The following is a 62,863-nucleotide window of genomic DNA, read 5'->3' as shown; positions in this document are numbered from 1 at the left end:
ATAGGAACATGGAGTTAACCAGGACAAACTGTATTTTTAAAAGCTCAACAATTTTATTAAAAACAGACTTTGAGGTTCTCTATTTTTAGATAGTTCCCAGACAATATGTAAAATGATTTCTGTGCATACCTAACACTAAGAGAAACAGGAGGAAAATACTTGGAACAAATAAGCTTAGTCTATAACTCTTATCAGCTAGTTTGTACTATACACAATCACATTTCCATCTAGAATACAGCCAGATTCTGTTCCAGGAAAACAATTGTTAACATTCTGTTCTGTCTCCTTGGCCTTCCAATAGCATGTGTAAGAGAGTCTGTACACCTTTCACTTAAGACAGTCCTACAATCTTTCATTCAGGATTTGAATATTATCCTACTGAATATCCCATTGAATATTAATGCATATTGTAAGATTTTGAACTTTACAAGAATTAATAATCCCATAGTTCCAATATGTTTGTTCTGTGGGTGTCAGTGATATTTTCCAAGGGCCTACACATTTGTTTACACTAATGCTTGTGAACACAAGTGAATGTGAATTACATAAGCTGGTCCAAAGCTGATGAATTCTAGCACGTTCCACACTACAGCATGTGGGATTATATCCCACACCCCTAATTATATAGAGGTAGATAGTGACTGCTTTCACTTTCCATGTTTTACAGAAAGTGGAGTTTTCAGAAAAAGTGGAGCTTTCTTGTGCTTTTGTGTGTTATTTTTTTCATTTACCATTGTTAATGAAAGACTTTGTGATGGTATAAAAATGTACAAAGGTTTTGTAAGATATAATGGAAGGTTTAGGAATAAAAGCATGCATCTGACACACAGACACTGCTACAAATCTTCTTTGCAAGTACTTAACTTATATATAGGTGTTACAAAGATCGACTGATTCTTGGTGTTAGAGTTCCCTCCCGACCTGCGAGGCAGCAGCATAAGGGAAACATAATGCCCTGGACTAAATGGCACAACAGTTTATTCCCAGGATTAGGTGGAAGTTGGCCATTTAGAAAGGTAGCAAAGCTACGGTATATGAACTCAATGATCCGGACAGGAAACAGTATGGCATCTGCAGATTGGAGGAGCGGATGCACTCGTTGACCAAGGGGTCATGGGTGATGTTATAAAAAGGGGACGTAGTGATGTGGTCTGTTTCTTTGTGAATGGTTACGTTAAATGACCAGAAGGCGAACCTCTGCTGTGAAAGGTGAGTGTTTTTTGTTGTTTTTGTTTTTCGTTAATAATACTGTTTGTAATTATTTGGACGGCTAACATGGTCCGGAGCTGTCGCCAAAGGCCAGCACTAAACCTGGATCAACAACACTTTACTTTTGATGTCACTAAAGAACTGTATTCACCATGAGCATTAGAGCATGCATTGTTGACTGGTGTTTGTGTTTGTGTTACATGTGGGTGAACTGAAACAGGACTCATTACTTCTTGGCAAACCCGCAGATTATAAATAAGCAATACACTGCTTATTGCTGTATTGCTTCATTGACATTGTCATTGTTTACTGCTGTTGGCCATCAGGCATTGGATTACAAATAAACCTTATTTGCACCTGGATTATAGTTGTTTGTCTGATTATTGATCACCTGCACACTGTTAACCAGTTTAACCAATAGTGGATAGTGTAACAGAAGGACAGTCACACAAAGCATAAATACCTAATGTAATGAAACACACATAGTCAAATCAATTCAACCATGAAAAGTTTCTTCATGTACAAAATATCAGCAGAGCCACTGTGGAATTTTGCAAGCCTTTTTTTTTTTACATAATGACCCAGAGTGGTTTTATTTTTTGCAAATGGCAGTGATTTCTGATTACAGTTTAATGAGACTGCTGGAACTTGCTGGAACTTGTATATTTTTTTTCATCTCTCGTGTACATTTAATGAAATTTAAGACAGCTGAGCAGGAGTAACTTGTTCAACCAGATGGCTGTGCGTTGCTTCTAATTTAATTTTGCTATTATACTAGTAAGTAACATGTAGTATTGAGTTTAATTCTGAACAAAGATCAACATGCTTTGCTTATATTACAAGAAGATTTACAGTTGAAATTGGTTTATTTATTTTCACTTTTTTTTTTTTTATATTAAAAAATTATGTGCTTTACCAGTTGCCTAAAAATAAATCAGTTGCAAGCTACTTAATGTATTACAACTATACAAAATACAGAAGTGCCACTAACAATAAATCTATTAACTGATTGCAGATACCTACATTTTATTTGTAGATTTGACATGTATTTAATGCATCGGAATGGGTTTTTTCTATTTGCATATTATGGTATGTGGGATATCATAAAACTATCATTGTTGGACATATCCAAATTGTTTGCTAAAATGTTTACTTTTTTAGAATTAGTGTAAGTATGCTTGTTGTGTGGATGTCCCTTGAACTTTTTTGAACTTTTGCATCAGTTTTTAAATGTTAAATCTGCTTTTGGTTTAATTAACTTCAATATTTAGTACAAAGTTAGAATCTCCTTGAATAGGGAAATAATACTACAGAATATCAAAAATACTACTTCAAAACAATAAGAAGTTTTTTTTTCATCATTTACATGTCTATCCAATATAGTATTTGTGAAAGAAAAAAAAAAAGCCAGAAATAAAATAAAAAAAAAATCTCCTACAAAACTTCCTGTAAAGCTACCTTTCTTGTTACAAAACTGCTGACATTAAAAGAACTATTGGACCATTGTTCTCTGAAATATAGATCTTTATTATTTTATAGAGCTCAAAGGTTTCTACAAATAATGCAGTGATTCCACTCTCACTGCAGGGTGCACTATGGTCTTCTGTCCTTCGCTGAGCTGCTGACAGCTACTTGGCATGTGAGAACTCTCAATTACTGATTAACATACCATTGTTTTATATTTAACCCAAGTAGGATATGAATAGAGAAACAGCAGTGCTTCTGTCTCCTGTCAGGGGCTAAGCTTCAGCCTGTGTGCTTCACTTTCCTTTTTCTTGACCCCCTCTCCCTTCCCCAAGAAAAATTAAAAGTAAAGACAAATTGAGCTCATTTTAAGAAAACATTACTTAACTTTTCAAAGGACACAGTCTTCTGCAGATTAGGAGCTTCTTGTGGACCACGGAGACTCTAAGAGAAATCATTTTCAGAGGACTGCTGTTTAAAGACGTGGTTTGTAAGGGTTGACAGACCATCACCATGCAAGAAATGGATTATGAAAATTATAAATATAAGAAGAAGTACTGCATGAGAGGTAAGCATGTGGCCATCATCTGCGCTGTGGTGGTGGTAGCAGCCATTGCAGTTGGACTAGGTGTAGGACTTTCAAAATCGGAGTCCTCCAAAGCTCCAGAGGAACCCTCCAGCACCCCAAAACCAACAAGCAGCCCTGACCCACCAGTAGATCGAGGGCCTTGCATCCCCTCCAACAACAACGGAGCTTGGAACAACTTCAGACTACCTGACTACGTGATCCCGGTCCATTACGAACTGGAGCTGAAACCAGATTTGGACAATGACATCTATATTGGTAGCACAACCATAACCATTAACATCAAGCAGGCCACTAAACACCTATGGCTTCACATCCGAGAGACCTTTGTCACTACGATCCCCAAGCTCCAGAAGAAATCGGGGAACACTCTGCAGGATGTTGCAGTGTTCAGTTGTTTTGAGTATAAGGCCCATGAGTATGTAGTTGTAGAACTGAAAGAACTCTTGCAACCAACAGTGAATGATGAGCATTACCTGCTGACACTGGAGTTCCAGGGCCGATTAGATGGATCCCTGGTTGGGTTCTATAAAACCACTTACATGGAAAAAGGAGTTCTAAAGTAATTTTTTTTTCATTGTGTGCATGTCAGTGTGTGACTATAGCTTACATTTTAATTCGTAAAAGTTAATGTGTAAAGTATGTCTGTGCTTTCTTTTTTTGCAGTAATATAGATAAAGCACAAGATAGCAATAACAAACAATTTATACAGCTTTATCCAGATTATATGTATCTAAATAAACACACTAACCATCTTATTTAGTCCATTTTGGCAGTATAATAAACATGCAGCTTTCATATATAGACAGCTAAAATATCACTGACTTTTGTTATATGTAACCTGGAGTTAGTATAGCAAGCTATATATACACATTGGCTAGTTCAAATTCTAAACTAATAACTAACAACTTAATACTGTTAACCAGCCCTGAAATTCAGTTAATTATTAATGTTTTTCTTAATGATTATTTTTACCTTTTTGATAAAATAATGCTAATGATGATTTGAAGTAAAAGGTTTTGAGAATTTAGCTGTGTGTATGATGATGGATCCTTAGAATTATCTTATACATGAAAATTTCGAACTTGCTTATAGGAGTCATGTACCTAATTAATTTAAACGGGTGTTGAGATTGTCTATTTAAATATATATATATATATATAATAATATATATATATATATATATATATATATATATATATATATAAAGATATATATTTTCCGGTAATTGGCTTAATTGCTTTCAGAAAAAATCCAGACCTCCATAAGAAAAGCTACAATAACGGTGTTAGGGATATTATACAAAAGTCAAATTCTTTCATTTAAAATTATGATTATGAATATATAATCGTAAAAGTGTATTTGAATAATGAAAAATACATTTGCATGATTAGGGATAAAAGGCCATCCTATGTAATATGGGGCTCTATTTGCAATATTTTAAGTCAGTAGTTAGAATAACACATACTCAAAGCTTTGTAAATAGGTAGTATAGTAAATTAATTTTGCTGCGTTTCACACTACAGTATACAACAACAACAAATATACCATGCAAAAAAAAAAAAAAAAAAAAAAAAATCTAAAATCATGGTATACTTTTAGAAAGGTTGCTTTACACATTAGAAAGTCAAACAAAAAACAACAAGTTGATAGGGGTACTAAAATATAGTGTTAAATTATTCACATATGTTACTGCTCTCTTAAGATGCCTTTCTGTAATTTTTTGTTTCAAGGTTTATATCCTGACAACTTCATTTTAGACTTTAGTCGCTCTTAGGTTTCTGTGCCTGTTTTTCCATATCTTTTGTGGTACAAGGGCATGCTTACCCATACCTTCTGTGGAAGCAAATCTTTTTTTTTTCTCCACTCTATATAGCAAAGCAGGCTGTGTATTATTAGAAATCAAGCAAGCACAGTTAAGGATTTAATCCACTACATCTTATGCACTGTTCATATGACAATTTGCCCTTAAAAAGCATGGCACAATTCTAAAGTAAAGAAACAACAATACTAGTTCTTGGTATTTATAATATGTTAATAATTTGTGAGTAGGATGTCTCTTATCATGAGCAAAAACTGTATAAAATTACATTTCTTATTCTAGCCGAATAGTACGTAAAAGAATAAAAAGTTGCCAAGATGTAAATATTGAAACTAAAAATGCCAAGATATAATATAGCAAGAAAAGATGTATTTGCCTGTATTTGTTTTTACTCACAATTTCAAGGAAGATTGCTGCAACCGACCATGAACCGACAGATGCCCGGAAGTCCTTCCCGTGTTTTGATGAACCCAACAAAAAGTCAACCTACAAAATTTCAATAACACACAAGAAAGACTACAATGCCCTCTCCAATATGCCAGTGGAGGTAATGTTCTTAACGTATAAAAGTAAAACTAACACAGATGTTATAACTGCTGTGGGAGATCAGGGGGGTTCTTAATGAAGGAAGAGTTGTGGGTCTGACATAAATTTACATCCTGTCTTTGAATTATACCTAAACTGACTCTTTTGTGGGAATCAGTATTAATAACATAATGTTGACAGTAACTTATCTTATTGTTACATTTTCAGAGCAATATTATACTTCCAGATGGCTCTATTAAAACAACATTCCAGAAGTCGGTACCAATGAGTACTTATTTAGTGTGCTTTGCTTTGCACCAGTTTGTTGCTGTGAGCAGAACATCAGCCAAAGGAATACCTGTAAGTTATTTTTTTGTACCCATTATTCATTTTGTATTCCAACTTTTTAGCACTGGTACAGAGAACTTAGGTAAGGGGCTATTATTTATTTTTGGGGGGCTTTAATTCACCTAACACTAGAATATTTTCTCCTTGAAAGCCTACCATCTGCTATCTCTCTATCTCTTTTAATGTTGGACATTGTTTACCACAGTTATTTCCTATTCTTAACCAAATAGTCAGTAAGAAAAGTCACGCGATAGAGAACAATGTTTATTAAAGCTTAGGCAACAAATACAATGTTCTACATATTTTCATAACAACTTTGGCCTTTGGCCTCGCCCATCGACGTACCCCTGCACATAATTAAGTTTGCTGATAGTGGAGAGTCTGACTGTAGGGAAGCTATGGGCAGGGGAGCAGGATGAAAATAGGTGGAGGCTGGGGAAGAGGAGGCGAACTTTGACCTTAGACATGCAGCAGTGAACAATGGATTGAGGTAAGACATAAAGCCCTTTCTAGCTGATCATTGAACGCGTCGTTTATTGAATGACAAATGAAGTACTAGCCATTTAACTGACGATGTTCTGTAAGTGGGGGTGCCCAATATGCTTGGTCTTTATGTTTTTAATCTAGTTTAAAAAGTGAGCTCCCTGCCTGAACCACCGCTTAGCTAAATGGCATTATGTTTTTCCTGTCACAATCCTTTATAAAAGTATAAATTCAATAAAATAAAGTAGTAGCATTCTTGGGTAGGGGTGTTCAATTCTTATCTTATTAAATAACACAATAATGCATAAAAGGGGTGAAAATGCGACAAAATGTTTGGTTCAAATGATGGTTCAAAACAGTCTTTTCTTTCATGGTAAAAGGCCAATATGATGTATGAATAGCCAGAAGTGTGAAGCTTCCTTCAAAATCCTTTTTTTGCCCCCCATTGATGCACTATTTCACAATGTTCTCTATCTGGAGCCATGCATAATTTTAATTATCCTCTCATGTATATCAATTATAGTTTGGTTCCAAATAATGAAAAAAAAAATTATTTGAATTGTGTGGAATTCCACGGTACAAACAAGAAATAGTATATGTTGTAGTGATCCTGCAGACAGAACTGTTACTTTAAAAATATACTATAGTATGTATGCTTCCTTGCTTGCCACACCCCTGACGTTATATCCGTTGGTCCAGTACCAACAGTTCTGGTAGGTCCGAATGGATGCATCCATGTACTGTACTGTACTTGAGGATGCTGATGGATTGAGGGACAATTTTGGATATCGAATTTGTAAATCCAAGACAGCCATCTTGAAATTTGGCAGTACTGTACATTCAAATGAGTGATAGTTCCCCTTTAGTTTAGTCCCCTCATAAAAGTTTCTCATAGTAAAACCACAGTGTAATAAAGCATAGATAAGCATTGTAAAACCCAGAGCTGTAAAGTGAATATTGCATAGTACTGTATAACTTTAGGGAAATCATATGAAAACTATAAACTAGCATGCACATTTACTATGATACACTTTTATAAGGAGACACTAAGGTTTTAAATTTAAGCCAACTTTCCAGAGTAGTGTTTTTTTTTTCTTTTTTTGGAGGAAAGGTATGCTCAATTGATTTAAATTATGAATGTAAATTAAAATAAAAAATGCCTGTGCTAAACATATATCATAACTGTAGTGAACCTTTTCGGCGAAGATATATTTGACATCATTAAAAAAAAAAAAAAAAAAAAAAAAAAAAAAAAATTGAAACTAGCTTTTGGAAAATTTTACTACTGAAAGACTATCTTTGCTCTATTTACAGAGGAAACAAACTAGTAATCTCAAGAGTAAACTATCAAGCCAGAAGGTATGTGGGGACACTACAATATGGTCCCTTTATTCACTTAGTTTTTAGAGAAGGACAACCTACAAATTGATACACCGGATGAAAAATGTCTTTTAAGGATACAAAACTAACTGTCCAATTCTCTTTCTGAGTCTAAAGAAAGAGCAATAAGTACAGTATTTCTGATTATACATTCATGGACATTGAACTCGTTTTACTCCAGTTTGTAATTTGTTGCGAACCTTGTTACAAACATACCAGAAAGTTAATAAAAGTTGAAATAATACACCACAGAGTGAAAAAGCTGAGAGAAACTGAGTGCTAAGATAAAGATTTCTGTACTTTACTTTAGCCTCATGGGCTATACAGCCCTGTTATTAAACAGTGGATCTGTAATAACACTGAAAAAAAAAAAAAAAAAAAAAAAACTGTGGCTTCTCTAAAAATTTTTTTTTTAAAATTTTACATAAATTTGACTTTTGTATTGAGTTCAATGTGTTACGTTAGGTGCAATTCCCTACTATATATATATATATAATATATATATATATATATATATATATATATATAGATAGAGAGAGAGAGAGAGAGAGAGAGAGAGAGAGAGAGAGAGAGAGAGAGAGAGAGAGACAGAGAGAGAGAGAGGCACACCAGGGTAAGACTGCCACTTGAAAGACTGTCTTCACCGTCTTTTTGGAGTAAGATAGACTCATAGGGCAACAGAAATTAAATAAAACATCACAGTGCCTGTATATTTATTTGTACAAAACAAAATAACACCTATATCCGTTTGGAGATCTGACTTCACTTCCCACCTTTATCTATCTTATCCACTGGGTAACTAAGCTGCTTACCAGTTTTGAACTTGTTGCACCTTATTTCATGTTTTCAACTTCTCATTTTTTCCACAAAGTCTAACCACAACCACCACAAGCTTCCCCCAGCTCGACCCTGAACAAAGGAGATAATTTCCTTTTATTGTCAACCAGTCCAGCCACTTACAAAAGTAACACCTCTTAAACATCTGCAGCTGTGCTGGTTTACATTTCAATTAAACTCTATGCACTCCTGGTCCTTGTAGTTTCTTTGGTGGCTGCCATTTTTATCTCCCGTATTGTCCCTTGGGAGATGTAGTGTTTTCCCTGCTCAATCCGGCACTTTCCAGTGCCCCGGTCTTGTATACCGTAATATGCTAGTACCCGCATATTTGCCATTTGTGACCAGCCCACGTATATGGTGTCACTATATATATATATATATATATATATATATATATATATATATATATATATATATATATATATGAATCAGTGCTTGGAAATTCTGGCCTGTGTTTGGTTAAAACCTCATCATAGGTGCAAACATAGATTGAACTGCCCTAACACCCTTACACCACAGTCTCCCGCCCTGTTTCAAAGGAAAGCCTTTCATCTCCAAAATGACTGAATGTGAAAAAATTGTTTTAAGTAATGGTAATCGTATAAAGATTGTAGTGGAAGTGGTTGTCCCTTTTGAGAAGTGTGTAGTTGAACTTGGAAAAATACTTGGGTATGAAAATATTAAGTTAGCTTCATGAATGAATAAATATGTTGTGGTGTTCCTGAGTAATGAGAAATTAGTTCATGAAATTCTAATATTCCTGCTTTAAAAAAAAAAAAAAAAAAAATGTGCTCATAGTGCGAGAAATGAGTCGTCACGGACAGATAATGTCAAGTATTACAACGATTCCTCTGGGCTGTAAATCCCCTGATTTAAAACATGTCATTTCGTTCAGAAGACAGTTCTATGTGCTGCTTAATGATCTGAACGGAGCGTTAAATGTAGCTTTTAGGTTTCATGTGGATGGAAGTGAATACGTAGTCTTTGCTTCATCTGAACTCCATGAAATGTTTTAAATATGGGTGTCAGCAGCATATAGCATAGAACTGCAAGTAGACTGCAAATGATAATGAAAGCAAGGGAGAAGGAATCCCCGAGGCGAGTGAGTGCAGCAGATTCAAAGAGCCAGGCAGTTGGTATAAATAGGCGCAGATATGTAGTGAAGAGAGCAGCTCTTTTTGAATATTTAAAACAAAACAAAGTTAGTGTGGCCATGCTCCAAGAGACACACACTGATGAGAACAATAAATCAGAGTGGACTCATGAATGAGAGGCCAAGGTTATTGTTAGTCATGGTACACATTTTAGTGCTGGAGTTGCCATGTTATTTGCAAAATGGTTTAATCATGATTTTATCACAGTAAATGAGAATTAAAGGGCGCTTGTTGAAAGTGCAAATGTGTGTAGCGGGTAGAACTTTTCTATTTATTAATATTTATGCCGAAACGATGGGAGATAGAGAGTGCTCTTCTTTCAGACCCTCAATGGAGTTTTAGCACAAAGTCAGTCTGAAGAGATAGTTTTATTAGCTGGAGATTTTAATTGTACAATTGACGAACAGCTGGACAGAAATAATTCAGAGCCCCACCCCAGGTCAGTCAGGGAAATGGTTACTGTCCTAACAGAGCATGATTTGAAAGATGAGTGGAGATCACTGAATTCTGATGTAATCCAGGGAGCACTGGTACACTCAATGTTTCTCAGTATCTCTCAGATGAATGGTCCGACTCAGTATTTCTTCACTCTAGAAAAAAAGTGTCTGAGTAAAATAATACAGTGCCTGCAACCAGAAGCCGGTCAACTGTTGTGTGAGCCTGACGCCATCAGGGGGCAAGCTGTGGGGTTCTATTCAATCAATCAATCAATCTTTATTTTATATAGCACATTTCATAGTGGATCACCATCACAATGCACTTTATAAGATGCAGTACTAACAAGAAAACCCATAATACTCTAAATACAGAGAAATGCATAATACACAACAGAGGCTGTGGACAGGTCTGAGGGAGCCCAGCAGTTCCTTCAGGGGCTGACACAGGTTCAAGAAGAGGAGAGGGAGCTGCTGGGGAATGCACTGAAGCTGCAGGGACTCTCTAGCACTCTGGAAGGGCTCAATGCAGGCAAGGCACTCTGAATTGATGTACTACCTGAGTTGGGGAGTAATCTGCTGTGCATGACAGTAGAATGTATTGCGGAAAATGAACTCCCTCTGAGCTGCAGGCGAGCAGTATTGACTTTGTTGCCTAAGAAAGGGGATTTATGTAACAGCAAGAACTGGAGACCAATAAGTCATCTCTGTTCTGACTACAAGATTCTATCGAAGTTGTTGGCACTGAGCAAAGAAATGAGCTGTATTGTGCATTCAGATCAAGCATACTATGTACCTGGGAGATCAATATTTGATAATATATATATTTTTTAAATTCAGGATTTTATGTCAGCCTCCGAGCTCTTTGGTTTTAAAGCTGCTCTGCTCTTCCTTGATCAAGATAAGCTTTTGATCAGGTATATCATAGGTATATATTTGATGTAGGTGAGGCATTTGGGTTTGGTCCCAGTTTGTAGGGAAAAATTAAGCTGCTTTATACTAAAATCAGTGGTGGGTTGTGCTATCCTTTTAAGGTCCAGAGAGGAATTTGTCAGGGCTGTTCTTTATCTGGGTTATTGTACTCTCTTTCTTTTGACTGGGATGTCCATCCCCAATTACACAAACAAAACAAAACTCTCAGCCAAACAAAAACAGCTTAGGAAGAAGGTAAGAAACACAGAAAACATAAAATAATAATATGGGTCAGAATATATTACCACACAAAAATATGTCTCTCGTTGGTTTCATCTTGTCAGCGAAAAATAAAATAAAAAGGGAACGACTTCCACTCTAAAACAGAGCAGCGTAACCTTAACAGATATACTGTAACTATAAGTGCAACATTTTCTACAGCAGCTTGGCGCAGTTTACATTAAAAAATGTAAAAATAACATGGAAGCAGGGACAGTCTCAGACACCAGAACACAAGGAATGTTGGTAGAAGAGGTCATTCAGACCCCTCAGCTCAATAGTTTGGCCTCATACCCATCACTTCTCAATTTTGAGAAGTAGATAACAGACTAAGAATATGTGTATCAGTAATTTGTCTTTCTTGCACTTAAAGCAATTTACATTAAGCAAACTCTGTATTGTTTTTTTTTTCTGTATTCCTTTCTGCCATCTTTTCAATTTTAGCTCAACATTTATGTCCAGCCGGAACAAAGGCATACTGCTGAGTACGCAGCAAACACCACCAAGATAATTTTCGACTACTTCGAGTGGTACTTCAACATGAACTACTCCCTCCCCAAGCTAGGTAATGTTTGGCTTTATTTTACTATTCATTTACATTTGAAAGCTAAAGGACTCCATTCACAAAGCATGAAGGCTTGTTTTCAGGAATATTTTGTTTGGGGCTGTTTTTTTAAATTAATTATTCTTGGTGAAATTTGAAAAAACAAAAACAAAAAACAAATGAATTTTGCTGGGGTCGTTAATTTCTTAACAAAAATCACTCTTTTTCTGTCTCTCTCACTATCTCTCTGTGTCTTTGTTATAGATAAGATAGCTATTCCAGATTTTGGAACTGGTGCCATGGAGAACTGGGGTCTGATCACATACAGGGAAACCAATCTGCTGTATGATCCAGACCAATCTTCCTCATATAATAAGCAAAGGGTAGCCAGCGTCATTGCCCACGAGCTTGTTCATCAGGTAACTTAAATCATTTGCAACTCATATTATTGCAAACAGTTTGTTGAATGAAACACCACACTATAAATAAATAAATACATAAAAAAGTAGAATAAGTGTTGTAATTTATGTGAACTATACATCTAGTCCATTACCAATATAGTGCAGTTTTGAAAGAAACACAAGTTATAGCACACATGTATTTTCTGGTACTGATTAAGGTTTTTATGCCTTATTCTCAGCTTCTCTGCACTTGCACTAAATGAGTCATTTCACTTTAGCAATGTCGTGCTCACAAAGCTTTGAGGAATTTAATGTTTGTTTTTAAAGTACAGTAGCTTAAAATGTCATTTTAAATGTGGCTTTCATTTCCCTTACCTTTTTATGATGTTTGCAGTCATTCTGAGTGGCTCTGGCTTCTATCGTTCCAATATTGAATTATGATAATTTTCTCTATCTACCCTGACCTGGCTTGAAGCTTGCTTTGAGCTGTACATGACTTCACTAACAGACAGTATTTAATGTGTGGATAGAGTTCAGCTAGGAGAGCTGCAGACGACTATCCCCTTCAGCCTACTAACCCAGCTGGGTAGTAGAGGAATATAATATCTGCCAATTGGTCAAGATGCATGTTGGCTTTTGATCTATACGAACACTAAAGTGGTTTCAGGTCATTTAAGGTACTATTGCAAGGTTTTTAACACCTAAAACATTAACATAAAATACCATGTTAAATTATTTATATTGGTAACATGAGGCAGTGCGACAGGGTTCGCGTTGCCAAGGAGACTCAGAGACTCAGGAAGTTGCAATTAAGAGTTCACACTTGTGTATTTATTTGCATTTATACATATACAAAAACAGAGAACACAGTACACTGCACCATTCCTTCACCAACACAATTCTAACTAAGATCCGTGATCACCTTATTTATATACCTGTGGCTGGAGCCTTAATTAATCATTTAAATATGTATTCAGTTGGCTCCAGCCACATTGCCACATGTGATTGCAGGGAGGAATTTAACCTTCCCTTCCACCTAAGACTCACATAACACACCCGTGTACTGGCAGGGCTTTCACCCTGTCGTGCACCACACAGCTCCCCTCATGTGCGCAGCACACATGGCCATCATCAGCTACTTTCCCCCCTAAAGCACCACCCTCTTCCGATCATGTCCATCCTTCCCCACATGGACTACCGTGGGTGGATTGATGCTCGGGGCTGTGGTGGAGGTCTCCTCACCTCCTCCTTCCGCAATGACAATGCTGACAATGGCAAGGCTGGCTCCTCCAGCATGGGCAACTCTGGCATTGGCAACAATGGCAGTGGCAATGCTGCTTCCTCCGGACGTGCAGCTAGCAGGGTAGTGGGGTACTTCAGCTGTGGCAGCAGTGCTGGGCACTCTGGCAGTGATGGCACTGGTAGCAGCAATGCTGATAACAGAGTGGGGTACTCCGACAGTGGTGGCAGCGCTGGGCACTTTGGCAGTGGTGGTGGTGCTGGGTACTCCTTTTCTTGGAGAGGGCAGTTAATCACAAAGTGTCCCCACTCCCCACAGACGAGACACCAGCTTGCAGCCTTGAAAGCGCTGAGGTACCTGCTTCTCCCCTTCTTTCTCTTCGGGGTAGGAAGCTGGGGCTGGAATTCTCCCCAGAGGAGCCATTCCTCCACTGTGCTTACCTCACCCCGTCTGTAGGTCTCCCACCAGAGGGTGTATTTGTGTGGGCACTAAAAAAAAACAACTCTAAAACAGGGGTGTCCAATCACTGTCCTGGAGGGCCAAAATGAACTACTTCAGGGTCTGGTTGCAGGTTTGATTGGTTCAATTAAACAATTTAGAACAGGGCTGCAACAGGGTTGGAAGATCCAACTTTGGCCACCCCTGCTCTAAAACCTGGAAGGCCAAGGAGTCTGGCTTTTTTGCATTGTGGTTAAGATGCTTGGTTGTTGTGTGTAGGGTTGCCATTTTGAAGCAAGCCTCCATCCTGTTCCATATGAAAAACTCTAAAATGACATACAGAAAAATAATCTGACAGATAAACAGCTTCCATATACCCCAAGATTACAATACATTCAGTAACCTGTTCTTAATAAGGTCACCAGCAAGTTTCGTCACAATTAGACCAGTGGTTCATTAAATATATGCAAAACAAGTGTGACAAACGTACATCCACCTAATGTGTGCACTGTATCCCTTGATGAGGATCTACATGTGAGATAGCAGCTTTATGGCAGGACAGTGGACATGTGTTCGTGTTTCATTTTATTGTTTCTCTCTTTCAATTTGCCCACAGTGGTTTGGAAACATTGTGACAATGGATTGGTGGGATGATTTGTGGCTCAACGAGGGCTTTGCCAGTTTCTTTGAATACATTGGAGTGAATGAAGCAGAACCAGATTGGAATATGGTAAGAAGTATGACAAACTCTTTCTGTTAATCTGTTTTAGTGGTTTGAACAGTCAAATCAGACATTTAACAATACACTTGTTGAAATGTTTCTCTACCAAAGAAATATTTTTTTTTAATTTTCCCCAGATTTTGACTAGACTAAATATGTGCCTGCAAAATTAATATTCACATAGGGCCATTTATAGCCAGCAGGCGGGTTTTTGGTGTATTCTAGGGGAATCCAAAACAAAGTGTAACAAAACACAGTGAAAGCACGGTAAAGCAAAGGTAAGTATTGCAGAGCCCAGAGGGGAATGATAAAGCATATTAAAAAACATGGCAAATTTTGGTTATGGTTACTATGCTAAATGCATAGTTTAACCATGGGAAAAGCACGATAAACTGCTAAATTACTCTATACATTTACTGGGGGTAGTTACAGTGTATAATAAAAACAATTAAGCGTTAATACAAATGAATCTGTTTGGGAGCTGGTTCTCTTATTACATTACACCACATAATTGTAGAAAGGTTTGAAGCATACTAAGCTTTATTTTGCAGCTGAATATGATTGTCATCGATGATGTTTTACCAGTAATGCGAGATGATGCCCTGCTATCCTCCCATCCCATTATAGTAGATGTGTCGACTCCAGCTGAAATAACATCAGTTTTTGATGGTATATCATACAGCAAGGTAATCACTGCATTTACAAGCATGGGAAAAATAAATACAGAAACACAAAGTAGTCATGTTATTTTTTTTTTATTAATTTGTTATCTCTACTATAACAGATTTATTTGGAACAAGGAAACAAAGTGATGTCCAATTAGTTAAATATGATTATTATGCATTAACAGTGCCATCTACTGGAATTATAGCTTTACTACAAACATGTTTTTGTGCCAAATGAATCTCAGGCAGGTATGCTCCAGTGCAGATTGCACAACTACATTCTAAACCAATAAATAAACAAAAGCGATACATGTCAAAAACCAGCGTATGCCAGGTGTTCATATGAGACCTCAAAGTAACAGCTTTCTTTGGATGTTTACTGATGGTTTTAAATTATCTTTAGGTTTATTTTACTGGGAGCTCTGAACCTTGAGACCTGGGATTCTCTCATCAGTTCCTAACCCTAGGTTACGTTTAGGACTCGTATGTGCATCCCAGATTAATAAATCTCATACACTTCTCCATAGGGTGCATCAGTGTTACGCATGCTTCAGGACTGGATTAGTCCAGAACATTTTCGAACGGGATGTCAGGTAGGTACAGCGTTAATGTACGTCAATGAATGTGTGGTTCCCTTTCAATTCGAAAATAACCATCAACGTATTGGATATTGCTGTCAAGCAATAGGGATTGGCTGAGCTTTATAGCAAAGCTGCCGAGACTCTCTTCCTCTTTTGCCTTCAGCCTTTGCAGGACTCTGAGCACGTAAGTTCTCTCTGTGAGATTTACTTTTCACTGATTGTACTCAACAGCCTTGAGCTTGAGAAGCTGGCTACCGCCCCTTCTCTGAGTTTATTTCAGTGTTTGCTCCTTTGAGCGCTATATAAATATAGATTAATTATATATATATATATATATATATATATATATATATATATATATATAGGAATATATAATATAAGAGAAAAGAAAAGTGCGAACGACAAGCCGTAGCGCAAGAAAGGCGAAACCTTTGGCCCTCAGAAGGAATAAGAAGTATAATAAATTATATATCTATATATATATATATATATATATATATATATATATATATATATATATATATTTGTTATATATATTTTGTTGGGTTTTTGCATGCCTATTCTCCCTAACAGGTTTTGAATAGAGTTTCTCGCCAGACCCGGAGTTTAGCCTGCTACGTGCAGCCACTCTTAAACTACCACCCGCGGATTGTGTCCATCTCACCGCGTGGTCGCTGTCTTCGGTAGCTACGCTACTACTATCTGCACTCAGTGCGGCTGCAGTTCCTCAAAAAACAAATTTCCCCCATACAAATACATAAGGAAGACTACCGCCAACGATAACTTTCATTGCCCCTTACTAACAGGTAAGTATAGCACAGCTCCATTGTCTTTTAAGACCAGGACACTGTACTAGCACTTAGCGTCTCCGCTCTGTGGGTCAGCTGACGCTTCCGCATCTAGTGCATAGCGTCTTTAAGCTCAGTACACGCGCTTCGGCGTTTCCAGTGTCAGCGCCTCGGCACTTCGGAGTAGCGCTTTGGCACTTGTGCTTAGTGCCTCGGCACTTGGGGCTTGGTGCACGCACCTCGACGCTTGGCACTTCGACGCTCGGCACACGCACCTTGACGCTTGGCGCTTCGACGCTCGCTGCACGTGCCTCAATGCTCGACACTTCCGCGTTCGGCGCATCAACGCCTCGACACTTGGCGCACGCACCTTGACGCTTGGCGCACGCGCCTCGATGCTCGACGCTTCCGCGTTCGATGCTCGACGCTTCCGCGTTCGATGCTCGACGCGTCCGCGTTCGATGCTCGGCGCATTGACGCCTCTGTGCTCGATGCACGCACCTCGATGCTCGGTGCTTCGATGCTTGGCGCACATGCCTCGACGCTCGGCGCTCGGTGCACACACCTCGACGCTTGGTGCTTCGACGCTCGGTGCACGCGCCTCGATGCTCGACGCACGGCGCATCGACACCTCGATGCTCGGTGCTTCGACGCTCGGTGCATTAATACCCTGCCACTCGGTGCACGCACCTCGACGCTCGCCGCTTCGATACTAGGCGCACGCACCTCAATGCTCGACGCTCCCGCGCTCGACGCTCGGTGCATCAATACCTCAACGCTCGATGCACGCACCTCGATGTTCGGCGCTCCGACGCTCAGCGCATGCACCTCAACGATTCCGCGCTCAACGCTCAGTGCATTAATACCTCGACGCTTGGTGCACGCACCTCGACGTTCGTCGCTCCGACGCTCAGCGCATGCACCTCAACGATACAGGCATTGCTCAGGAAGCGTGTCATTCAACAAGTAGACCCTGCTCTGATCGACAGGGGTTCTATTCCAAATACTTCCTAGTGCCTTAAAAGGACGGCGGGTTCCGCCCTATTTTAGATCTGCAAGTACTGAACAAATACCTATGGCGGTTATCGTTCAGGATGCTTACGCACAGGCACATCATCCAGTCAGTCCGATACAGCGACTGGTTTACCACCGTGGACCTGACAGATACGTACTTCACGTTCCCTTCTGTCCGGGTCATAGGAGGTATCTACGTTTTGGGTTCCAGAGCAGGGTGTACGAGTTTTGTGTCCTCCCATTCGGACTGTCACTCGCTCCTTTTCGAAGTGTATGGACGCTACTCTAGCTCCCTTGCAGGCTCAAGGCGTCCGACTGCTGAACTATCTGGACGACTGGCTCGTCTGCGCGCAGTCGAAGGAGCAGCTGGCACAGCACACAGTGATGGTTACGGACCATCTGCAGTGGCTGGATCTGAAGGTCAATTCAGAGAAGAGCCGACTCATGCCAAGCCAACAGACCAAATTCGTGGGTCTGCATTTGGACTCTGGTCCATGGAAGCGACCTTGTCGACACAAAGAGTTGCCTCGCTGGAACGGTGTCTCTCCCTGTTCAGGTTGAGAGAAACAATCAGCATGGAGCTGTGTCAGCGCATGCTGGGGCTGATGGCTGCCGCCTCACAAGCCCTTCCTTTGGGCTTATTACACCAGAGACCTCTACAGGCCTGGTTCAATGCATCCGAGGAGAGACAAACACAGCAGGTTGACGGTATCCCGAACCTGCTGGGAAGCACTACGCTGGTGGAAAGTTCCGTCAAACATCCGCAAGGGCGTTCTCTTCTGTCCCATTTTCCAGAAAGAAGTGGTGACGACCAACGCGTCCAACCGAGGTTGGGGAGCAGTCTGGAACGGCTCAGAGACCCGCGGATTGTGGTCAGGACACTTCAGCCCACATCAATGCTCTGGAACTCAGAGCAGTGGACCTCGCCCTCCGGCACTTCTTATCTGTGCTCCTAGACAAGCACGTGTTGGTGCGGTCGGACAACACCACGGTTGTGGAGTATATCAACCGCCAGGGCGGCCTACGGTCCCCCTGCCGTCACAGAATGGTAACACGGCTGTTGCTATGGGCACAGCCATGTTTGATCTCTTTGCGCGCGGTTCACCTACCGGGCAGAGCCAATTACGCAGCGGACCTCCTATCCAGAGGAGGCCCTTTGGCAGGGGAATGGCGTCTCCACCCTCAGGTGGTAGAACGCATCTAGGAATGGTTCAGCATAGCGCAAGTGGATCTCTGAGTTTCGCGAGAGACCACGCACTGCCCCCTATGGTTCTCGGTGAGAGACCCCGACAGCCCCCTAGGAGTCAACGCACTGGCTCACGAATGGCCGCCAGTCCTCCTATATGCATTTTCACCGATTCCCATGCTCCCCGTCCTCTTAGAGAATGTCTAAGAATGTCTAACAGTGATTCTGATCGCTCCTCGGTGGCCTCATACGTGCCATGTGCGAATTGACGGATTATCACCAGGTTGCCATTTTCTGGCATCTCAGTTCCTTAAAGGAGCAAGACGCTTGCGACCTCCAAGAATGACCAACTTACCGTCATGGAGCCTTGATGTGGTGCTAGAAGCCCTTACCAAGGCACCGTTCGAGCCTCTCCACACAGTGGATATGAAGCTCATGTCTATAAAAACTGCGTTTTTGCTGTCAGTAGTGTCAACAAAACGTGTCAGCGAGTTACATGCACTGTCAGTGCATCCTTCATGTATCCGCTTTGCAGGAGACGGTTCTAAGGTCTCCATGCGCCCAAATCCAGCCTTTTTACCAAAGGTTATATTTCCGTTCCACATGAACCAGCTGGTCGAGTTGATGGCGTTCCATCCTCCTCCCTTTTCCTCTCCAGAGGAACAACAGTTACGCATGCTCTGCCCTGTGCGGGCATTGAGGTGTTATATTGACCGTACAATGACCGTGAGGCAACAGAACAACTGTTCATATGCCATGGTTATAAGACCTTGGGTCAGCCATTGTCAAAACAACGCCTTTCTCACTGGATAGTGGATGCTATTAAATTAGCCTATGAGTCTGCAGGCCTTCCACCACCAGGGCAGTTGAAGGCGCATTCCACTAGGGGTATGGCAACATCCTGGGCCCTCTTGTTGGGCTACACCGCATACCTTTATGAGGTTTTACAGATTAAACGTGCTGGATTCCTCTACTCCATTATTTGGAGCATCTATACTACACTCTATGGCACCTCAGGATGCCAATGTAGTGTTTAATACCCCACCTTAGGACAGGTGTCATTGTGAGCATAGACGCTGAGGCGCAGCTCCGCATATGCCTAGATGTATTGCCTACACAATTGCGTTATGACGTAAGTCTGTCCTACTGCTGAGAATCCTCCCTCGCGACGGCTTGGGTACATTGTTGCCATACCTTGATGGTTATTTTTGAATTGAAAGGGAACGATAGGTTGCGGATGCAACCCCGGTTCCCCGAAAGAGAAAATAACAATCAAGCCGCGAGGTCGCTCCGGAAGCCTTCATGGCCTGAAGAGCAAAAGAGGAAGAGAGTCTCTGCGCGCTGCGTATAGTAAGCTCCCGGGGGGGGGGCGGGCTTACACATCAGCTTGCACAGAGGCCTATTGGCAGCTTTGCTATTAGCTCAGCCAATCCTACTGCCTGACGGCAATGTCCTATACGTTGATGGTTATTTTCTCTTTCAGGGAACCGGGGTTGCATCCTCAACCTATCGATACTTTCACAATATGTTATTGAAAGTGAATGATCGATGGATTAAACAATGTTATCTTGCATAAATCACAGCCTAATCAGACACTTTAAAACAAATAAATCAACAATTAATCAAGATTGTTATTATCAGGAGGAGGAGGAGTGGTAGTAATAATACTATTATTATGATATTGGCACATTTACTAGATACCAGATGGTCTAATAAAGTAAAAGGTAAGTGTGTGTTTTTGGTTTTATGTTTAAATAACACTATTTTACTCTAAATTAAAAGTGCATACAAATATGGCATTGTTTATCTTGTTTACAGAACTATTTAAAGGATTTTCAATTTAAGAATGCAAAAACTGATAACTTCTGGGAATCCCTTGCTAAGGTATGTGCAGAAAAAGTTTGAGCAAAAAATAAGTAGTCAGTGCTTTCATTTAGTAAATCCTATATTGAAATGCAGTTCTATGCCTGTCTCAATGTAGGAAAGTTATATATGGTAGAGACCTGAACTCATGTGACTTATGTAATTTCCCCCAGACAAAGCAAGAGCTCTGACTAAGATTGTCTGAAAAGAATTCCAACTGAGTATTCGCAGCACAGTCGGAGGGCTCTGGTACTTGCACTATATTTTGTAGTATATTGCTTTTTATTTCTAGCCAATTTTACAAGTACAAGAACACACCTGAAGGAGTGCAGTAGTAATGGCAAGGTCCACTCTATGCACCTGAGACATTGACTGTCTCTGTGATTACTTTAAACAGAAACCCTTTCTGTGCCATCTCATTTTGTCATAATGTAAAGATAAAATAATCCCTTCAATGTCTGACTGCAAGTGATGCTGTGCGGTTCTGTTGTTTAGGTGAGTGGAAAGCCAGTGAAAGAAGTGATGGACACTTGGACAAAGCAGATGGGGTTTCCTTTACTGAATGTGACAGAAAGTTATTCCATGACACAAAAACGTTTTTTGTTAGACCCCAAAGCAGACATCACTCAGCCGCCAACAGATTTGGGGTAATGTTGTTTAGTCTAATTATATAAAAAATAGAAATATAATATAAAGTTAAGAGGTATTATAGATAAATAGGAATGGTATTATTTGTGTACTATAATGTTGTGTTGGTTATCATAATGACAATTACTGAGAGCAGTGCCTACTGATTTGTATATGGGCTTAATTTTCATGCTAGGATTAACATTTTGCAAATATTTTCTTTTATTTTCAGCATTCTGAGACTGGCTTATTTTAGTTTATTCATGCATTGCACTCTTATTTCAAAATTAGTTCAAGATGAAAAAAAAAAAAAAGTGGTCCTCTAAAATAATAGTACAAACTTTATATTTACAGGGTTATAGAACAGTAGATTTTTAATTAACGCTTGAAATACTGTATACATAATCTAGATATTTTATTTAACATCAAGTAATCAAAGAAACTACTAAATGATATCGCAAAATTTCAAAATTTGAAAATATCACATTTTTCAATTTTTGTCAGTTTTTCATTACTATATGGAAAACTATAAAGTGGTATGTAATTCAATATGTTATCATAACATTATTCAGAAGTTTCATTCGTCTTTCTGAAGCAAAATTAGTTCATTCTAGAGGGTGATGCTAGACTTTTGGCCATAGCTGTATAGCTCATATTCACCCATAATCAAAAACAAAACAGTTTTTTAACCTTATAGTAAGAATCCTGATTCCTTGTCTTTTTCTTCAGCTATAAATGGTCTATCCCTATAGAGTGGCATACAGTGACCAGTAAAAACGGAACCACTATCTTTCTCATGTCAGACAATGGTAAAGTACAGTAAATATTATTAAGACACAAAAGTCTCTGTCTGTTCTTCACTTGACAGTTATTATTAAGTGAGAATTCATTTTAATTGCATTGGTTTCTTAGTGGTGGTGGAAGGGGCGAGGGTTGCAGGCAATTACCAATGCGGAAAACCAATATATTTTGTAATTCATTCATTAAGAAACCTAGGTGTGATACTTTTTAAATTGGGTGCTATGTGAGTACATCTGTTTAGGTGCTGTGGGGAGGAGTCTCTTCTCCTGGAATAAAATACCACCAAAAGTATATACAGTGCCTTATGCTTTTTTGAGACTCTGCATATGTGGGAATATTGATATTTTGGACAAAAAATCTCTAGAACAAAAAATGTATAAAGCATGACATAGATTTTAATTTGCAGGGATAGTACTTCAATCTTTTTTTTTTTTTTTAATTATATTTCATTTGGGAACTGCTTACAACAAATGCACTACTGTATACACTTTCTATTTATAAAGAAAATACTGCTTTACTGTACATAAATGTTGAAAAATGTTACAATTTCTTTTCTTTAAAAAATATATTTTCCTTCCTTACAAAGCAATTACGTTGTCTCAATATTCTCCAACTACTGATGGACTGCTAAAAGTAAACAGAGATAACTTGGGATTCTACAGAGTAAATTATCACACTGAAATGTGGAACAACATTGCTCTCCAGCTGTCCAAGGATAAAGGGGTATTTATTTATTTATTATTAGTAGTATTATTAGGCTTCCAAGCAGAGTGCTGAAAGTTGGTATAGTTGTTGAAGGATAGTCCAAGATTAACTGGTGTTTGTAAGAAGCTGATAGGTTGTGTGGTATGGCGGCCATGCTGCATTAAGTCAAAATCACATGGTACAGACATAATCACAAACTGCAAAGATTTTCTCCCAGACTGCTACCCAATGGTGCACATGATCCTAGTGTGGTTGTCTTTAATGGTTGTTAAAGGGAAGTTGCTACAATAAAACAAAACATGGCAGCCACATTGGATAATATCATCAACATACAAAACTGGCTAATAGCTCCTTATAGAGTGCAGATAGGGCCATGGTTACGATGGAACACACATACTAATCCATGTACTGGTACTGGAAGCTGTACAGTTGCTGGCAACTCTAGTTATTGTTGTTGTTATATCTGACATATAACTTAACACCCTACTTGACCTTTTGATTGTAATTAACTTCAGTTCTAACCCAAGTAATTTATTGTATTTAAAGTACATGTGGTTACATTTTATTTTACCCTCCATTACCATTTTATTATTTTTGCAATGCTCAGACATTAACATATTCGTTAAAATATTTTGGTGCTTTATTTGTACTGTATAGTTAATTATACTGTAGTTCAGTTATTATGTTCAAGTTCAATTTTTAATTTGTTTTAAAGGTGTATAGCATTGCTGACCGAGCTGGGCTCATAGACGATGGGTTTTCTCTGGCAAGGTATGTACACAACACTTTTATCTGCTGAGCAAATGCACATAGAGCAATCACATAATCCTATTTAACTACGTGAATTAGTAGAATGTCTTTGACACACATAAGCCTGTCCTAGCAATATAATATGATGGCTCGCAGCTCTGTAACAGAAATTAATTTTGTTTTCTCCTTGCAGGGCAGATCTTCTTGATTATCAACATGCTTTAAACCTCACAATATACTTGACAGATGAAACAGAATACTTAGTTTGGCAAAGAGTGTCTTCTTCCATATCATACATCACAGACATGCTGATGAATGATGGTACACTTTACAACAAATTCAAGGTAAACTAAACTACTGAATCAATAGCTGTCTGAGAAATAACATGAAATAAACTGGCCAACTGACTAAATGTCACAAAATGTTAATATACATATATTAACATTGTAATATGTATTACCACCCCACTCAATGGCTAGTGTACTAAAAGTAAATGTACTTTGTTCATTTCTGATTTGCTGATTTCCCCACCTGAGAGAATTTTAAAGCATTCAAATTAAAAACATTAGCACTGTAAACAACACATGTCTTACAGAATTGCAGATACGTTTTTATAATCCATTCGCAAATCAGAAACTTAAAACCACATATAGATTGTTGTTTTATTTTCTGTTTTAGTCCTGGTAACATTTTAAAACTCAGAAGTTGAAAGACACAATGTAGCTTCAATATAGATCTCTCAAAAACAAATCTCAGAGTAGATCTGGTACAGCAGAGTGTAACCATTATCTTGCACATTGAATTATTGTACTAAAGATTTCTGTTTGAAGAACCACTTACGTGGACTGAGCTAAAGGAATAAAGTTATGTTTGGAATTATTTTCAGACTTATTTCCGTAGTCAAGTTAAGCCAATTGCTGACCGCCTGGGGTGGCAAGATACAGGAACCCACTTGGAAAGGTGATTTTTGTGTGTCTGTTTTTAATTCTAAATCTGAAGTGCGAGAAAAAGAAATGTCTGAAGGATTTTAAAATCTTTTTTTATTGTTTCTTTGCAAGGTTACTGAGGGAAACCGTCTTGGGAATTGCTTGCCAGATGGATGACCAAGATGCTTTAAATAACGCCTCTGCTTTATTTAAAGAGTGGCTTAAGAATAGCAAAAGGTGACCATAGATATGTCTTTAGAAATATATACTTTACATATGTTCCAACATATAAATATGTAGTTTATCTGCTGTGCTCATTGAATATAGTATTCATCTTTTATATTCAAAAAAGATATGCAACAGCTTGGAAAAAGCTGCTGTTGCAATGCAATTGTAATCTGACCAACAACATTTCATGTGTACAAAAAGTACATGTTTTAAAAATAAATTGGGGATTGATGGGTCCTTGCAAGATATGGTATGCCATTATTAGCATTATTAGATGTTTCACTTCTTCAAAAGGAGAATAAAAATAACAAGAAGATTTTTTAGCTGATTTATCCCAGCCTATCAAGATGGAATGTATTATTTATTTTTTTTAACAGTGTACATATAGCTGTGGACAAATTGATGGGTCACAATATACATGTCAATATACATGTCAATATACATGTCAACTATCTAGTTAATTCATTAAAGCTAAACAACCAAGGTTTCCTTTATTTGTTGCGGTGGATTTGACTAAAAGAAAAAATGGCAAAACAATATAAAATAACTGAACATGACAATGTACTACCCTTGAAATAGAAAGTATAAGGTAGAGTATAAGGTAATCATATAGAAATCCATAGGAAAATCAGTATTTTAGCAATAGGAAAGTATCAATCTGAACCAAGCACAAGCAACTTAATCTAAATTCTCTCTTAGTTCACACTAAGTTCACACCTGGATCCTGGATTTATTGATAAGGGATGATGTAAGGAGGCTGTGTGGTGCAGCGTTTAAAGAAACGGGCTTGTAACCATGAGGTTCCCGGTTCAGATCCCAGCCACTGAGTCGTTGTGTGACCCTGAAAAAAGTCACTTAACCTTCTTGTGCTCTGCCTTTTGGGTGAGAGGTTGTTGAAAGTGACTCTGCAGCTGATGCACGCTCTTTGTGATGGTGATTTTTAAAAATAAAAGATTATAAAAGATTACAGAATGCACCTTGCACGCATAATTCCAGCTATAAATCATGAATACCATTTATGATTGCAGCGTTCCAGTTAACCTTAGACTCTTGGTATACCGCTACGGAATGAAGAATTCTGGGGATGAGGAATCCTGGAATGCTATGTTCGAAATATACACCAACACAGCTCTTGCTCAGGAAAAGGACAAGCTGCTGTATGGGTTAGCTTCAGTGCAGAACATCAAGCTTTTGGACAGGTGCATTATCCATTATTATTATTATTATTATTATTATTGTTTTCTTCATCTTGAGAGTACTTATGAAAACTACAAGGAAAGGGCCATTTCTTGTCCATGAAAAAGTAATTACAAAATGATAGGATTTATGAATAAAGTCATACAGTCAGAAGAATGCAAGTTCAGGGTCTGGTTATGCAAAGTTAGAGATCTTCACTGCGGATCCACAGAAAGTGTTGCATTAGCTCTGGTGCTAATGCTCATCAGGGATTGAGTCACCTCAATGCAGTATAGTAGCCTTTACTGACCAGTTACCCAGTGTGCTCAGATGGACACTTGCAGGGCTGGCCTAGGTCCTCAAGCAATCTATAGCTTACAAATATATTTGGTTTAGGTCCTGGGTGTAAAGATGCACCCTAAAGGTATAATCACTTTAGTTATGTAATTATTGCTAGAGAATGCACCTTGAATGTCAAGGGTAATTTACCTTGTTGGGTTGTGTTTTGTTTAACATATAGTTGAGGTGCCTGCATGTTTGAACTTACATGTAAAGCTTACATTTTTACATATACCTAGACAACCACTTATTTAACTGTGATAAAGTTGGATAGCATTCTTAAGAGTATATGAATCTCGGGAATAGATTCTGACAATAATTCTAATGTTTAGATTTATTAAAACCAAAACATGTTTTTCTGTGTGACTATTGCTGGTTGTCTTTTCACAGGTTCTTAAAATCCATCAAAAATGAAAATATTGTCAGGAGTCAAGATGTGTTTACCATTGTAAAATATATCTCATATAACACATATGGGAATACTATGGCCTGGGACTGGACACGGTTGAATTGGGATTACTTGGTGAACAGGTGTGTCATATTCAGTAATATTGTGGAGCAAAAGGATATTATTATTTAACAGTAATACAGAGACTGCTCCTTTTATTTATGACAAGTATAAGAAGAATGTATTAGTTATTTTGTGTCAACCAAATTCAAGAGATCTTCTAACTCTAACCTCTCAGACAACACTACTCGGAATGTTCCATGTTGTAATTACTTGGAGAACGAAGACTTACCAAGTGTAAGTACAGTTGTCCACCAAAACCACACCCTTATCCTTAGGGACCCATATCTCTTGGAATATTTTAGAGGGTGAACCCTGGAAGTAAGATCTAAATTTTAAAAAAGCATACAGTAATCCATCACATATTCGACTGTGAGTAAAGGCAGATAAATTAATCCTGTTTTAAATACCATTACACACAGTTGTAACAATTACTATATTCACACAATTACTGTTTTTAGATGCAGCTTTTATTAGGAAGCTCCCTTAAATCCCTGGTTTGGAAAGATACAGGATATTAATGCTTGTGACAGAGTAGATCTCTGCCATATGGGTGCGTGCATTCGCTGCTGAGTGACAGGCAGGTGATCAAGACTGAAGTTGAAGTTGATACGCTCTGCAGGCGAACAGGATTTATTTACATATCAACACACTGAACAGCTCACGTGACACTAGCAGCAACGGTTGTGCACGGAGCACATACAACACAATGTACGAGAACTTTGGTATGATCTGCAATCTCTGAACTAATCTTCTATGTTCAATAATAAACTAACGTTGCTGAAGAGATTGATCATGGCGGATGAACGGTCAGGGCGGATATGCGACGGATTACTGTACCTCTGTTTGGCACCAGTCAAAGTTATGACTCCCTATAAATGACAATCTAGTTTTAAAAAGAGATACAGTACTTCAGGAGAATGAATAGTCCCACTTATTCAGAAAATAGCAGTTTCTGGTCCATTACCCATTGATACTATTGACTGTTTCTAAAAGCTGCCCTAAAGCAAGCATGTTATTTTGGGGGACAAATAATACTTGGGTAGCCGTTATTCTCCAAGTAATTGATTCAGGGTAAAATTGTTCTGTGGATAGGAGTGTTCTAGAAGATTCTGGAAAGGTTGACTTTGAACAAGCGACTGCTTTAATTGGTTTAGGGATGCTGTGTGAAAATTATTTCATAACCGTAGCTTTTGGCAGCTGACTGGAAAAATTATATTTACAGCATTTGGGTCCTATTTCTCTGTTAATAATAGTTGCTTGGGTTCCAGTGTGCTTAGTTTTTTTTTTTTTTTCAGATTTACCATTAATGACAGAAACTTGGGTCGTTTGATAAACTCCATTTCAGGAAAATTCAATACAGAACTGGCGTTGTGGCAGGTAAAGAGCACAGAATGTTTCCAGATGAGATCTTTTGATTTATTTTAGTGATAATCCAAAAAAATAAAATTTATTTTTAAACATTGTAGATGCAAAACTTCTTTGAGAAATATCCAGAAGCAGGCGCAGGAGAGACACCGCGGAAGCAGGCACTGGAAACTCTGAATAACAACATGGAATGGGTGAAGAGGAACAAGGAAGAGATTCTGAGATGGCTGGACACGAATGTTTAATAAATTAAAAAAAAAAAAAAAAAGAATTGCCTGCTGCACAACGGAAGCACTCCAGAAACTAATGTAAATATATAATTGTAAGCTCTAGTGATCTTCAGAAGTTTTCTTTATTACCTGGGTGTCTCTTTGTGGATGTTATGTATACAGTACATAATATTGGTGTTTCTAGCTGTAGTTGATTGCCTCTATGTGTTGAATATGCAGATCCAGAATTAAGCCTGTTAAAATTCCTCATAGTTTTGATTTTTTGTTGAAACAGCCAATTTGTAATTTCAGTAAGTTCATCTGGGGAAAAGAAAATCGTTGTCTCACTATTCCTGTCCTCTTCGATTCCCCAAACAAACTGAAATTCCAAACAAGCCGTGAAACTGTAAACAAATTTGAAAATGTGTCATCTATAGAATAATACAAATACAGATGAATCAACAAGATAGTTAGGACTGGATTCTGATGAATGAAGCACATGTTAACAATATATTTACAAAATGACAATGATTCATTTTCAATTGTAGATTCAAAAATCAGTTTTTATAATACAAACATACCAAACAAACTGTGTGTGGGCTGGGCCTTTCATGTGAATCTAATGTAAATTAATGTGAGAATGCAGAGTATCATCAAGCTGGTTGTGAAGTTACTGGACTTTATAGTTTACTTGTCAAAAGCAAAGTCAATTGGGCTTTAACTCTGTTGCCTCATCGAAAGGTGAAGTCGAAATGTTTCCTATTATTTGTTAGTGATTTTTGAGTGCCAATAGTAACTAGATTTTGCTTAATAGTTTTTTCTAGTATTACGAATTGTACATTTCCATAATGTAGTTATAATAGACTTCAGTGGTAAATAGTGGTGGTGACATCTAGTGTTGCACCTGCAAAACACCAACCATTTATAGAATCAGCCAGAAAAATTTTACAATTAATAAAAACTTTAAATCCCTGTGTATTTTGTTGTTACTTGTATGGAAAATAAATATATAAATAAATAATATTAATTGAACTGTTGTAATATCTGCATGCCATTGCTCAAAACCTTTTTCTATGTGAATACAAGCTGTGTACACACACACGTCAAACAGGTAGGCCAGGTATCTCTTTTTACTATTTAATATAAAGTTGTGTGGATACATGAATTTTAAAACTTTGTTATTTAGTCATACTTGACATATACAATTAACTGCTCAAGAAGACAAATTGTAAACTTGTTTGCTTTTCTGGAAGGAGAATCCGCCCATAACCAATACGTCATCAGCAAGAGCATAAAAGCTCTGTGTGTTATTCATTCTTGTTGCTTTTTTTTGTTTCGGCTGCTCAGTCAAGCGCTGGGAGGCCGAAACAGGAGTTGAGCACTTAGAGCCTGGAGGAAGGGCTACCCTCAGCCATGGATTTCCTGAGGCTTCCCTCTAAAAAGGGAACCTGAGTGCTGAGCGGTTCGTATTTAGTAGTTCTGCGGGGTGTGTGGTCTGGTTTGAGAGGCTGGGCTCTCTCCCTCGGTGCAGTCACGCTCTGGGGGTCAGGACATGTCTCAGCTGCTGATTTTCATTAAATTCAATATTTGGGGGTTAGGTGGCAGAGTGCCACTGTGGAGAGCATTAAGTATTTTTCATTATTCATTCTTGGTTTGGCGGCCTCGTTATTTTGGGAAGAGGTGGCTACAGCCACTTCTTATCTGCGGCACTGGGATGCATGTATATGTTCATGTATTTCTAGCCGGCCTCATGCAGGTAGCTGTCGGGTACCCGCAGACGAGACCTCTGGCCAAATATATAGGGCCCTGAGCGCCATTCACAGTCATAAATCATCTGCAATTGCAATGGCTATCATCATCATTCATTCATGGATAAGTAAAATTTCGCCTAAAGTAAGTGTTACTGAGTAAGTCACAGTGACTCAGTCAATTCACCTACGAGGCATTACTGGTAATATAAGTAATGAATTATATCATTAACAATAACACAATCAACCCGTGTGTTATCCTTACAAACCCTCCAAATCACTGGAGTGTTCCCTGTACAATTTGTCGGTTAAAGATTTAGTAGTACACAAGGAATTTTACATCGCCAAAAAAGGACCATGTAACAACAATTAAAATAGCAACTTTTTCCTGGGACATTCAATTAATTTGCACTATTTCTTCATATCTAGATGAATATAAATATTAATATTATTATATATATATATATATATATATATATATATATATATATATATATATATATATATATATATATATATATAATCGTGCAGAATTTTATTTTTTTATATAAAATAAAATCAACCAATAGAAAATCTTCATTTTTGCTGTGGAAGTCCAATAAGAAGCAGAGCAGAGGCGGGACATACAGTTGAAGGTGTTTAGGAGGTTTAAGCAGTGGGAGAGTTAAAGATCTGCCCCTTGTTATGCAGGTGTCTAATTATGAAGTGAGCAGAGGCGGGACATATTTAGGAGTTTAACCAATAGGAATGTCAATGATCTACCTTGACTTTGCAGCTGTCCAATCATTAGTGAGCAGAGTCTGGACATAAATAAGCCACAGTAAGGGTGAAAGAATAGTTGAATTTTGTACGATATTGGTAGTTATTGATAATTATACTGAGAACTTCAAAGTAACATTTCAAATTGCTTTTTACAAATTAAAAAAATAAAAAATGTCATCAGACAATTGAGACATTGTAGTCTATTTGCTGACACAGGAAGGGAAGGGATACACTCACCACTTCAAGATTCAAATTATGAAAGGTATCCATGGCTAACCGGTAGCTGTCAATTTAAAAAACTATACTGCTGGAACTGTCTTTTGTTCATTACAGAAAACGCATTTTGGAACAACACTGGCTACAGGAATCTAGGATGTCTAACAAAGTCAGAACAAAAACACAAGCATTCCCGGATTGATGTTCAACTGAAGCAGAAGCGTAGGGATACAATACATCACAATGAGCTCATAAAAAAAAAAAAATCATGCGGTTCTTAAACTCTTGATTGATTCTTTTGTTTACCTTGGCAAGCAAGAACTGGCATTCAAAGGCCATGATGAAGGCACCAATTCCTCAAATAGAGGTAATTAATGTGGAATTACTTTCTCTGATTTCTGAGTACGACAGCATGTTAAGTAATCAATTATCAATAGAGATAGTATTCTCGGGTACCTTTAACAAGATTCAGAACGGATTAATACGGATCATGCAGCAGTCTCTTGACACAGGGGTGGTACCGACAGACTGGAAAATTGCAAACGTAATACCGATCCACAAAAAGGGAAACAAAACTGAACCAGGTAACTACAGACCAGTGAGCCTGACTTCTATTATATGCAAACTTATGGAAACTATAATAAGATCCAAAATGGAAAATTACCTTTATGGTAACAGGGTCCTGGGAGACAGTTAACATGGTTTTAGGAAAGGGAGATCATGTCTAACTAACTTGCTTGATTATTTTGAGGATGCAACATCGATAATGAATAATTGCAAAGCATATGACATGGTTGATTTTGATTTCCAGAAAGCTTTTGACTAAGTCCTGCACAAAAGATTAATTCTCAAACTGAACGCAGTTGGAATTCAAGGAAACACATGTACATGGATTAGGGAGTGGTTAACATGTAGAAAACAGAAAGTACTGATTAGAGGAAAAATCTCAGAATGGAGTGTGGTAAGGAGCAGTGTACCACAGGGATCAGTATTAGGTCCTCTGCTATTCCTAATCTACATTAATGATTTAGATTCTGGTATAGTAAGCAAACTTGTTAAATTTGCAGACGACACAAAAGTAGGAGTGGCGGCAAAAACTGTTGTAGCAGCAAAGGTCATTAAAAATGATCTAGACAAGATTCAGAACTGGGCAGACACATGGCAAATGACATTTAATAGAGAAAAGTGTAAGGTACTGCACGCAGGAAATAAAAATGTACATTATAAATATCATATGGGAGATACTGAAATTGGAGAAGGAATCTATGAAAAAGACCTAGGAGTTTTTGTTGACTCAGAAATGTCTTCATCTAGACAATGTGGGGAAGCTATAAAAAAGACCAACAAGATGTTCGGATACATTGTGAAAAGTGTTGAATTTAAATCAAGGGAAGTAACGTTAAAACTGTACAATGCACTAGTAAGACCTCATCTTGAATATTGTGTGCAGTTCTGGTCACCTCGCTATAGAAAAGATATTGCTGTTCTAGAAAGAGTGCAAAGAAGAGCGACCAGAATTATTCTGGGCTTAAAAGGCATGTCATATGCAGACAGGCTAAAAGAATTGAATCTGTTCAGTCTTGAACAAAGAAGACTATGTGGCGATCTAATTCAAGCATTCAAAATTCTAAAAGGTATTGACAGTGTCGACCCAAGGGACTTTTTCAGCCTGAAAAAAGAAACAAGGACCAGGGGTCACAAATGGAGATTAGACAAAGGGGCATTCAGAACAGAAAATAGGAGGCACTTTTTTACACAGAGAATTGTGAGGGTCTGGAATCAACTCCTCAGTAATGTTGTTGAAGCTGACACCCTGGGGTCCTTCAAGAAGTTGCTTGATGAGATTCTGGGATCAATAAGCTACTAACAACCAAACAAGCAAGATGGGCCAAATGTAAACTTTCTTATGTTCTTATGTTCTAATCTCTTCAGTGCCTCAGGTTCATGTTGGAAATGCAGCAAAGCTGCCTTGTGTTTTCAGGTATGTGACTGACAGCGGCCCAACAGAATGGTTGTTCTGTGAAAATGTTATATTTTTACTAAAATAATAATAAAAATGCTTTTAAAAAGACCAAATTCCCATTGTGTTTTTTTTTTTTATTTCAGAGTCTATTGATTTTTTACTATTACTGTGCAGGACAGCCGCTATAAGATCATTACCTTTAATTTAAAAAAAAAAGTGCACAGATTATATATATATATATATATATATATATATATATATATATATATATATATATATATATATATATATATATATATACACACTGAACAAAAATATAAAAATATAAAGTGTTGGTCCCATGTTGCAATTTTGCCACACAACACAATGCCACAGATGTCTCAAGTTTTGAGGGAGCGTGCAATGGCCATGCTGTCTGCAGGAATGTCCACCAGAGCTGTTGCAAGAGAATTGAATGTTCATTTCTTTACCGTAAGCCGGCTCCAACGTCGTTTTAGAGAATTTGGCAGTAAGTCCAACCGGCCTCACAATCACAGACTACGTGTAACCACGCCAGCCCAGGAACTCCACATCTGGCTTCTTCACCTGTGGGATCGTCTGAGACCAGCGACTCGGACAGCTGATGAAACTGTGGGTTTGCACAACCGATGAATTTCTGCACAAACCGTCAGAAACCGTCTCAGGGAGGCTCGTCATCCTCACCAGGTTCTTGACTTGACTGCAGTTCGGAACCGACTTCAGTGGGCAAATTCTCACCTTCGATGGCCACTGGCATGCTGGAGAAGTGTGCTCTTCACGGATGAATCTCGGTTTCAACTGTACCGGGCAGGTGGCAGTCAGAGTATATGGCGTCGTGTGGGCGAGCGGTTTACTGATATCAACGTTGTGAACAGAGTGCCCCGTGGTGGTGATGGGGTTATGGTATGGGCAGGCATAAGCTACGGACAATGAACACAATTGCATTTTATCGATGGCAGTTTGAATGCACAGAGATACCGTGACGAGATCCTGAGGCCCATTGTCGTGCCATTCATCCGCCGCCATTACCTCATGTTTCCACATGATAATGCACGGCCCCATGTTGCAAGGATCTGTACACAATTCCTAGAAGCTGAAAAAGTCCCAGTACTTCCATGGTCTGCATACTCACCAGACATGTCACCCACTGAGCATGTTTGGGATGCTCTGGATCGACGTGTACGATAGCATGTTCCAGTTCCTGCCAATATCCAGCAATTTCGCACAGCCATTGAAGAGGAGTGGGACAACATTCCACAGGCCACAATCAACAGCCTGATCAACTCTATGTGAAGGAGATGTGTCGCGCTGCATGAGGCAAATGGTGGTCACACCAGATAATGACTGGTTTTCTGATCCACGCCCATACCTTTTTTTTTAAAGATGCATATCTGTATTCCCAGTCATGTGAAATCCATAGATTAGGGCCTAATCAATTTATTTCAATTGACTGATTTCTTTATATGAACTGTAACTCAGTACAATCTTTGAAATTTTGAAATTGTTGCATGTTACGTTTATAATGACAAAACGGGGTTCAAAATGTTCTGAGGAGGATCTGCTCTGTTTAAGCTACAGAGACATTTCTACATGATTCTACAAAAGCTGCTTGGAGCCTTAGAATCTATTATACTTGCTTATCTAAATTATTGTTTCTAACCCCTGATAAAGTGGATGCTCTATCATTCACTCACACACCCATCCTCAAGATCAACAAACTGTCTCAACAGATCCATTCTAGAATATCTATTCTAATTTGCAAATGTAGGACATCTAAAGATCTGTTCCAACCTTCATCTTCCAAACCATTGTCATCATCATCACAAAGTAGTCCTGGAGTTTGTCAGCACCATGTAACTGCAGATGCTTCTCCCCATTCAAGGATGTCCTTCTAGAAACAACGTCATCTCTGCTACTGTGAGTTCCTCTGGCATGGCGAAATCACCACCTAGACCAGTTCCTTGATCCATTATTGGACCTTGTCATCAGAGACCTTAAACTTCAATCTCAGCTGTCGGTCTTGGTCTCTGCTGCACCGGGGTGCTTTGAAGGAAAAGGCTGTTCTCCAATTAGTTTTGATTTACTTACTTTTGTTAACCCATTGTTTGGGTTGAATATTTTTGGAAATCTGTAAAATTTTGTATGATAATAAAGGTGGTTATTTAACGCAAGATTGTACTGACTGAATTGGCAAATACATGGATGTTTTTCCCCTTGTAATGTTACAAATTACATAAATTAAGCAAGACACAAGTAGGGCCAGCTTCTCACTATTAACGTCACTGCTGTGTAAATTATAATGATTTGCACATGGTTTACACCACTTTTTTTGCAATAAAAGCTACTCCACACACCTTCTCTCCAAATGTAGAGTTAGATAAAACAAACATTAATTAGTCACTTCTATTTTGAAATTCAACAGCATAACCTTCACAACACGTCTTTTTTTACTTGTCACGATGTAATACCGTGTACACAAATATATTGCAGTTATAAATTACAGTCAAAACCTCAGGACAGCCCTCCCAGTACTTCTATGAGGTAAGTAACCTGAACACCCCATTCATGGGGTTTAAATAGATGTATAATATTATTTTTTTTTTAAGTAAGCAGTTGAGTCTCAATGGTGTCTCACATACATACCACACCTGCCCGGCATCAAAAGTCCATGAGGAAAAAAATAAAAATAAAATATCTGATTAGTGTGGAAAATGATCGTGTAATAAAACAATAAATGTTAATTAATTTAGTGAAGATCCTTAAAGAGTAGAATAGTCTTGATATGTTGCTACACCTGTTTAAAAAACATACCTGTATTTTTCTTTTCATCCCTAACATCCTGACAACTTTTACACTGTTTCAAAGGTCTTTTCAAAACGGCCGCTCTAGTGCACTGAGGGGTATAAGGATTATTGCCCACAGGTAACACAGCAATAACAATCTACGATGCGGTATGGAACATAAAAGCCAGAGTACATTGTTATGTTTTGGTTTTCTTTTAATTGCTCTTCCTGCAATGATTTAGAGGACAGATCTCAATTTTCAGTGCACAACAGTGGCCATTTTGAAAGGAGCTTTGAAAAAGCTTTGAAAACCCCCCCCCCCCCCCCCCAAAAAAAAAAAAAAAAAAAAAAAAATAAACCTCCAGTCTACTCTGCTGACAGCATCACTGCCTGGTAAATAAAACCATTGTTGTTGATCATTATCACATTAACTAAAACCATCTCCATCGGTAAGGCAAAGTTGATCTGAAAGAACCTGTGTTCACTAAGGTAAATCAGTTGGAGATGTGGTGACTGCGACATGTTTTTTTCTTTCTTTATTTTGAGCATTGAGAACAGTTTACTTACCAGGGAGAAATAAATACGGGACTAAGCATATACATAAAACAATATTAGGTCCATAGTGATTTAGCTCTCGAGCCCCATCACTTCGGAACTCCTGCAGTTTCTTTTCAGAATGACCAGATATCCCTTGTTTGCTCAATTATTTGTCTACCTAAATAGGGTAAATCGCAAAGTGTAGCAAGTCCGTTCTTACCTTTTTAACTCTCATCAGTTAACAGTAATATGAATGCATAACAGACAACAGGGTTCCTACTTTTATCTTGGGTGTGTTATGAACCATAGCTACAAGACCCTATGATAGTGCAACTCTGTTTGCACAAGTCTGTGCTTCCAGTAGGGCACTGTATTAAATGCTCTGAATGTAACATGGGTAGACTGCACAGTTTTCAAGGAGGGTGGCATTTGTGTGTGACCAGTGCTAAGAACATTTCATTTTTGGTGGCCCATGCTTTATTATCTCCCACGACACAAGTACATCCCCACCTAAGGTGGAGGTAGATATTTTGCAAATATAAAGAGAACAGCTTGTCCAACTTAAGCACAGTTTATAGAGAGTATCAGAATCTGAGATATGCAAATATGCGAAGTCAGCTTTCCATCAGCCTCTATATCCCACTTCCATTTTGAAATGGGCACACAGTTGATTAAAGGTCATGATGATCAACTTTTAAATTTTACTGATGGCTCTAATATTACTCTTTACCTACAGCTGTGGTGGAGGCTGAACATTACTAACATGCCTATTTCTCTTTCTTTCTTTCTTTCTTTCTTTCTTTCTTTCTTTCTTTCTTTCTTTCTTTCTTTCTTTCTTTCTTTCTTTCTTTCTTTATTGTGATCGTTGTTTTCTTATTTTGATATGTTTAACAGTGAAGTTTAATACTGGCATTTTGTTCAGATATTGTAGGCTACAATGTCTGTTTTGTTCATTTGGCTATAAATTGTGCCAGTATTATTTTTAAGAATAAGAAAAAATGACATGCCTACCTATGACCGGAACCTCTATAGTTCATCAATTGGGGGACATTAATTTAAAGTATAAAAGTTTTATGAACACCACATTTTCAAGCTATTCTATGCTTATTTAGTCTATATGTTTTCTTCATGGACCAACTGAAATCATGTCTCATTTAGATTGTGTCCTAAATATAAAACACCTTATCACCTTATTCTTTTGCTCTTCAGGTCAAGGTGATAGAATACCAGGCCAATCTTCTGTTTTCGACAAATTCAGTTTCTAAGTTAAATTCATGAGTAAGGTCTGTCCCCTACACACAAGTTATGCTCTCCAGTGCTGGCCTATCAGAAAACTTAAAATGGACAGGTAATTTACCTTTCCTTATGTCAGCTGCTTCCAGCAAGCCAGGTGGAGGACCCTCAAGCCAAACGGATGTGAGGCTAATGTCCGTCTTCACATAATCATTAATAAAAATGTAAATTATTCAAAACTTTTGTGTTGTGGAGGTTAGTCCTGTACTACTGGATCTTCTGATTCTAGAATCAATCATAATATATGGATACACTTTTGTATATTTACAGATTTGGAAAAAAAAAAGGTTACATCCATTTATTATGTTGTAGGTGATGTGATGGTAAGTTAATAACTAGACATTATTATAACTCTGGCACTTCCACCATTTTGATTTAACCCAGGCATATGTCTGTGTAATTAATGGCTGCATGATGCATATCACAATACAAAAGTCTAATGTAGGTATTGAATATAAATACACTGTTTAAAATGTGTTTGGTAACAGTTTGCTTTCTTATATGCCTAAGCTTGTATGGGCTATTCTTTAAAAATGCTGTGTTTGGTGTAATACACTGATAAATCATGGATATCAGAATTTTTGTGATGATGGATCTTTCCTATAAACAGAAGTCCTTGGCTTGTCAGTAGTTTGATATAGACGACTAATCACATATTACACAGTGATGGAATGGCCCTTATGGATAGCTATCAACTGTTTGTATAAAAGTGACATTTGTAGTTTTAGTCACTGACAATTTAAACTACAACATTACAGGAAATGTTTGATTTTATCCAATTAATAATGATTTATTTTTGGACAGTATCACACACATTTCTTTGAATATTTATTGCAAGTGGTAACAGCTACATAATGATGTAAAATTGCATGTAAACTTTCAGCATTGTTACATTAAACAGAAATATATAGGCTCTGAATAAACATTGTGAACAGAACATGGGTGTTTTTTTTTGTTTTAAATTGTACCCTACTCTGCACTTTAAAACAAATGTTTATGAAATATACAAATGTTGAGCAACATATTTCAAACATATCATATTGTTTATTTTTGGTGTTTGAGGAGATTCTTTAAAAGTACACAAAACACATCTGCTACCAAAACGAACATTACCTTGTAAAGCATAGAAATGCTTAAATGTGTTGAAAATCAGTTGCTTTGATTTGTGTGCTCTGCTGTATAAGCTGTGAAAGTTTTCAAAGCTCTTTAGTACCACCATCTGTTTACCTGAAGTGGTTCAACACATATACATTTATATTTTGTTTTAATCATAATATTTTTCAACCTCCTTATACTGGTCACTCCTATTGTGAAAAAAAAAAAAAAAAAAAAAAACAGCTGGTGTTCATTATATTCAATCGAAACTATGTTTTAAAGTGTGTGAAATATCTTGCAGTTGATATGTTGCGTTTATGTTTAATATATTTACAACTGATTTGTTATTTTTCTTCTCTGTTTTTCTGTTTTGCCTATAGGTTTTGATGCATGTGTTGCAATTTTGCATATCATTGAATTGTCTCTTTTTAGTCATTGCAGGTTTTGGAATGTAACACTAAAAAGTATAACATTTGTAAATTAACCCTTTTGCTCCCAAAGGCCACGTGTATAAAAACATGACCCGTTTGAATTCATATACACAGACATTGAAGTCTGCCATTGTTTTCTTGGAAGAACCACTTCGGGCTAAGGTTGTTTATTTATTATTTACTAAATAACATACCCGAGAAACAAATGAAATCAAAATGTTTCAACGTGGAAACAATATGTAAATTAAGCCATCACATTGCTGTTTGAAATGTGTACATATTTTTTTAACGCTTTTACTGTAAGTAACTTATTTTGATAGACATTGTTAGCGAACTTTTTCTTTTTGTTCAAACAATAAATGCAGGATTAAATATAGACTACAGTAAAGCCTTATAAATATTCCCCCAGCGTATTCATGGAAACAATGCAATAAATGCCGGTGATCTGCGCAAATAATTAGGAAAGCGAAATAAAGTTTAAAAGTCTAGTCTTTTCAGCAAATATTAAACTAATCAAAGAAAATGTACAACTCACAAAAACTTTCGGTGGTTGGGGCTTTTAGTACATTTTCAGTCGCCTTGGATAAATACGTCTGCTAAATAAGTACATGATCATAATAATAATTTAAGGCAACTTGTTTGCTTCATGTAGAGAGAAGGATACATCAAACTCTAAATGTGAGTTATAAATAAGCAAATTGTTTTCCTTCAGCGTCTTAAGGGGTCAGGCCGAATGATTACAGTGTATAAGATGGATGGGACTTAAGCAAATTGGGTTTTTGACTCCCATGCACCCTCAAAACACACACTTCGATCTTACAGCCTTGCTGCGCTGTACGGAAAGTACAGTATAATCATGCGACTTTTATTTGTTTATTCATTTTACCATGTAAGCGATTGGCCAGTGTTAAAATGAGGCTGTAAGATCACCACCACCTGATCACTTAACTTCGACTGATCTGCTCAAAGACATCGAGGGGAAAAAAAAAAAAAAACAGTTTATGTGCTGTCTGGAACGGTTGACGTAAGTAATTATTAACAGTTGTGTGTCACAGTAAGAGGCACCAAACCTGCGAACCGCAGAGATCAGGTAGTGCTCAGCGCTTCTTTGTCCCACGGAGACAAATCTGGATGCTTTATACATGCTCAGCCGTCTACTCCATGTTTTAGTGTAGGATGTCCAGAAAAAACAAAAAACAAAAACAAAAACAAACAAACAAACAAACAAAAAAACTATTTATATATTAGTATATATTCATATTATTTGAAAATTATACCGATAGTATTTTTCTCGTTTTAACATTAAGACTTAAATGCAAATCTATGTCAAAAAGTATAATTAACTGAAAAGTTTTTTTTTTTTTTTTTAAACATTGATCATGCTACTGGGTATTTAGTCTCAGTGCTGGTTAATTCGATCCACACTAGTCATTTCAAAGCGATCCCATACTCCCAAATAGCCACTTATAAAAACAAGCTAGTAACCTGCTATAATGTATCGGGGCGTCTACCGAAGCTGAACATGTAACTCTTGAGACAGCCAGAATTATAGTAAATAACAAAACCATGTGTTATAAAAGCAGCTTTCGGTCAGCTTCATTTTATTAGCCACAAACAATTCCATTCCAAGTGTATGCCATCTCTCTCTCTCTCTCTCTCTCTCTCTCTCTCTCTCTCTCTCTCTCTCTCTCTCTCTCACACACTTAGATCTTCTAGTTTATTTATCATTCTAGGTTTACAGTACACATAGTTAAATTATTGAACGTCATTGTTCTTGTTTCATTGGGGGTTTTTTTGTTTTGTTTTTTTTAACTGCATGAGTAGGAGACACGGTTTTAAGATCCATATCTTAATACAACGCTAATAGTTTGAAATACATTTGCTCATGTTTATTTGTTCTGCTGACTTTGGGTTATGCCTGTAAAGATGTTGTTTTACTTAACGGTAATTGTTTTTCTGTTTGAACATTTATTTTGTACTCAATTCAATTTAAAACAGCAGTGTATGCCGAGATGTTTCGAAAAAATACACATACGGTTTAATGTCAACCTAATCATAAATATAACTGGATCTTATACATTTTGTAATATAAAAAAAAAAAAAAAAAAAAAAAAAAAAAAAAAAAAATGTACAGCCAAATAAAATAAATTCGTTTAAACAGGGTATGCTGTATAAAACACACATATTAATTTAATATATTAATCGATGACTGTACATCGATGTATTTACCATAATTTCAATAAGACTTCGTCAGATCATTACTTCTGAATGTTTTGCGTTAGGTTTATGGACTTCACCAGCTAAGTGGAGTAAAGGAAGCTCCCATGTTTTCTCTACACACCGGTTATATTGCCAACATAACATTTATGAACGCATATAATGTAAAGCGATAGGGTTGTTAAACATTTCTAAGGAGGTCTGCAGCTTTTCCAAATGCATTCTATGAATACACCGTCATGCAATTACGCCACCATTTTTGATTCTGTTGGTTTAACAGAAACGTTTTAAGCTATGTCCTATTCCGTACATGGCGCCAGTCTAGGGAATTATTTCAAAAAGCATTAGCTGAGTGGAACAATAGAATACTTACAGGTAGGGCCCAGAGGCTGCACAAAACATTATGTATTATTCATTGCATTTAAAGCATTTTCTGAAAAGAACGCAAACATTGTGACCCTCAAATTATTCCTTCGAGTGATGGTAAACCACACACTGCACAAATACTACATTTATCAAATAAACCTTAGTTCACCTTGTACAACCAGTGGTTATGAGCCAATAAATAACTAGCCAGGTGTTGTACATTTTTCTTGTATCGTACAATGGCCGTCTTTGCCTGTAAGAGATGGAATAAAGCGAGCCTCGCATTTCAAAGGCAAGCTATCCCCCCCTGTATGTGATTGACTTGGTGGATGACTCTTGTGACCCTGCAAGAGAAACAATGTGGATTCGTTAATACCTTTGACAAGACATTGTACAGAAATTCACCCAAACCCTTGGCATTGTCGATTTGCAGTTTAAACAAATGTGATTTGTTTAAGTTGGCACAAAAGCGTTATATTTTTGCTACCTGCGGCTTACTGTTGCTACATTGTATCTGAGGCTGGAGACATGGAGTTTGCTCAGATCTGGGTCAGCAAAGTTAATGAGCACATCTTCACGGCTTTAACCCGAGGCTTTAAATTATAAAGAAATCAGTCAATACACAAGTGATTTGCCAGTTCACATGACACTGAGCATTCTAAATGTCAAGGCCGCCAATACTGTCCTCTAATCTTAAATCAGATTAATACGTTTATACAAATGTATTCTCATGTAGCTTAATTTAAGAAGAAAACATCCCAGCATGGGGTCCAAGCAACTTTGTAATTAAGCAAGTTGCGAGCATGATTGGGCCAAATGTATTAGGCGTTTAACAGATGTTTTGGTATTCAAAGTGAATTCACGTACATAGGCAAAGTATCAATTAAATCCATGCTGTGACGTAAATAGCTACCGAGACGAAGCAACGCCCTTTGCAAATAGAAAACAATTAGTGTAAAAGTATTGCACATTTAAAATTAGTGTATCTATTGTGTGTTTAAATGTTTAGCCAACGGCACACGACTAATTGTAAATATAGTACCAATTGTTTAACAAACTATATACTTGTTATACTCCCATCCTGTTATTACAGGTAAATACTATTTTATTAAATATATCAGAATATTTCTCCATGCACCACAAAGTGTTCAAATGTATTCCACCTGAAAATCCATTGGTGTATAACTTTCAAAATCAAGGGACTATTTCTCAATTAACTACAAACCGTTTAAATCCATTGTTGTGCATAAAGCTCTACAGCTCTATCCAATATTACCCTCTTGGGTTCTTTATCTGTTTTAAAGATTGCGTATGATGATAGAGAAACAGCTTTCATTTGTAATACCGCATTTTACCTTATGTATAGGCATACATATAGAAACAAGAAACGTAGACCTATATAAGTCATTGTATTAAAATTAACAAATATGTCAATTATTCTACTAGCTACAATTGGTTTATATTCTGATTTTTAAAATACTATTAAATAACATCTTCGCTTTATTTGCCCCTTTAAACACTCGTTTGGTGAAGTTATTTTTAGAAATCCACTTTTGTGTTGGATAGTAAATACCACTTATGATTCAATTACAACGAACTGTAATGCACATTTAAAACAAACATATAGATAATTACATGCGTTGTATTAAACTAAGCATAAACATATAATCTGGCCATTAACAGTCTGCAATCGAAAATAATGTTCCTTACCTTTAGTTTGAATTTGGGAATTAGTGAGCAGTCCAAGCTCCCCTCCGACCGTTCTCATTAGACTGTTCTTCGACCTCTGGGCAGCTCAGCGAGATGTGTATTGAGACCCAGACACCGTTGTTTGATCACGCTGAGAGACGTTCCTCCTTCAGCCATTATTATCTCCTCATTTTAACAGACTTGAGCAAGAGCATGCACTTCTCAAATAAGTAATTTAAGCCCTCGTCTTTCAGGGCGAAGTTTTTAGGAGCAATTTTATAATTTTTGTGAACATAAATTCTGTCCTCTGCTGGCGCAAAACATTTAAACGTCATTATACACGTGCAGACAGATAGTTTAGGCTATAGCAAATAATAACATAGAAATAAAAAATTACGGCATAACATATTTTGTTCATTTAAACACCCGCCAGCTTTTTGAATTTTGGGGGTATCTTTTTTTTTTGTTTGTTTGTTTGTTTTTTTCCCCGGGCTCCCCAATGGGGTTACACAACATATATCATTAGTATGTTATATATATATTATATATATATATATATATATATATATATATATATATATATATATATATATATATATATATATATATACGTATAACCAAATTATTTCCTATACCATACCTCTCTAAAAAAAAAAAAAAAAAATGTTGCTTGTCAATGTGGTGTGAAGACAACAAAAATCATACGTCAAATAAAGGTTTTTAGTATGCAATCGTTTTTGAAAATCACGTTAAAAACATATATAACGCATTTTCGGGTTATCATCTTAAGGGGAGAACACCTCTTGTGTTGTTCAACGTTTTTATGTCATTATATATATATATATATATATATATATATATATATATATATATATATATATATATATATATATATATAATTTGAAAGATTTAAAACTTACCAGAAATAAATAGAAACGTCAATTTGCAGAGGGGGCTGTAAAGCATTTTTATAATGACTAACTAAACACACGGGCTACATTTACTACACCTTGTAATCTTTATATTGCCTTCCTTAAATTATTAACGCCTCAGATCTCAGTTTAATAGTCGCTAAAATATAAATGATATCTAATCAGTCGCGATTCTTCCATAAAACGTTCAATATCAGCCATGCTTTACCTACTTTGCAAGATAATATAGATCAGAGTCCTTAACTTCTATTTTCATCTGGTTACTCAGTCGCTTTGTATGCAACTGCTCGGAGTCGCAAGAGCTGAACAATGAACCCGCCTCTGCAGCCCGTCCCGGTCCGCAAACGCCCAGATGCAGTGGATTGCTCTGTGCAAACGTCTAGCAGATAATGTTTTTTTTTTTTTTTTTTTTTGGAGTATCACTCGTTTCAATAGTCTTCACTTGTGTACTTAATGAAAAACTGCGCGGTTCCCCAGATACGTCTACCTGGTTCCAGTGCCAGAAATAACAAGCAAACCAAGCATTCTAAAGCGGATTTGTTTTTCCTTCCTATTAATATAAGCATTACAAAAGTTAATATGCATATAATAAGTATATATATATATATATATATATATATATATATATATATATATATATATATATATATATATATATATATATATATATATATATATATAACTGTAAAATGTACAGCTGATTGTTTGTGGTGTTACAAAGACGAAGAACTTAATCCAAAACAATCATTTACTATTTTGGGGAAAGTAAAAGCTACAATATTTTAGACAAAATGGCAAGGACTTCATTCTTTGTTTTGTACAAGTTTTTAGTGTTTTATTATAATAAAATTATCTTTAATACAATAGTGCGTTATCCAGCACGTGTTTTAAAGGCTCATAATATTAAATATTATTGCATTCAATATCACTGTGGATGTCCAAACCCGCCTGGCATGATCCAGAGTGACCCAGCGTTAATACTTAGGACTTAAAACATTAAATGATTTTATCTGCAAACAGCTGCAACAAACTGTAGATCAACATTATTTAAAACTTTACATGCCGCGCTTGACCTTACAGCGATCTACATATTGCTACTCAAGTGCCTGGGAATGTAATAATAACCTTTACACCGCTCTCTGTGACAAAATTGGCAAATGTGTATTGGAGATACCGATGCTTGGTCTGGGGCTAATTGAGTGTGAATTTCTATCAAACTACTGTTGTTAGGCTACATTGCTGTAAATGATATTGCATGTGCTTTTTTTATTATTAACTGTGGAATTTAATTAAGCTAGTTTTACATATTTGTGCTGACGCAGTGAAAACTGAGAGAAAAAAAAAAAATACTCCAGAATAGTTTTACAGTATATTTACTCCCATGAAATAAAACACACTATTTTATTTGTTTTTGTTGAAAAAAAAAGAAACAAAAACCTGTACCAAATATGCACAGGGTAAATTTTATATTTCATTTTGCAGAAACATTGTTGCGTCTTACTACTGGGGGTGCTACTCTAAAATTGATATTCACACAGACATTTAATAATAATAATAATAATAATAATAATAATAATAATAATAATAATAATAATAATAATAATAATGTTAGAAACATACAACTGGTGCATTAAGTATATACATTCCCTTGTTTGCAAGCAAAACACATTTCCTTTACGCTTCAACATGCTTAAAAAAACTAAACCTTGAAAACACTGTTGAGATAGTACTAGCATTTGCTTTTGAAAAATTATTTAGACATTCTGATATATACATCCTTTCAGTCATTCAGTGTCCACAATGCTGAACTTAAAAGTACCAAGCCTATCTAGGAATAAAATGGCACATCCAGATGAATTCTGCACTTGTTCTTTTGAGAAAAAAAAAAATACTTGTAGGAAGGATGCCTGTAATTAATCTGTTGCTTTTAAGTTAGATTCTCCATCTCAGGTTTTGCTCATATTCAGTGATTTAGTCTGTAGTGCCCTTTTTTAAAGTCAACTGGAGTCTCTTTTTCTCCTCATTCAGTTATGGAATTTTCGGTTTTCACACTGGCCTATCCACTGCATACTGGCAAGCACTCAGGTTAGAGGCTGGGTTCTGAACACTGGCATATCCAAAACTGGAGTGCTGTTTGGCTTTCAGTCTTAGGCTGGCCAAACTGGAGTTGCAAGTGTCCCTATATACATAAGGAGGGGTTGGCGGGGCATAAGGACAGGCTGATGTTGCCACGCCAGAATTGAGAGAAGGGTTGAGGTTATTCAAGTTATTGAGGCTGTTGAGACTGGAGCCCGGCACGCCTGTGACTGCAGAGGGTACCATGCTTGAGGACATACTCATGGACGAGATGGAGTTCGGTGGCGAGAACATTGTCTGCGACGACAGTGGGTTGACATTCATTGAGTTGAAAAAAGGGAAGCTCTTTGTGGAGAGAGAGGCCGATGTCAGACCCTTCGCGGCCCAATTATTGTAGGTGTAGCTGGGGTACATGTCTTCGTAGGGCTGCATAAGGCCATTGAATTGGGGACCGAAGCCGTTCTTGCATAGCTCTGACTGTTGGTTTCTTTCTCTCTTCCTCCACTTGGCACGACGGTTCTTGAACCATACCTAATTAGAGGAGATTACATTAGTTTAAATTAAACATCGGGAGTTCATTAAATCATTCATGTACAATGACCAGTGAATTTTAAAAGTACAGCAAAACCACATTCATTTGCATTAATTTGTAAATGAATGAATGAATATATATATATATATATATATATATATATATATATATATATATATTTATATATAATATATATATATATATATTAAAATCTTTTGTTTTAATAAATGTGAAATGCACTGTTAATTTGAGACAGTATACTAGGCTATATATAATGAATAAGCCTCGTGCAGTTTAATTCACTCATAGAATAGCGTGTATTTAACGACTGCATTTTCAATTGTTTTACACAACACAAAGTGTAACATTAAAAAAAGAAAACACGCATTTAAAAAATGTTACGTTCCCTGTTTATAGCCTAATATAATTAGCCTACAATTTAGTCGAGCTTTTATAAGAAAAGCCGTAGTCATGAACGTTGTCCTATTAAGAGTAGGCCTACTAAAAACAACACCCCGCTTAATACCTGCATTTTCATTACATGTCGGCCAGTAATAATTTACACCTGATTGATATTGTGGTGTTGTATTCTCTGTAGCGTGTTTGTTAGTTTAGACTGTGTTAAGTGAGCTCTAATGTAGTCTTTTACCCCGCCTATACACACCCTTGTCTGGTTTTAACAGGGATCCCAATACACATCTTTCTGTTGAATTGCCACTTGGCCGCCCGCCTGCAATTCCAACGTTGTGTATTCAAAGAATGCCCCGAGACAACCTGATATTTTACATAAGAAAACACCACAACAGCGCGTAATCACACATCATTAACAACGCGATTAAAAACAACCACTTGATTGTATAATCACCTAGCTGACTGAATAAATGTACGTTTGAGTAGGGATATGTTTTTATTTATTATTATTATTATTATTATTATTATTATTATTATTATTATTATTATTATTATATAGATAATATCTCATCTAGAGACCATTGATACTATCTGTTTAATTCGATTTCGATAATATATTTGTGTAGGCCTATTAAAACATTTTAGATATAGGTCTATAATTTAAAATGTTATTGGGGGGGTTGGGGTGTATAAATGTTACTGTATAAATTGCAATTTTCAGCCACGATGTTTTTACGCGCACCAAATGACTTTATTTACCCAGATCTGGGTCTAGATATTTCTATAAATTTATATGAAATAAGACTTTACGGTAAATTGGAACCTTTAAACTCAGTGTTGTTTTGCACGAAGGGTTCCCGAATTTCACATCCGGTGTGGTAACTAGGCCTATATTAAAAAAAAAAAAAAAAAAAAAAAAAAAAACACACACGGTTCTCAGTCTCATAGAGTATTTTAAATAGTCTCTGTAACACACACACACACACACACACACATATATATATATAATATATATATATATATATATATATATATATATATATATATATATATATATATATATATATATATATATATATCTGCCACACAGATCGGCACACATGGTCCATTTTAAACACACAACTACAAGTGTATGTTCACACCAGTACACATTTAATAGGGTAAATAACATAAACAATTGAATTTCTATGATAATCATAACAGTGTACTGTCCGCACCTCAATTAAAATGACCAGAATGAGGACCGCAGAATTTTTTCATTGTTTTATTTCGAAAACTGCTTAGGCCAATAAACCACTATCATGTATATTATATTAATTTGTGAAAGACGTATTATTGTTTGAATGTTCCTCCGTATTAAAATATCCATACAGACTTGATTGTAATATAGATATAAAATACTCATAATTTGTTTGTGTATCACATTCAGTGTGTACATACCCGGACTCTAGCTTCAGTTAAATTGGTCCACACTGCAATTTCCTCCCTGGTTGACATATCAGGATACCGATTCCTCTGAAATGTGGATTCCAGTTCCTGTAGCTGTTGGCTGGTAAAATGAGTCCTTTGGCGTCGTTGCCTCTTCTTTTTTGAAGGATCGTCTGCAGCAGAGTCATCGTTTTTACTCTGACTTTTTTCTTTTTCTAAAAAAGAACAAAAAAAAAAAAACGAAGAAGAACGAAACATATTACTACATTAAATCTAATCAAGTGTTGCGCTTGCCAAATCGATCAAAATATATACATATAATCAGAAATAAACTCTGGGTTTGAAGTGCCATTCATATTAACGCACTTTTATGTGACCTCCTGCCATAAATTCTGAAAACTAAAACTTACTGTGTGACTTGAGACCGTCAAACACAATCAGACTATCGCACAACAAAGGCGACCGTCTGAACCGAAATCTGCTTCATTTTATTTTTGGAATCACATCACATGAATGCAAGACTGTAGATGGGGCACTTTTTCATAGAATTGGTATGTCAAATATATAAAAAGTAGAACACCGTTTTAAGACAGGCATAATTGTTGCAATCATAACAATTTTATGTTATAGTCCAGCAACACGATAACAGTGCTTTCACTGTTGGCAAAATGAAAGCAACGTCATATTTAAATAAATAAGAAAACACATTTTCCTCCAGTGAAAGTAACGCATTTCTTAAATGTTTCGTTTAGAATTTCAAGGCTAATCCATTAGACGCCGTTTTAAAGCATATTCTTGAGTTTTACAATACTTTGGTTTTGTGAGCCAGAGGCATGCTATGACGGTGCTCTGCATTGTTAAATGCTTTTTTTTTTTTTTTTTTTTTCACTAGCTGACACCCAACTCCTACAAAGTCAAAGCTGAACCTTACCTACAGACTCTGGACTGGAGGTGTCTGAGACGGTGTGCACCTCCAGTCGGTGTTTGGGCTCACTAGATCGCTGCAAAGAAGCCATTGCCAGTGTGGTATGATGAGGAGATGTGAGTTTATTCCCGGATAGTTGTTCCAAATTCAGTGGATCTTTCGTAGAGTTCATCGATGAACAAACAAAAGACCCGGTGGTATAATCAGATTACCTTCCTTAATGCCAACGCACACCGTCCAAAGGGAAAAACTGTGGTATCAAGAGTTTCGCGGTGGAGCTCTTCCAGTAGCGTTCACAGCTCTGCTTAACTGACTCAAGATGTCTTAATTTAAAGCCCTGCTGGCATTATCGGTATCTGAAGAAAATAACGATTAATTTAAAAGAAGCTGAAGCAAACAAAATAAAATAAATATCCTGGCTGACACTGTATTTGTGCAATACTATAGTGTCAGAGTGACAGGGACAGGTAGATGATATTATATCCACAAGCACCCACTAATGCGCTGTTCAGTTCAGCTGCTCCCTGTTTGCCTTCAGTTTAACAGAGCTACCTTTCTAGAGCCAGACGTCACTAAGCACCTCCCACTCCTTGACAGACGCGTAAGGAATTCAGAAATGACGTTTTCCCTGACCAACCAGACCTAAGACGAATAAGAAAACCTGCCAATGGCTTTCCCCCGGGGAAGTGCCTATGTTCTGCTTAATATAATCCATTAACCGTGCGTATTGAACCCATACCGTCCCACAATGCAACAAAAACATTTTCGGTGCACAAATATGAGATCTATTCAATTTCAGTTTTCCTCAAAACCCACATATTTTACAAACAAGAAAGGACTACCATCATTGGGAATATTTCAACACTTAAAAAAAAAAAAAAAAAGTATTTACATTAAAAATAAACATTGCATCTCCAGGCTACTGAAAAAGCACAGTGAAAACCGATTTTATTCAGAATGGGACAAGCGCCATTTTTGTTTTATCTATAAACATACTTGACAGGCTACTGTACATGCTAGCATGCTGTCACATCACATCTGCTGTTACGCTATTTGTAGTAGACTGCTATATGCAAAACAGGCCAGTTACACTAATAGCCTTTTATACTACCAGTACACGTACACACACACACACACACACACACACACACACACACACACACACACACACACACACACATTATAGTTCATGGGGATAACTAGAGATTTTGTGAATGCTCGGGTTTATTCACAAAATATGATCAGAAACTAAAGAAACAAATAAGAAATCTAATAAATAAAGGTAAATACATTTGTCTTTAATTTTCAGACTTCCGTTTTTGTAGTAGCCTAGTATAACATCTGAAACGTACAGCTGTTAAGAACTGTCTGTTAAGAATTTCTTGTAAAACAAGCAAAAGGTCATCTATACGCATAGGCCCATTTTTTGAAAAAATAAAAAAAAAAAAAAAAAAAATAAAGGGTTATACGGTCTTAGCCTTATCTTCCAAGATTATGACGAAAGCCTCTTATTACTACATTGTAAAACTATTGTTTAAGAGTTGAACATACACCTTAAGCAGTGTATTTTAACACATGTCAGTATTTATAAACTGTAATTTAAAATGTCTGAGTGTAAAGTATATTCTCTAACAGTTAAAATAAACATTACGATAGGTCTCCTATGTTTAATTCCTGTTTATAAGATGTGAGCTAAATCTTAAACATTTGGTTTTACAGTTATTTCCTTATAATGTTGAGCTGATGAAGACACCCATGCAGATTGCTAAAATGACATGTTGGTCTGATAAAAGGAATACACCTTGTTTGTTTTTGTGTTTGTGTGTTTGTTTTTTTGACCAATGCGGTATTTGTTCTATGCGTCAAGACCTCTTGTCAACAATGGCCATGGACACGAGCTTCATAATAAATAGCGAAAAGTCATCTTCACAATTTAGTATATTTATTCAGTAAACCTCTTAAAATATGATTTAATTTTAATGCCAATTAGAATACCCTGCTTTCTGTTTAAAAAATATTATCGACCATATTGATTAGACATCGGAACTATACGCAATGTTCATCTGAATGCAATTTTTAGAATTGAAAGCGACTAAATCAGGATTAAAAAAAAAATAAAAAATCAAATAATAATCTAGGACAAAGTCTTCGCCTGGATTATATTATATTCCCAATAGGTTATTCCATAACAATGCATATGTGAAGGCGTAGATTCAGATTTCAAATTTAGCATTTTATATACAAATAAGGTATATACATGTAAAGTAAATTAATATTTTCTAACCCCGGCCTGCACGCTTATATTAACGCTACCCATAACAACAGAAAACATCGACAAACTAGGCTTCATGTATTTAGTCTGTTAGTGGCAAGCGCTTAATTAATTTACATTCGGCTCATTATCTGCTATTTAAATGACGTATTTTATCCCACAGATTTGGCAGAGTATCTCTCCTTCAGACCCCACAGCGTTTCGATTGAGACAATGCTCTTACATTTGTAGTGGTTTTTAATCTGATAAGACTCTAATTTGGTTAAGTCTTTTTAAACAGGCGGTTTAAAGGAGTTCTAGCAGTTTTTTTCATTGAATTTTCTGTAATTCCCCCAAGATCATAAAAAATAAACTCAAAGTAAATATTTCCTTCCTAACATTTTAGCAGCTGACCTGCAAGTCAAGTGAATCAAGTGCCTTCTTAAAAAGACACCGCTGCATTCAATTTTGTAGCTGAGGTCCATTTTTGGCTCTGTATATTTGTTCATTGATATAGGCAAGTATTCTGCTCAACCAACCCGCTGCCGTACGTTTTTGCACCCAGTCTTCACATGAAATCATATATTCATATCTGCCTACAGCTAGTCACACCCGAGATAATGAATAAAGACATTCAAGAAACCCACCAACTCATGTTCATTTAGAAAAAAAAAAATGAAACAGAATGAACGTAGGCCTGCTGTAATTCTAAACGCTATATGATTTAAATGGTCTGGATGTGTTTAGATTGTATTAACTGATGGTATGCACTTTTAGCTAAAACAATATAGCATGATATTAACACAGTTTAGTGTCATAAACTGTTGGGCTACTCTTAAATACATTTTTATGGATTAGCGAAACTATTTTACAAATATATAATAAATGTAAATATTTATATCATCCTTTTTTGAACATGTAAAATATTAAGAGAACGTCAGTTAAAATATGTATTGATCTTAACAATGAATGAGCCAAGTAATTGATTTGGTCATTGTTTAGTTGAGTGGTCTGAATAACTGCAGGGTAAATTAAACTGTGGTTTTTGGAGGGTTTTCAATTTGCTGAATAGGTTTAATAACCAATAGAATCCGTAAAGTATGTATACAGCTTTAAAATACATAATATTCACCAATAGGCCTAAGTATAAATTCCTTATTTCACATCTTAAAATTAATATAAACAACTGTTACACAAAGCCTTGTTGACATTGTTATGTTAATTCCAATAGCAACTAGATGTATACAAGCTGACGAGATTTCTATTCTTTCTAGTTATTATTTTTACGAAAAAGGCTGGAAAATGAATTTAACATCTTCTATTAATATTTTATTTCTGCAATTAAAAATATACAAAGCAATGATACAGATGTTTAACAGTATAATCTAAATACAATGTGTGTTTGTGCTTTACAAAAGCAAATTGATAAATATGCACAAAATACAGGAATAAATGCCATGTATTTAGTATATAATAAACGCTATGTGAACCCGTTGTGTTATTCTTTTACATTTTCCATAGTTCTTTAAGACGGGACTTCCCCGTCATTAGAATATTATAAACGGCCACTCTCACATGTCTAATATACATGCTCTCATGCATGCTCGATTGATACTAATACTTTATTGATTTAATCCTATGAAAACTCTTGATATACACCTCACTTACAGGCTTTTCGGACAAAGAGAGCTGACTAATATAACCTGGCGGGTAATGTCTTGCTCTTCAGTTTAGATGGTAGCTCAGTAATTGTTTTAAAAACAGGATACTTTCTAGTTCTGTTCAGAAATGTTGTGTCTCTTAATCCAAATGTGAACTGAAATGTTGTTTGGACTTCAACCATGTATTTTCCCCTTTTAATTTAGTATCCAATTCAATGATCCTTCAGCGGGGGGAAATCAATTTAAGGAAATTATTTATTTGTATTCGATTATCATGGATAATGAATCAAAATAAAACAACGTATCCCTATATTCCATCCATCTATCTATCTATCTATCTATCTATCTATCTATCTATCTATCTATCTATCTATCTATCTATCTATCTATCTATTATTATTATTATTATTATTATTATTATAATAATAATATATAATAATATAATAATAATAATATAATATATGAACTTGATTTAATTCACCGATTTAAAGATATGTCTCTTGGAGGATTTTTTTAAAATTTTAAATAAGATTGTTGTAACCTGGGTTACATGTCTAGCCGCGCTTTCCATTTTATATCTCGCCCTGCAAAACATGAAAACATAGGGGCGCCTTGTATCGTATAGATCACTTAGGTATAAGGTAAAGACAGCAGCAACCCATTTAGTTTGATTAAAACTCTGCCAGTCCTTTCCCAAGCATTGTGGTAGCTAACATACAGCATTAGTTGTCATGGTTACCGTAAATCGCATAATTCTAAAAAATACCCACCTATAATCTGAGATGAAGCTTTTATTTCCCTAGCGAAATTACATTTAAAAGGATGTCAGCTGACAAAACAGCCTCATTATGGTACTCTAGGCATGGTATTACCTTCAGTGATTCTATGAAATATGCGTTAAAAGTATTTTGTGTTTTGTGAAAGAAAGAAAAAAAAAAAACAGTTTGAGAAGACTGTAAACTTGATTCATAGCACTAACTAAACGTACGGGATGTGAAGCAGTTTGTTTAATAAGTTACTTGAAATGACCTGCAGAATGTACAAAAACACGTTTTTGAAGCATCAGGATTGTACAGAGTCTGTTTTGGTAGACTCTCCAGTCAGTGTTGTTTTCTTGTAGGCTTGTTGTCTTTCCCTATCTTGGATTACTGGGTATTCTCCAAGATGAAGAGCCATTAATTACTCATTCAGTCAATACTAGGAAGACGACAGGGCTTTTTTTTTTTTTACATAGGATTAAGAAGACATCAAATTGTTCCATTAGTATATTCCTCCTCACGAATAAGCTTTCATTATACATTTAGTTTTCCCTGGAGTCAATCTAACAACTGCCGCATATATTACACACAAGATGTGGAAAATAACAGATCAACAGTAAACAACTCTCTAAGTTTGGGCGGCTGTATTTTTATTTTGTCTTTATTTCACATCAAGACGACTTTTTAAATTGAGCCGACCATTCAATAACTGTATGTGTTTTATGTATGTTTTCTCCGCCGGTAAAATAGTGTCTAAAACATGTTTTTGAAAAAAAGAAAGATACTACACATGTACTCATATACACGTTAGATAACACGAATCAAACCGTTTTGTTTTGAAGGCATAGTATTTTATGAATGATAAACTCATTCGATAACATCGTTACACCTGTCCAGTTCTTCCTGCCTTCGTATTACACGAAGTGAACCCATTAAATACAAATAGGAACCCTCCCATTAATAGATGGGGCAATTTAACACTGCCCCATACCCTTTCTGCTCCGGATTACTTGTAACAATGTCTTAAAGATCTAACGGGTTGTGTCATAAAAACAAACCGGATAAAGTTACACGAAATAGTAAGGTTGTAATTTTGGTATTGCTTCATTTTAAACAATGGTCTTTAAAATGTAAATATGCTATCTGTCTTCTAATTGTAGCTAAAGTTAATCATTACACACATACATGCAATACAATGGTTGCAAAGACGGCTGACCATGTCTTCAGAGGTTTAAGATCAAAGCAGAAAAAAATACAGTAGACTCATTTAATATTTGAATATACCGGATTCCTGTTCTGTACCAGAATTGGCAAAGATAAGGTTTGTATGACAACTAAATTACTAAGCATGTGTGTGCGAATTATATGTATAGATACATACTGCTGATTGATTATTATATTTTTTCGCTATATTGGGAAGTTCAGTTAATCTTTCCCATTGACGTATTATTTTTATTATAGTGTGTATCCTCATAATTTATTCCTTACCAAAGCACACAACCCTATAGTTGTCCAGTGAACGCCACACATCCGTGCAACTCGCTTGTGCTCGTTAACACACAACGACCATAAAACAACAACAACAACAACAACAACAATAATAATAATATAGACAAAGAAGTGGTGTAAAAGATTCAAACTATTTTAATTCACCTTTCAAGGTCAGGGTTTTTTAAATCCGTTATGGATAATTATGATTAAATATATATTCTCAGTTATGGGGAACAATGTATTTTATTTACATGAATGTATGTTATATAATGTATATATTTCTGCATTTAGTACAAACAGTTCGACTATGCCATTTTCATGCGGTATAAATTCTGTATTTGACGTCCTAATTCTAATTAAAGATAGATTATTCGTTGTGAAATTATCAGCATCTGGATTAACATTTGGCGTGTACAACAGTTTTCACTGAATGCAATAATGTGCACTAACTGAAGAACAAAATACAAAAATAACATATCACGTATCATCCAAACTTGCTTGCCTAAGTGTGTAGACCACAAAAATGAATCCAGAGTACAGTTTGAAAACAAAAACACCAGTTAAAATGTAGTCAGAAACACTCCCATAGAGATTTGCAAATTTCATGTACCATCCCCTTGCAACCAGTAGAGGTCATTCTAATACAATTTAAAGCATCCTACATTTGCTAAAACGAAACGATCAAATGAAACGCTTGACATCAGCAGGCCATTGTAATACAAGGGTGCGTGTAAAAAAAGAGAAATTCAGATGATGCCCAAACGAACTGTCTTCGTTATAAAGAAAAGAAAAAAGAAATCGAAAGCAACAAACAGAAGAGCTGGTAGCACTCAATATTCCTACCGTTTGTAACTTGGTGCTGCCTTGCACATTTGTTGTCTTTTCTGCCGCTTGATGCTTCGCTAGCTGTTAATTCAGATTTCTTTAGATCCGAGTCTTTTGGGAACATGCTTTCCACAGTGGAAGATTGTACCCCTGATAAGAGAGTGCAGATAAATAAACATCCATGTTGAAACTTTATAACCAATTGCACATGTAGATTGTGGCACACCACAAGCTGATACTTTTATTTTAGGAAAATACAAGCAGTAGAAAACAAGTATGTATTTAATTCTCTGCTCTCACAAAATGAACATTTATTTCCGACCAAATGTGTTTTGTTCACACACATATTGCAAAACACTGTATTATCCTTTACTTACCCAACTGGACACACGTAGATACGAGCTTGCGGCAATTAGAATTCATTTTCTGATCAGCACTTCTACAAAAGAATAAACTAATATGAGATCCAGATCCAGGTAATGGCGTTGCATGCTGACTAATTGTAGCAATCAAACAAAATAAAATAAATAAATAAATAAACAAAAAACAAAACAACAACAACAAAAAAAAAAAAGTTAACATTTTTCTCACAAAAAGTGTAACATACAAACATTTACTAGAACTATATATATATATATATATATATATATATATATATATATATATATATATATATATAATATATATGATAATAAATTATATGAAAAATAAAAAAGCTTAAACACTTACATGGGCCACTTGTTAGAAATAACGGGGCTTTTATATATTTGACAGCAAAAGTGCCAAATAACTAAATGCAAACATCTGAAATGAATACACAGAAATACCTGGCCTTCTTGAAAAATTGGAATGAAACTATAAAATACAGTTTTAAATGTTCAAATATTTTGGGAGTAAGGTTTTTATTTATTTATTTATTTTAATTTTGTACGCATGCATTATACAGTATATATTCATTTATGAACAACCCTTTGTACGTTACTGTATTTTACCATTCCATCTGATAAGAGTCATTCTTCGGTTGTCCACAATAATTTTACGAAAAACAAAAAAAGTTGGTTGTTATTGAACTCCTGCATAAGTGGAAAGCCTAAATTGTTTGTTGGTTCAAATCTGTTTTACTGTTGACAACAGAAGGTTTGCTGTGATTAATAGGTGTATTGTGAAGCTAGGGACTGCGGCTTGGCTTGGTCCTCTGTTGTGCGAAAGAGCAGCAGTTTGGCTGGTCCAGGTTTAGCGATTCTGCAGTAGAATCACAGGATTAGTGTCTGATTGAGATATATCTTGGTGGGATATTACAAAATTCATTATCACAGCTCTATACTAACTCGATATGAAGTAACACAGATGGGATTTTATATAGTCCAGGCTTCAAATGTTTGCTTATGATAATGTTAGATGGAAATGTGCATGTTATCATGCTGGTGATCGTTTTTCTTTCTTTTTTATTCTTTTTGTTCCTATGTCGCTGCAGTGTGCGTATAACTACAATCTTGTTTTTTTTTTTTTTAAACAGACCAAGGTCTAAGGGGTGCACACTATTCGATACTCCCCGCGTGTAATATACAATGGTATAACCCTATATAATATACAATGAATAACTTGTCATTAATAATGCGATACCCTGTGCTTAATAACACCAAAATAATAACAACATGAACACAATGTTCTTGTGATATTGCCATTTTATTACATAATATACCATCAATATTACCGCCTGAAAGTGACTGAGATGCTAACATTTTAGGTTAGGTCCGTACCTTGTAGATGCCGTTATTATTATTATTATTATTATTATTATTATTATTATTATTATTATTATTATTATTATTATTATTATATAAATGGTATCCAACAAACTATTATCCCATTTTGGTATTGCTATATTTTACACTGTAATGTTTTAAAAATCAAACATTCAAAATAGATTCTAAAATGTATTTATAATCGTTCCATACGATTTATGCTTTTAATTCAATTTGGTTTTACTGTGTATTTTCTCGGCATAGTGTGTAAGTCTGCACTTGATACAATAATCCAAAAGATTAAATATATTTATAAACGTATGTCTACTTTCATTCCAGTTGTTATTCAATCATCGAAGTTGTATATACATTGTGTCTGCACAGCGCCGCTTGTAAGACAACCGAACCGCATTTGGATCATCTAATAACATGTCTTTACACTGCAGTTTAGCAGAGGACTTAGTTTGTCGTTACATTTCCATCAAATATTAGAATAAAAAAGGACGATTAGAAACTGTAAAAAAAATAAATAAATAAATAGAAGATTTGTGAACAAGTCAATCAATGTACGCATAAGCAACTGATAAACCATATATTTAATTAATCCATTTGCAGACTTTGGAAAACGTGTGTTCACCTGAGTGTAATGCAATTGGTATTTTAGTGAGCTATTGTTATTGTACACATTATAATAACATTTTTAAAAAACACAAATTAAAGAACACTACAACACGTTTAAAAAAAACGTTTGAAGACGTTTGAATGATATAGGTCTATTGACAATGTACAACATGTGCATTGAATTGATAAACAAACACATCTCTACATGCATAGCCACTGTATCCCATTAAAATACCATTCCATTTCTGAAACCATTTCAATAAAGTGCTACATTAGCTTCTCCTATTGCTTATACTGTTTTGCATATACCCTGAAAAAAATTATAAGTTGGGTTTTAGAAGAACGCCACAATTTTTTTTTTGATGCAGAAAACAAAAACAAACAAAAACAAACAAACAAAAAAAAACACCATATCCAAGATGGTGAAAAATTTTTGACAGTGTATTACTATTATGATGTTTAATATTGTTGGTGATTGAACGATAACTGTCAGGACATCAGCAGTGTGTGTATATATATATATATATATATATATATATTTATATATCTATATATAAATATAGATATATATTATATAAATATATACTATATATTATATAACACATGTCTAAGAACTAAATATTAAAATAAAATAAAATAAAGGCCTACCTTGTAATGCCCAGTCACCTGATAATATATAATTGTATTCTAATTATTATTCACAGCGCAGTGTTTTTTTTTTTTGAGAAACGAACTATTACTTTTTTTTGTTTGTTTGTTTGATTACTAAATAACAAACGCAAGAAACTGCAAAGTAAGAAGATTGGGGGATGGTACAAAGAGATCGCATCCTCTTTACTTCCAATACTGTAACTGTGTTTTACACCCAGCGCCTTGATCTGTTATAAACAATCCCCACCCCCATATAAACAATCACTTATCTGCTGCTTTTTTTATAAATGTAACAGTGGTGCAATAGAGATCACGGTTGAAAATCATACCCCGTGAAGGTTTTTTAAGAGTGGAACGAATTACTTGACTTGCATTATCTCACACGCAGTGAGGATGGCCTCTGCACTTACCAGCTATGGCGCTTATTTTTTGCTCGTCTTATTCGTGCTGAGAATTTTGGGGGAAAACAAATCCAAAGCGGTACCAGTATACGGCGTCAGAGATACGAGTACATCAAAATGTTAGTTCCAAACATACAAGTAAACTTCCGCTCGATTCCTAGGTCTTTTGATTCTCAGACGATCTCTCTCAATCTCGGCCTCCACTAGGAAAGACGTGACGTCAAGAGAGATTCCAATACACCTCTGGTTGCAACAGAATTAGAAAGAGACTGAACCTGACATAGCTGGAGTCGCTCCATCAGTCAGATCATTTCCATCCCCTGGACTAAGTCTTTTAACTGTTGCAGCTTTAATTTCACACTTTATTTTAGCTTATTATTTGCTCAAAACAACAATGCTGTTATGACGGCTATAAATGTTGCTGATTATAAGTCTGACAATCATAAGCACTGCATAATTTTGTTCTTTTATTTAAGGGAAAAATAAATGTCATTATAAAGGAGCTACAACGTACGTCTCACCGTGCAAAACAAACTTTGTGTAATACATATAATATTATAGTATATAATAATAATAATATATATTTTAGATAATAATAATATTAATAATAATATGGTATTATTTACAATCACCATAATAAATGTTATTTGAACAAACTCTCATAATTACTAGGTGTGCAAAGTATTGTAATCCTATAACAAGTATAACTTTTGTTTTAAAATTATTGTATTTTTTTAACCATAAATTTACTTGTGTACAACACACCCACACGCGCGCGCACACGCACACACACACACACACACACACACACACACACACACACACACACACACACCATTATGATATGATACTATGAATAATACTACTATATATATATCTAATATATATATATATATATATATATATATATATATATATATATATATGCGGCATAATATATATTATAAAATATATAATATATATATATAATATTAAGTGAAGTTAAAACTTTGTATAAACCCCGATAACAGTGGACTGTCAAATCAGTCAACTGGAGAAACGCTTCATTTGTTTTTACTGGCCGTTCAAAAATGACCGGCAGGGAGACAGATGTCTTCTTTTCTTCGTACTATAAAATATCCTCACTTTTTTTTTTTTTTTAATAACTCATTTTTATTTGCATGATTGTTATAAAAAAAATGTAAAAGCCCATTTCATAAAATAATTTTCAGCATACTTTGGCCGATATTTATACAAATACAAGCAACACGTTTTGAATTAAAATATTAAATCGAACTGGCAAACCTACTAAACTTTATTCATTTGTTTATATGATATTTTTTAAAGTTAGAAAGAAGTTAACATTATTATTATTATTATTATTATTATTATTATTATTATTATTGGTGGCAAACTTTTAATCAAACTAATCGTGGCTCTGTATTCTCTGTCATATGTGTTAAATGGGATAGTTTGTGCAGCTGAAGTGAGCAGCTGGTGGGAAATGCAAATGTACTATAAAGAAACATAAGAGACAGAGTGATTTTCATTAGCATCTCGAGTGAGCCAAATGAGCCCGACGTACGTTTCGCGCGCCTAATCCTTATTTTACATTTTCAGTCATACCCCCATTAACTAACTAATTAATGCCCACAATCACGAGGGAATCCTAATACGGTGCAGTGGGAAATGGGAAATCTGCAATATCGGGTGGAAGTATTTCTCATTTTTGGTCGCTTTATCTAGACCTTACTTAAATAATAATGAATTAAGCTTAACATTAAATATAAAAATACATGTTTTTTTTTTTTTTTTTTTTTTTTGTTTTTTTTTTTTTTGTTTATATAGTCTTTAAATCAAAAGAGTGCTCTCATAATAAAATGGTGCATAGAAGCCTGGTATTCAGGCCAGCTAACATTTTAAGAAAAGTGCAGTGTTGCGCTATAAGATTAATACTAAATTCATCAAAATGTCATGGATTCTGCGGCTCATGTGGGCAGTTTAAACTTGGGATACTCATCCTGGTGTGTGTGTATTATATATATATATTAGGGGTGTGTGTGTGTGTGTGTGTGTGTGTGTGTGTGTGTGTGTGTGTGTGTGTGTGTGTGTGTGTATTGGTGAAATACTGATTATTTCTTGTATTTACTGCATCTTGTAAAGCGCTTTGTGATGGTGTTCCACTATGAAAGGCGCTATATAAAATAAAGATTGATTGATTGATTGATTTCTTTGAATTTCTAATAAAATAAAAGTGGAAGCATGTACTATGTTAAGAACATGTATAGGTCCCGAAAAGCTTAATATATCCATAATAAACGTTATTCCAAAGCACCGGAATTACTGTCTTAATCACACTGTCTGCTTAATTAACCTTTGAGCTAAATTCAATTGTCTGTAAGTGAATACATCATCAGTATGGTGCTGGAGATTTCTCACACCTGCTTCAAGGCTGTCCCTCATGCACAATCATAACTGGAGTAATGAGCAAATCGGTGTAAAGTGGGTGAGCGAGCAGGTTAAATTATTGTCCTGTAACGCCCTCCT

At 36.2% G+C, this 62,863-nt stretch overlaps 2 protein-coding genes across 3 annotated transcripts; one reads left to right on the top strand and one right to left on the bottom strand.

Annotated features, from left to right (window-relative positions):
- The first annotated feature begins 3,058 nt into the window (after window positions 1-3,058).
- On the top strand, window positions 3,059-29,479 carry LOC121295612 (glutamyl aminopeptidase). Its single transcript, XM_041220485.1, has 20 exons — window positions 3,059-3,821; window positions 5,487-5,628; window positions 5,835-5,966; window positions 11,878-11,998; window positions 12,242-12,396; window positions 14,673-14,786; window positions 15,329-15,463; window positions 15,970-16,035; window positions 20,830-20,895; window positions 21,370-21,521; window positions 22,231-22,310; window positions 22,889-23,025; window positions 23,723-23,778; window positions 23,951-24,101; window positions 24,644-24,717; window positions 24,816-24,920; window positions 25,940-26,110; window positions 26,817-26,957; window positions 28,233-28,314; window positions 28,404-29,479. Exons 1-20 carry the CDS (start codon window positions 3,187-3,189, stop codon window positions 28,545-28,547), a joined length of 2,859 nt encoding a protein of 952 aa, XP_041076419.1. The 5' UTR covers window positions 3,059-3,186; the 3' UTR covers window positions 28,548-29,479.
- A 16,687-nt stretch (window positions 29,480-46,166) lies between these two features.
- Window positions 46,167-60,564, bottom strand: LOC121295603 (pituitary homeobox 2). Of its 2 annotated transcripts, XM_041220461.1 has the most exons (5): window positions 60,347-60,564; window positions 57,297-57,358; window positions 56,938-57,069; window positions 49,021-49,223; window positions 46,167-47,168 (listed from the first exon to the last, which is right to left on the bottom strand). In XM_041220461.1, exons 2-5 carry the CDS (start codon window positions 57,340-57,342, stop codon window positions 46,608-46,610), a joined length of 942 nt encoding a protein of 313 aa, XP_041076395.1. In that variant the 5' UTR covers window positions 57,343-57,358; window positions 60,347-60,564; the 3' UTR covers window positions 46,167-46,607. The 2 variants fall into 2 exon arrangements, with proteins under 2 accessions (XP_041076395.1, XP_041076405.1); XM_041220471.1 differs by lacking the exons at window positions 56,938-57,069; window positions 57,297-57,358; window positions 60,347-60,564 and adding an exon at window positions 49,940-50,475.
- Between the last annotated feature and the right edge of the window lie 2,299 nt (window positions 60,565-62,863).

Source organism: Polyodon spathula, chromosome 2 (genome assembly GCF_017654505.1).
Source record: "Polyodon spathula isolate WHYD16114869_AA chromosome 2, ASM1765450v1, whole genome shotgun sequence".
Classification (NCBI taxonomy): domain Eukaryota; kingdom Metazoa; phylum Chordata; class Actinopteri; order Acipenseriformes; family Polyodontidae; genus Polyodon; species Polyodon spathula.
This window is presented reverse-complemented; position numbering and strand designations above follow the sequence as displayed.

Coding starts and splice junctions, on each gene's coding strand:
- LOC121295612 (XM_041220485.1), top strand. CDS start 3,187: ATGCAAGAAATGGATTATGAAAATTATAAATATAAGAAGAAGTACTGC. Junction 5,629..5,834: donor TCTCCAATATGCCAGTGGAG/GTAATGTTCTTA, acceptor TTACATTTTCAG/AGCAATATTATACTTCCAGA. Junction 24,718..24,815: donor ACAGGAACCCACTTGGAAAG/GTGATTTTTGTG, acceptor TTTCTTTGCAAG/GTTACTGAGGGAAACCGTCT.
- LOC121295603 (XM_041220461.1), bottom strand. CDS start 57,342: ATGAATTCTAATTGCCGCAAGCTCGTATCTACGTGTGTCCAGTTGG. Junction 57,070..57,296: donor ATCTACGTGTGTCCAGTTGG/GTAAGTAAAGGA, acceptor CTCTCTTATCAG/GGGTACAATCTTCCACTGTG. Junction 49,224..56,937: donor GCAGCACCAAGTTACAAACG/GTAGGAATATTG, acceptor GTTCTTTTTTAG/AAAAAGAAAAAAGTCAGAGT.